The 69,392-nt window shown below is 38.8% G+C and overlaps 4 protein-coding genes and 1 long non-coding RNA gene across 5 annotated transcripts; 3 read left to right on the top strand and 2 right to left on the bottom strand.

Annotated features, from left to right (window-relative positions):
- Positions 1-20,555: 20,555 nt before the first annotated feature.
- On the top strand, positions 20,556-24,752 carry LOC122017065 (filament-like plant protein 7). The gene is made up of 6 exons (XM_042574539.1): positions 20,556-20,735; positions 21,774-21,831; positions 21,969-22,101; positions 22,184-23,993; positions 24,074-24,134; positions 24,204-24,752. Exons 2-6 carry the CDS (start codon positions 21,778-21,780, stop codon positions 24,603-24,605), a joined length of 2,460 nt encoding a protein of 819 aa, XP_042430473.1. The 5' UTR covers positions 20,556-20,735; positions 21,774-21,777; the 3' UTR covers positions 24,606-24,752.
- A 354-nt stretch (positions 24,753-25,106) lies between these two features.
- Positions 25,107-27,860, bottom strand: LOC122017064 (probable beta-1,4-xylosyltransferase IRX14). Its single transcript, XM_042574538.1, has 3 exons — positions 26,745-27,860; positions 26,111-26,650; positions 25,107-25,429 (listed from the first exon to the last, which is right to left on the bottom strand). The coding sequence occupies exons 1-3, from the start codon at positions 27,539-27,541 to the stop codon at positions 25,312-25,314; spliced, it is 1,455 nt and encodes a 484-aa protein (XP_042430472.1). The 5' UTR covers positions 27,542-27,860; the 3' UTR covers positions 25,107-25,311.
- Positions 27,861-40,277: 12,417 nt separating this feature from the next.
- LOC122014285 lies at positions 40,278-45,061 on the top strand. The gene is made up of 3 exons (XR_006120630.1): positions 40,278-40,355; positions 40,960-41,012; positions 44,998-45,061. It is a non-coding gene; the product is annotated as an uncharacterized LOC122014285 (long non-coding RNA).
- A 142-nt stretch (positions 45,062-45,203) lies between these two features.
- LOC122014216 (skin secretory protein xP2-like) lies at positions 45,204-47,220 on the top strand. Its single transcript, XM_042570390.1, has 5 exons — positions 45,204-45,270; positions 45,367-45,583; positions 45,654-45,780; positions 46,976-46,980; positions 47,090-47,220. Exons 1-5 carry the CDS (start codon positions 45,204-45,206, stop codon positions 47,091-47,093), a joined length of 420 nt encoding a protein of 139 aa, XP_042426324.1. The 3' UTR covers positions 47,094-47,220.
- Positions 47,221-54,844: 7,624 nt separating this feature from the next.
- On the bottom strand, positions 54,845-56,855 carry LOC122014215 (zinc finger MYM-type protein 1-like). The gene is made up of 2 exons (XM_042570389.1): positions 55,959-56,855; positions 54,845-55,867 (listed from the first exon to the last, which is right to left on the bottom strand). The coding sequence occupies exons 1-2, from the start codon at positions 56,853-56,855 to the stop codon at positions 54,845-54,847; spliced, it is 1,920 nt and encodes a 639-aa protein (XP_042426323.1).
- Between the last annotated feature and the right edge of the window lie 12,537 nt (positions 56,856-69,392).

Genomic DNA, 69,392 nt, shown 5'->3' with positions numbered 1-69,392 from the left:
ACGGTCACGACCGTCCGCTCGGGAAGAGGAAAACCGGAACAATACTTCCCGGGGCGAAATCAGCGTTATTGCCGGCGGACCGACCGGAGGAGACTCCAATCGAGCCAGAAAGGCGGGCGTCCGACAGCTGCAGATCCACGCGGTCGGCTGTAGCCAAGAGCGGGCGAGTGGACCGGAAATCACTTTCGGACCCAAGGACTTGGAAGGAGTAGAAGTGCCCCACGACGACGCGCTGCTCATTAAAGCGGTCGTAGCAAATTACACCATTCACCGCATATTTGTTGACACAGGGAGCTCGGTCAACATCATATTCAAGAAGGCGTTCGATCAGCTGCAAATTGATCGAGCCGAGTTGCTGCCGAACGGGTTTACGGGTAACGCAGTTCAGCCGGTCAGACAGATCCGGCTAGCCACCTCGCTGGGAGAGAGGAGGACCAGACAATAAACTTCGTGGTGGTCGACTCTCCATCATCCTACAACGTCATTTTGGGGACGACCGGCGAATTCCGAGCGGTTGTCTCAACCTTCCACCAGAAGATAAAGTTCCCGTGGAGGACAAAGTAGGAGAAGTGAGTGGAGATCAGCTAACTCGGCGGTGCTATATAGAGATGATCCGGCAGAAGCTTGCTCGCAAGGCGCCCGAATCGAGGTAAATGCCATAACGAGAAACCTCCTGCTTTAATTTATGATGAAAAGGAGGAAGTTCAGATCCATCCGACCCAACCGGAGGCCACGACTTTTATCGCCTCGGATCTGGAGGAAGAGCAGAAGGAGAAGCTGATCCAATGCCTCCAGCGAAATCATGATGTCTTTGTCTGGTCGACACATGAGTTGCCCGGAATTTCGCCGAGCCTGACGCAGCATGAGTTGCATGTCCGACCGGACGCTCGGCCAGTGAAGCAGAGAAAAAGGGACTTCAGTGCCGAACAAAATGCCATCATCCGAGCGGAAGTAGAAAAACTTCTGAAGGCCGGCCACATACGCGAGGTGCAGTTCCCGAGCTGGCTGGCCAACGTAGTATTGGTCTCCAAGCCGGGCGGCAAGTGGAGGGTCTGCATCGACTTTCGAGACCTAAACAAAGCATGCCCCAAGGACTTTTATCCTCTGCCCCGGATAGATCAGCTGGTGGACTCTACGGCCGGCTGCGAATTAATTTGCATGCTTGACGCCTACCAAGGATATCATCAAGTGCCGCTCGCCCGGGAGGATCAAGAAAAAGTAAGCTTCGTAACGGCCGACGGCACATATTGCTACAAAGTGATGCCGTTCGGATTGAAGAATGCCGGGGCCACCTATCAACGCTTGATGAACAAGGTGTTCAAGGAGCAAATCGGGCGGAATCTGGAAGTTTATGTGGACGACATTCTTATCAAATCCGTCCGAGCGGCCGATCTTTTCAAGGATATGGAAGAAACCTTCCGAACACTGCGCAAATATGGAGTCAAGCTAAATCCCCAGAAATGCCTGTTCGGAGCTAAAGGAGGGCGTTTCTTGGGGTATATAGTGACCGAGCGGGGAATCGAAGCAAATCCCAGCAAGGTGAAAGCACTACAAGACATGCCGCCCCCAAGAAATACAAGAGAAGTGCAAAGGTTGACCGGTCGGATAATTGCTTTATCCAGATTCATCTCCAGAACCGCCGACCGGAGCCTGCCATTCCTCAAGATCCTGCGCAAGGCTACTAAGTTCCAGTGGGATGAAGAGTGTGACCGAGCATTTGAAGAGTTGAAGACATATCTAAATTCTTTGCCTGTGCTGGCCAAGCCGATCGTGGGTGAGTCACTGTATATGTATCTGTCGTCAACTGAGCATGCTGTAGGCTCAGCACTCGTGAGGGCGAGCGGCGAGGAGCAGCCGGTGTATTTTCTAAGCCACATTTTAAAAGACGCTGAATCTCGTTACACTGGGCTCGAGAAGTTGGCCTTAGCTTTGGTTCTGGCCGCTCGGCGCCTTCGACCATATTTCTTGGCTCACACCATCATTGTCCGAACGAACAGTCCACTCGGAAGGGTGCTGTTGAATCCAGAAGCGTCCGGACGGCTTATCAAGTGGACGACAGAATTAAGTAAATTTGACATCCAATATCAGCCCCGCTCGGCGATTAAAGCCCAATCCTTGGCTGATTTTGTGACCGAAGTGCAAAGACCAGAGCCGGAGGCTATGTGGAGAATATATGTGGATGGATCCTCCACCCGGCTCGGAAGTGGGATCGGAATATTACTACTCTCACCTCAGGAGGAAAAAATGCACTTATCCATCCGGTTAGATTACAAAGCGACTAACAATGAAGCCGAGTACGAGGCCCTTATAGCCGGATTGCAGGCCGCTCGGCATGTGGGGGCCGGTCGGGTGACACTTTATTCGGATTCACTGTTAGCCGCTCAGCAACTCTCCGGCACCTTTGAAATCAACTGTGTTCGGCTTAAGCTCTACGCTGAGGCCTTTGAAAAACTCAAAGCTACTTTCCGAGAGGTGCTTATTCAGAAGATTCCCCGAACGGAGAACCAGGCGGCCGATGAGTTAGCCAAACTCGCGAGTTCAATAACGCCGGTCGCCATTCAGCAACCAATTGAAAAAACGCTGCTGGTGGCGCATGTCGACCGGATGCAAGGCCTCACATTTCCAATAGACTGGAGGACACCTATTATGGAATTTCTCCGTTCGGGCGCCACACCATCCGATGAATATGCAGCCCGGCTCCTCAGAAGAAGAGCCGGTCGATTTACACTCATCGGAGATCAGCTTTACAAGAAAGCTTTCTCGCGTCCTCTGCTGAAATGTGTAAGCTCGGAGGACTCAGCTTACATCCTCCAGGAAGTACATCAAGGATCATGCGGAGGTCATCCGGGAGGACGCTCGTTAGCCAAAAAGATCCTCTTAGCCGGATACTTTTGGCCAACTTTACAAACAGATGCCGCTCGGGTAGTATCTACTTGCCTTTCATGCCAGTATCACAACTTCTCTCACCGACCGCGGAGGAGATGAAGGCATCAACCATCTCATGTCCGTTCGATCAATGGGAATGGATATTGTGGGTCCGTTTCCGATGGCGACCGGGAGGAAATTCTTACTAGTGGCGGTGGATTACTTCTCCAAGTGGGTGGAGGCCGAGCCGCTAGCAAGATTACTGAACAAATGGTTAAAAATTCATCCGGCAACACATCATTTCGCCGACTAGTGTCCGACAACGGGCGGCAATTCACATGGAAGATGTTAGAGGATTGGTGCAAGAGCTACGGCATTGAGCAACATTTCACATCCGTGGCCTATCCTCGGAGCAACGGTCAAGCTGAAGTCGCCAATCGGGACCATTTGGGAGGAGTTGGCCGGATGAAGTGCCGAGCGTCTGTGGGCCATCCGAACGACGCCGAAAGAAGGGACAGGAGTCACACCGTTCCATTTGGTATATGGCGGTGAGGCTGTCATTCCGGTCGAAGTTGGAGTTGAGTCAACCCGGATCCAGAGCTACGATGATGACAACGCCGAACGAAGAAACATGGAGCTGGACTTGGTAGAAGAGGAGAGGGCGAAGGCGTCCGTTCGGCTGATGGCATACCGTCAGCGGATGAAGCAAAACTACAACCGGCGCGTCATTCCCCGATCATTCCAGGTCGGCGATCTTGTTTGGAAGAAGATCAAGCCGGTCGGTGACGTCGGCAAGCTTGAAGCTCCATGGGCAGGTCCTTTCAAAATCATCGAAAAGCTCCGCTCGGGCGCGTATTATCTGGAGGATGAGGACGGTCGGCAGCTAGATAGACCGTGGAGTGCGAACCACCTCCAGCCTTACCGGGCGGGGTGAAAGGTGTATTACTGTAAATCACCATGTGTACATTTTTCGACTGATTACTGAAAGTGCAGAAATGAAAGGTCAAAAGAGCGAAAATAAGGCATTATCATCGAGAAACGAAGGCCCCGTGCCGCTCGGCCGGAGGTATATGGGTCGAGCCAAGCGCTCGAAAATCGGGGGTCCCGAACCGTTCGGACGGAGGTAAATTATCTGAGCCAAAACGCTCGACGAAATAGACCATGAGCCGTTCGGTCGGGAGTACGTTCTCCGCGCTGGGTGACAGGTGCGCTAAATATAAATGTATATACTTTTTCGTCGCCTATATGCTTGCGATGCAGGAAGCAAAAAGATAAAAACACATTGAGCATTCTCCGATGAACGGTTCACCGTTCGGCCGTAAGGTTCATATCCGAACCGGGAGCTCGGACTCGAAGACCCCAGGTCGCTCGGCCGGGCTGCGTACAGAATATAAGCACCGTTCGAACTTGAAGACCCCGAGCTGTTCGGCCGGGCTGCATACTAGGGTGGCAGAAAGAAAAACCAAAACCCTGCGCTGATCAGGGTAATGGCGGGAGGTTATGGCCTGGAACGAAGGCCTGAGCCGTTCGGCCAGGTGTGTAGTCTCACTGGGACGCGCCGACGAGCATCGTCGTTAAAAATCGAGAGCCGCGCCGATCGGCTATAAATATCCGCGCCGACGAGCACCGTCGTTAAAAATCGAGAGACGGGCCGGCGTCTATAAATAATCCGAGCGGAAAGCCGACGAGCACCGTCGTTAAAAATCGAGAGCCGCGCCGATCGGCTATAAATATCCGCGTCGACGAGCACCGTCGTTAAAAATCGAGAGACGGGCCGGCGTCTATAAATAATCCGAGTGGAAAGCCGACGAGTACCGTCGTTAAAAATCGAGAGCCGCGCCGATCGGCTATAAATATCCGCGCCGACGAGCACCGTCGTTAAAAATCGAGAGCCGGGCGTCTATAAATCCGACGAGCACCGTCGTTAAAAATCGAGAGCCGCGCCGACCGGCTATAAATATCCGGACCGACGAGCACCGTCGTTAAAAATCGAGAGACGAGCCGGCGTCTATAAATAATCCGAGCGGAAAGCCGACGAGCACCGTCGTTAAAGATCGAGAGCCGCGCCGACCGGCTATAAATATCCGCGCCGACGAGCACCGTCGTTAAAAATCGAGAGACGGGCCGGCGTCTATAAATAATCCGAGCGGAAAGCCGACGAGCACCGTCGTTAAAAATCGAGAGCCGCGCCGATCGGCTATAAATATCCGCGCCGACGAGCACCGTCGTTAAAAATCGAGAGACGGGCCGGCGTCTATAAATAATCCGAGCGGAAAGCCGACGAGCACCGTCGTTAAAAATCGAGAGACGGGCCGGCGTCTATAAATAATCCGAGCGGAAAGCCAACGAGCACCGTCGTGAAAAATCGAGAGTCGCGCTGATCGGCCATAAATATACCAAGTGGAAGAACGAATATCGGAGTAAGAAACTGCGGAAACTATAAATATTAAAGCATTCAGGCCCGAAGGGGGGTTGGTCCTTCTACACTCGGCGTTTGTTGACTTCACTGGCGAAAATTTTACAAGCATTAATGTTAAGCAAACAGAAGAATATAATGGACAATGAGTAGGAAGACAGGAAAAGGGACATCGTTTCATTAGCAGAAAAATTATGCCGAACGGCACGTACAAAAATTTCACATCCGCCGAGCGGAGGAAGTACAAAAAGTGCTTGAATAAACTACATCACTCCGGATCCTCAAAATTAAAAAAGGTGTCCGGGATGTCGTCGATCATGGCCGCCAATTCGGGAGGTGGAATGCTCAGGTCAGCAGGAAGATGCCCTCCCTTTTTGAAGTACGCCGTGGTGACCTTGACCGCCTCGAGGAAGGTTGAGGAGACGTTGCCACCAAACTTTTCAAACAAATCGCTCTGAGCGGATGTATTCTTGGCGCGCTACAGCTAGGCGACTCGGCTCTCCCTCCTTATATTTTTTGAGCAACGCCCGGGAAGCAGTTAAGGAATCTTGGAGGGCCTTCAAGTTTGCTTCAGCCTTTGTGCGTTCAGCCGAACGGACCTCCCGTTCGGCGTTCAGCTGGGCCTCCAGATCCTTAGATCGCTGATTCAGCGCATGGACATCTACTTTCATTCTGTCCAGGTCAGCGATCGCCTGCCTCTTCCGGCTACCGGCGCGCTTCACATCTTTGTCACGCTTCTTCACCAAGTCCGCTAGCCGAGCTACTTCAGCAGCCAGGTCGGCAGCCTTCTTCTGTTCGGCCTCAAAAGCTTGTTTCTCCCGCTCGGCCGTGGGACCTTCCGACACTTGGAGTTTTTCCAGAAGGCCCTCCAACTCGGCTAGCCGACGGCTAGTGGCAATTTGCTCAGCCCAGCGCTGTAAGGGAAATAATAATGTCAGGGATCAAACAATAGCATGACACGGGAATGAAGACGGGTTTACCTGGGTAGCCTGTTGCATATTGTTATCGCCGAGCTGCTTGGGCGTCATAAGGGCCGCCTGAATCTGGGCGTCCTCGAAGAGTTTGGCGAGCGGACCAGTCAGGGTTATCTCGTGAACGGGGCTCGATGGCCGATCGGCAGACAGTAAATATTCCTCCGATGGGAATCGGAGGGTAGTCTTGATGGTAGGGTGGCCGGACGGCGCTTCTTCAGTCGCGGCCGCCTGATGCGAGGACTCCCCTATGGTGGAAGTTTCGCCCAACCGACGTAAGCGGCGGCGAGGTCGGGAAGGAGAGCCAGAAGACTGTGCGGCAGGCGAAGCCATAGGGGTCCCGATCCGGGATGGCGTGCGGTCGGGCGAAGTTACGCCGATCGTCGCCTGTGGTTCCCCCTCTTGGGCTAGCGGAAGGCGGGGGTCTCTTCGACGTTTCCGCCGGACCTCCAAAGGTGGATCTCCAACAGGGGACGCCGGCGGGAGCCGAGGAAAGCGAGATCGATTATGCCTCAACCGCCGGCGGATGGGCGGCTCTGTTCGTGAGGCGGATGTGCCCCTCCTCTCCCGCACTGCCGGGCGGGATTAAACCCCGCTCGGCGAGCTCCTTTTGGTGGCCGCTTCAATTTCTATGGACTTCAATTTCAAGTGGCGGTAGCCTTGGAGCGCCACATGACATCAGCTACAGTGAAAGAAATTAAAATCAGTTAGACAAAAAGACTAAGAGAGTAAAGAGTCCTTACTCATGCGGAAGGGGAGATTTACGGGAGATAACCCGAAAATATATAGCACCCTTCAGAGCAACTGGTCGATCTTGTATCGCTGGCCGGACAACCAATTCGCCGCATGAAGATAGGTACTTCTTCAAGTCCGGTTGAGGGGGAAGCCCGACCTGCCATTGGGTGCGGAAGGTGGCCGATCGGGAAGTCGGATGAAGAAGAAAACTCCTTCCGGTGTTTGTTGGAGGTCGGCATGTTATCAAAAATTTAAAGCCTATTCTACTTTGGAAGATAAAGGTGCCAGGCTCGGATTGTTTGGGGTAGAAGAAGAAATGGAATATCTTAGGGTCAAGAGGAATATTGTGCAACTTAAAGAGGACGACCATCCCAGCAACCTAAAGGAATTCGGCACAAGCTGGCCGAGCGGGATGCGGAAGTAATTACAAACCTCCAGAATAAATGGATGGGTAGGAAATCTAAGGCCGCCCTGGAATTGGTCTAAAAAGAAACAAATAGAGCCGATCGGCGGGTCATGTGGACGGTCGGTCGGGCCGGCTATAATTATTTCGTGGTCATCAGGAAGCCCGTATGTCCGAACAAGGCGCTGGGCATGCTCCTCATCGAATCGGCTCTCCATGGTCAGGTACCAGGGGCCCGAAATGTTAACAGCGGGTTCGGAGGAACTCGCCATCTCAGAAAAAAATCAAAGGAAGGGAAACGAAAGGAGCGAAATGAGCAGGGAAGACCTATTAAGTGGAGGCAGAGGACTCACTGGGAAGGAAACGGGTGGAAAGAATCACCGATGAGGTGATCGCCGCCTAAAACCAGACACTAGATCGCCGGAGGCCGAAGCAGAAGGCAACGAGCGAGCGGATATGCGGCCAAAAAAGAGACGGAGGCTTTATACGGCCGAGGCCGGTCAGCCACTGCCGTCCGATCCAGGTCACGAGAAACAAGGACGCCATCGGGCCGTCCATTTCAAACGGGGGCGTCCCATCGTAAGTGACGCCGCCGCCACACAAGGGTCGACACGTGGCGCCCTGTCACCGAGTGCAATTAATGCGCCCATACCGCGCATGCTCCGACTTAATGGAGAGGATTTGCATAATTTTCGAGGAGATCTAGACAAGCAAATACCAACATTAAGCGACAAGACAACCAAAATAAAGAGCCGAGCGGCTGAATTTGGCAGAAAGGCCGGACAGCCACAGTGATATTATAAGCTACGGAAAAGCGGCGACCGCCCGCTCGGACACATATAGTCCAGTCAGTCGGACTCACTGCCTCCTTCGACTAGACTTGAAGGGAAGGCAAGTGATCCGGCAGTAAGAATGGGGAACCCACTTCCTGAAGGGGATCAACCTGAGGACCGATGAAAGGCTGTGCGGAGGATGGCCGAACCGAGTGGATGGGTAGGTCCGAACGGAGCTAGAGATAAGCCCATCCATGGGCTCATGTTTCCGACGCCAGGGCAGGAAGACCGAAGGGCCGAGCGGGAGTCCGCTCGGCAGGGGCCAAGGGCCGAGGGGGTTGTCCGTTCGGCCAAATAGGGGCGAGGGTATAAAGGGTGCCGAGCGGCCTATGCGCTCGGCTCAGGATATGAGATATAAGCAGAAGCATGTCTGAGGATTAGGCCGTACACAAGATCGCACGATCTTGCCGTCACCTCAAGGAGAGGCTGATACAGTAACAGTATGGTCTCATGGGCGTCTCCCTGACAGATCCATATTCAGACATGGCCCTTCTGACAGACCCACACCTGGGCATGGTCAAAGGCAGGTGGTTGCTTTGATTGGCACGCCCAGGCTTCTCTGAGAGATCTATATAAGTCTTCCATTTCTCCACTGGAGGTATGAAAAAATCTTCATCTTGAAGCCACCTTTTTGTTATTCCTCGCCTGACTTAAGCGTCGGAGGGCCGTCGCCGGGACACCCCTCCCGGCTCGGTTTTGTTGCAGGTTCACCGGAGCATTCGAGGATCTAGCAGGAAGCGCCACGTGCCCAGCGTCCACTGATAACCGATTCGGACAGGATCAATATATATATATATATATATATATATATATATATATATATATATATAGATATTTCCAAATAAATATTGGTAAAACAGATCTCTCCATAAAATTTGAAATTTTTTTGGAGGTCTGTGAAATTTTTAGTGTATTTCTGAAGTTGGGTCAGAAATACTGTTTGGGGGCTGAAATAATGTATCAGTCGACTGATAATACTATTCATCTAACACAGAATGGTTTTGTGAGATTATTTCAATGCAATCAGTCGACTGAGACCTATGGTAACCGATTTATATAGGTTGAAACTATTTTTCAGTAAAAAAATAACCAAATTGAGAATATACATGCATGTAACCTTATAGAGGATTAATACATGATAATTATAGTCATTAGAGGTTAAAGAGTCTAATAATTGAGATATTGTTAGAATTCTTTTGATCTATGGCAAAGGGGGATAAGTTTAGGTTTAAGTGGGAAACCTAAATACCTTTGCAAGAAATCCTAGCTCAAGAAGGAGTTTAAGTGAAGGGGAGTCATAAGATTATGTTCCATGATTTATGCACGAGTTAATTTGTATATTTATTTACATATGTATTGCTATACTGTTTTCCTAACTTAAACGGATTGTCAAACATCAAAAAGGAAAAAATTATTGGAGCAATTTATGTGACCCTAGATTTTGATATTTAAGCAAAGGTTTAAGTTAGGATTATTATTGTATTTGATATGCGCTTATGAGCATGCAGGATACAGGTACTGTAAGTAGCTCATGTGTTAGGATCGTTCGTACTCGGCTAGAGAGGGGGGGGTGTGAATAGCCGACCCCAAATCGTCGTTTCTTTCTACAAAACGTGTTAGCGCAGCGGAAAATACAAAGAAACGAAAGAGAAGAAAATCAAACCTTAACACAAGGATGTAACGAGGTTCGGAGATTAGGGCTCCTACTCCTCGGCGTGTCCGTAAGGTGGACGAGTCCAGTCAATCCGTCGGTGGATGAGTCCCCGGAGAACCGGCTAATACAATATACTCCTTGTGGGTGGAGAAACCTCGCCACAAACGTTTGCTACAGTAAACAGAGAGTACAAGAACAGTAAGAAAAGCAATACAATATGAATACAATAGCACTCTACCAATTGCTTGCTTTCTTGTCGACTGGAGGTGAAGCAGCAACTTCACAACCCAAATGCAGCAGCCGGTCGACGACTGGAAGCTCACGCGAAGCTTCGGAGGCGAACTCAATCAAAGCTCAGTTGAAGCAGAAGCTTGAAGAAAAGTTCTAGCAGAAAAGAAGTTGAAGATCTCTTTATGCGCAGCGGTCCTCGACCTCTTTATACTGCGAAGAAGTGAAGAAACTAGCGTTGCTACGCAGCGGCTAGACTGACCGATCGGGCTGATCGGTCTGCTTTCGATCGGTCGTGGGGACCGATCGGGCCCTGTGCTGTCGGTGGACCGATCAGAAGACTCCACAGTTGCCACTGCGTGGAATCTGATCGGTCCCGGACCGATCCCACCACTGGTATCAGAACGATCCGGGAGGAGTCCAGCTTCATCTTGATCGGTCCCGGACCGATCGAAGCCCTTACATTTGTTATCGATCGGTCACGGGCCGTCGGATACAACGTATCCTGGATCGGTCTGCGGACCGATCCGACAATTTTGCCCAAACCAAGTCCCAAACCTTCCAAACCAATATCCGGTCAACCTTGACATATTGGTACTTCATCCCTAGCATGGTCACTCCCTTGACTGCTAGAATTCCCAAGTGTCCGGTCAATCCTTTGACCTACTTGGACTTTCCTCAACACGGATGTTCGATCATCCACGATCCATCTGGATTTTCCTGCAGCTTCACTCACGGACTTTCACCGGCTTCACTCACGGGATTTCCACACCGCCTAACATCCCGTTAGGACTTTCTCCTTCGGCTTCACTCACGGACTTTCCAAGCTGGCTTCACTCACGGGACTTTCCACACCGCCTAACATCCAGTTAGGACTTTCCCTTGCCTGGCTTCACTCACGGGACTTTCCAACCGCCTAACATCCAGTTAGGACTTTCCCTCGTGCAAGCTCCTGCTTGGACTTTTCCGTCTGCCAAGCTCCTGCTTGGACTTCTCGATGCCAAGTCTCCATACTTGGACTTTTTGCGTGCCAAGCTCCTGCTTGGACTTTTCCATACCAAGTCTCCATACTTGGACTTTTCAGTGTCAAGTCAACCTTGACCTAGGGTTGCACCAATAATCTCCCAACCATCTATTCTTGTCTCACATCAAGAATAGAACTCTCTCACGAGTGTCAAACATCAACATGCAACTCAACTAGGTCAACCTTGACCTAAGGTTGCACCGACAATCTTCCCAAGTCAAACATCAAAATACAACTCGAGTCAAGTCACCTCGAGTCGGGTCAACCAGGTCAACCTTGACCTAAGGTTGCACCAACAATCTCCCCCTTTTTGATGTTTGACAAAACCCATAATCAAGTTAGGTTAACCCGATAACCTAACTTAGGTTTTCCAACCATCTTCCAATGTCCAATGTTCTTTCCTTGAACATTCTCTGGACATTCTCCCCTTAGGTTAACGTAACCCGATAACCTAACTTGGGTTCTCCAATAATTCTCCCCCTTTTTGACACACATCAAAAAGAATTCCAATGTTCTTCCTCGAACATTCCTTGACATTCTTCCCCTAGCTTAGGTTAACCCGATAACCTAACTTGGGTTCTCCAATTAATTCTCCAATGAACACTCTCCCCTTTTTTGACACACATCAAAAAGAAAAAGGAGGGTATCAAGGTCAAGAGTTTCTTCCTAATGAAAGTCCCATACCTTTCATTGAAACTCTTAATCTCCCCCTTGACACTAAACTCAACAATCAACTTAGTGATAGTCCCATATCACTAATCCTCAAAAGTCTTAAGGAGTAAAAACTCCCCCTAAAAGTCAACTCCCCCTTGACAATTAGGTAAAACTCCCCCTAAAGGTCAACTCCCCCTTGACCATTGCACCAACAATGTCTTTGTGAGTTCCAAACCTTTAGAAATCCACAAAACCCAACTTCTAGCTGAACTTTCAGACAACAGACTGAAATCAGCATTTGACACGCCCTGATCGGTCACCAGACCGATCAGGGATTCCCTGGATCGGTCACAGTGACCGATCCAGCATCCCCTGGACCGATCAGGCAACCTCCTGATCGGTCCACAAGTCTGATATCAGATTTCTGATTTCTTCTCCTGAAATTCAGAAACCTCTAGAAAATCACAGAAAATTTCAAAAATTGTAAAATTTTGAGGATACATTCCTCATACCATACACTATTATGGAAAAATAATTTTCGATGAAAATAACTTCCATTTTCAAATTTTGATACAAAGTTCAAAAACTTTGAAATAGTTCAAAGTTAAGTCAACTTTGTATTACAATGTTCAATGATGAATGCTATCACTAAAATGGCTTCACCAAGGTTTTTCAAATCAATTTCAAAATGATTTTAAACCTTTTAATTTAGGACCATAATCTTAGGACTAAATGTACATGACTTGTACACAAGCTTTCTCTATGATCCTCCATTTCTTGAATTAGGCTCATCTAGGTACAAGAACTATGCACCTTGATCCTAATTCATGATCCTAATATCTCACACACATCTAAAGTGTATCAAACACATCCATGGCAATTTTGATGTGAGATATGGGTTTAGGTATCTTAGACTAAGGTCTCATGCATTTTCTAAACACAAATTTGATCTCAATATCAAAATATGTTTTTCATCCTTAAATCAATTCAATTGATTATTAATGCAAGAGATGATGACATGGCATAAAATGGTATCATAAATGAAAACATGTGCCAATGTCATGATGTCATGGCATAAAGTTTGAAACTTAAATAAACATGACATAACAACTAGCCTAAGCATTATCATGACATTTCAAATGATAATAAAACTAAACATGATGTCATGACATGTGAGGGCAAACAATCATGGCAAGATTTAGCATACATAAGACATACCTAGATTGCCTATCTAAGTATTCTTAGTCTTAGCTAATACTTAAGCTTTAACCCTTGATCGCCCTAAAATGCCAAAATCCTAATTTTGACACTTCTTGAACTCTAAATTCATTCATGCCACCTAAAGATCAAGCTCCCTGCTTGGACTTTTCCGTGCCAAGTCTCCATACTTGGACTTTACTCGTGCCAAGCTCCCTGCTTGGACTTTTCCGTGCCAAGTCTCCATACTTGGACTTTTCCAGTGCCAAGTCTCCATACTTGGACTTTTTGCGTGCCAAGCTCCCTGCTTGGACTTTTCCAGTGCCAAGTCTCCATACTTGGACTTTTCAGGTCAACCAGGTCAACCTTGACCTAGGGTTGCACCAATAATCTCCCAACCATCTATTCTTGTCTCACATCAAGAATAGAACTCTCTCACGAGTGTCAAACATCAACATGCAACTCAACTAGGTCAACCTTGACCTAAGGTTGCACCGACAATCTTCCCAAGTCAAACATCAAAATACAACTCGAGTCAAGTCACCTCGAGTCGGGTCAACCAGGTCAATCTTGACCTAAGGTTGCACCAACATCATGGTGGTTTTAATGTGATCAACCAACTCAAGTTAGGTCCTGTTGTGGTTTGATGCCCTGTGTCTAAGTGTGCAGAAATTTAGGAGCACAGGAAGTCGAGCAAAAGATGTAGCTAGCAAGAAGGACGACACAGGAGAGAGTTGACGGGCTCGGTGCATCTGAGGGACGAGGTGCTGCGGAAGAATACGCTGGCAGACGAGAAGCCATTGCAAAAGGTTGCTTGAGAAGGCTAGAAAATGGGTTCGGGTATGCCCTATTCTGGAAGGCCGAAATTACCTAAGTGAACAGAACCGGAGCGAAAGACCCGGATAGAAAGTCAATCGGAAGTTGACTCTGCTCCGGGTGCCCGGAGCTATTCCGGGTGCCCTGATCACCCGGGGTAGCCATGGCACCCGGGGTGCGAAGCCTGGTCACGGGCTGGTTCAGCTCGATCCGAGTGTCTTGACCAGAAAGTTTATCATTAAGCCACATGTCATGATCCGTTGCGACATAGATAAAATTCTATCCACACCCAGGCTCCCAAAACCCTTCCAGGAGCCCTGAGCAGGACTATAAATACAACTCTGATCTCAGTAGTTGAACAATAACACTTGTAAACAACTTCTTTCTGTTCTACTACTTTTGTAAGTTGTCAACACTATAAAGACACTACTCCACCCAAAGGAGATATGAGTGAACTTCATTTGTTTAGGAATAACAATCCTATAATTGTAAACCTAGTAAATTCTCTTGCCTCTGTTTTAGTTTATGCTTTTACTTTTTGTTATTAAATAAGTGTTTTCTTAATTTAGCTTGAAACGTCGAGAAAGGTTTTAGTTTACTTGTGCAGGGTTATTCACACCTCCTCTCTAGTCGGCCATCGGGGGACCAACTGGTACAATAAGAAAAGTCCAAGTGTGATATTGGCAAAGGAAGAGTCCAAGTTGGATCTTGGTAAAGGTGAAAGTCCAAGTGGAATATTAGCGGCGTAAGTCCAATATGTAGTCTTGGCAACATAAGCCCAAGTGTGACTTGGCAAGGTTGAAGTCTCGGAGCGAGGAACTCTTGGCAAAGGATAAAGTCTCGGAGGTGAGGAGTCTATTGGCAATAGAAGACCCGACAACAAAGGATAAGATCGAAGGAGGCTCTTGAAGATAAGGCATGAAGGATGGGGAAACATCTGAATGACGCAAGGCCAATAGAGGAGGCTAGAATGCAATGTCGAGGTTGTGCGAGCAAGGACGAGTGCATGATTGATTGTAGTCAAGGTAAAATCCTAGGTTTAGGATTTTACTAGTAGACTGGCAACTGGACCAATTGACTGACCCAAGGCATAGAATATTTCTGTGTCTGATGGTTGTGAAAACCAATCAACTGGTGTTGTAGCAGCCAAATTAGTATTGTAGCAGTTACTGTAGCAATCGACGAGTACACTGCGTAGTCGACTGGGAGTAAACAAAATGCCTCTATTCACTCAGCCAATGTGGAGCAGTCGACTGGTAAAGTCACCAGTTGATTGGTATCGAGTCGTTAGGGGGGTAACAGTCAAATTTTCGCAAAGAGCAATCGACTGGTAAGTATACCAGTCAGCTAGTAGTGGAAAAATAATTTGGTGTTTTCTTTTAGAGCTCGGGGTGGCCGGCCATGGTTGACGAAATAGAGGTGATTAACCCCTTTGAGTAGTCTTCCAAGTGCCTTAGCATCCCAAGTGTTCTTGTGAGAGTTGTGATGAGATTTCTCTATCTACAAGGAGCTACGTGAGCTAGCCGAAGGTTTTTCGGGGAGTCATCCACCGGTGAATCGGGACCATCTACCTTACAAACAACCGTGGAGTAGGAGTAAGTGATCTCCGAAGCACAGTACATAAACATGTCATTGGGTTTGTTATTTCTTGTCACTGTAGAGCTTAGGGTTAGCTTTCTATTCTTGTTAGTTTATATTTTGTATTTCTACTGCGTACTAACTAGTATAGAAAGCAAAGTATAGTGATTGGCTATTCACCTCCTCTAGGCAGGCATCAATGTCCCAACACTAGTTATTCGTGACGAACTGAATGAACACTAACACTAAAGGGGAGAGGCAGAGACAAAATAACCATTAATTTGTTTGTTTCAACTTTGCAACAGGAAAATAGTCACACTCATGTATGAGTCAACTAAGTATTAGATACATGTGAATGGAAAAGAGGTGGAGAGAAAAGATATTCAATTATGAATGAGACTTTAGTCCTATATTGAGAGCTTAAAGACATATTAGTTATTTTATATTGTTTCACAAGCATTGTAGTTGTGAACACATACATGAGGAGAGGGTATCTCTCACGTGTGGGTGCGTAGGAGGTGCAAATCTAAGGTTTGAATTGTATTAGAATAAGTTGATTTGTGTGCAAGCATGACCTACGCGTGTCAAATATCGGACCGGTTGGGGTAAAATTTATCCAAGCAAATAAATAGACATTTTGTCACCTTAATATCTTTTCTTGTTGCTTAAATATAACATATGCATTAATCAATGATTAATGAAGAATTTGTAACCTCTAGACGTTTGAGTTAGACCAATTAATGGGCAGTAAATGACTTTAATTCTACCATTAAATACTGCAAGGGTCTAAGGTTCTATATAAGAAGGTTATGACAAAGAACAAAGAGTGACCTAATAGTAAATATTTTTCTCCACCTTGGTTCCCCCAACTCTTTTCTCCACTGTGCATTTTCGCTCGGTGGTTTATCCGTGATAGTAATTGGGTACTTTCTTAATTCACCACGATCAACCAGCTTAGTTGTGTACGTGGTTCTACCATTGTATTCTGGAAAATGGATGCCCATTATAACATCAAAGCGTAGCCGAAGGATGATGAGTATGTTTTAAGGAAACTGCTTGAAAGTATGCTTCGACGTCTTCTTTTCAGCACTCAGGTTCAAGAGTTTGCACTCGGGAGTCGGAAGTCTGCACTTAGAACTTTGTACTTGGGAGTCGGTAGTCTACAACTTTGACTCTGCAGTTGGGAATCTGTACTCAGGAGTTGGGAATTTGCACTCAAGATTCAGACTCAACACTTAGACTCAGAAATCTACACTTGGGAGTCGGGAGTTGGGAGTCTGCAGCTCAGACTCTGCAGTCAGGAGTCTACACTCAGGAGTCTGCACTTTGACATACAAGACAACCCAGTTTTCAGCCAATTCAGTCATCCTAAGCAGCTCTTTCATTCTTGTTTGGCAGCTTGAGATTATCAACTCAAGTTAACTCAACAGATAAATATGATTTAATTTGTAATTTTAATTCAGACCACTTCTCCTATCTCTGATAAGATTATCTAATACTAAGTTCAATGCAATTTAAGCTTTGGATTTGCATCCAAATTTTTTTTGATAAATCTAGTTAACTTCATTGACTAGCTCTGGATGATCGGGATTTACACCCCTACAAGGTGGTTGATCCGGCGGTAAGAATGGGGGACCCACAGATGGGGTCCCGTCCGAGCGGAACCAGAGATTACCCAGCCAAAGGTTTGGGTTTCTGACGCCAAAGCAGGAGAACCGGAGCCGAGTGGCCGAGCGGAGGTGTCCGCTCGGCCGAGGACAGAATGGCCGAGCGGAGCTGTCCGCTCGGCCGGAATCGTGGCGAGGGAACAGTGGTTAGCCGAGCGGCCTATTCGCTCGGCTCGGGATATGGTATGTCAGCAAAGGCATGATGATTAGACTGTACGCAAGATGACATTATTAAAGGCCCCACCATCACGTCACGGAAAGGTTGATACAGTAGCAGTATGGTCTTATGGATGCCCTTCTGACAGGCCCACACCTAGGCATGGTCGAAAGCAGGTGATTGCTTCGATTAGTGTGCCCAGGCTCCTTCGAGAGGTCTATATAAGGCCTCCACTTCTTCGACCGGAGGTACGCAAGTCTACATTTTCTAAGCCACTTTCTTATTCCTTCGCCTAACTTGAGCGTCGGAGGGCCGTCGCCGGGACACCCCCACCGGCTCGGTTTTGTTGCAGGATCGCTGGAGCATCGTGCAGTTAGTCGGAGACCCACATCAGCAGCAGGGGAGCGCCACGTGCCCAGCGTCCGTTGGTTCAGCATTCGGACAGGATCAGTGGCAAAAGGTGAATACGTTCACCTCCAGCGCTCCCGCCAACCCGTCTCAGGGCCAACACGGAAGAGGTAAATCACGGACGCCTATTAGCCTTTGGAATAGTGACTAGCAGATAAGGAAGACATTTACCTCGGCTTTACCGAGATTTGAACCCCAGACCTCATAGTGACAACAAGAATAGGAGACTACATATGCACTAAAAATATCTTAAGTCATCTTACATGGCCTTGTATAGAGTTTGAAAGGTATGGACTAGTAGTTAATGCACTTTCATTCTTTGAATGCAATTCATTAGGTCACTTTTGAGTGCAACATGACCCTTCTCTCGGAGCACATTTTCTTCTATCGAGTACTTACCATTAAAGTTAACGGTCTACCCTACATCGGCCCTTGCTCGATCCACAAAGATCATAGATGGGGTCCATTAATCTACATGAAGATTTATTATAAGTAGTATGACATGATTATGTTACGAAAGAAACGACATCTCATTCATCATATTTTAGGGTCAATTATGAGGTAAAGAGTAATATGGAAGAATCAATCATGGTTCGAACAAATTCCGCCATGTATGTTTCAATAAAAGTTGTCTTGGGTATTATTTTTTCACAAATAACTACCTATAAATTTAATATGATATTTTTCACAAAATCAAGAAAAAGAGATGTTTGCTTTGGCAAATTTCTAAACATCAAGGGCTCCTGTGACTAATTGCTCATTTGTTTCCATCCCTCAGCCAATCGGAATACACCGACTTTGTATTGGCCATATCTGCGGGTCCCATTTTCTAACTCGAATGGTCCGGCAGATGGGTCCGCAAAATCTTAATTAACTGATAAAAGATTTTTAATTTATTCAATTCGATGATGTCGATTATAAAGTCTAATTCAATAGGTGGGAGTTAATGGTAAGCTCGAATCCTTTAGACTGTTTTTTACGGTTCAAGAAATGGTTCTTTGATGTGAATTAATAGAGATGAATGATCCCTATCTATTTTATGAATGAGGACCATTCATTTTATCAATCTATGTTAAAAGACCATCGTCTGAACCGTAAAAAGTGATCCAAGAGGATCTGCCCTCGTTAACGATTGTATTAATTATAAATCGAGTATAAATTTTAAGAAAATATTCAAAAATAGAAATATAAATTTATAGTCTATCATAAATGAGCCTTATCCTTTATATATCTATCTTTTAAAACTTTTTAAAGATTTTTTTCTTATATATATCATTTTTCAATTTTAAAATAACAATTGAAGGTTATATAGAAGGGATTCAATAAATGATTTTTTTAAAAAAAATAAATTTGATTAATTTGAAGAATTAATTGATTTTATATAGATTTAATTATTTATTCAATTTTAATGGTAAATTTGGATGATTTGGTTTGTTTATAAGTTTTATTAACTCGATTCTAATTGAATGCTCGGCGTTCCATGTCCGTATATAAAGATTTTTTAAATCTAATTAAATAATAAAATAATTTAGTATGAATATCTAGGTAATTAGATATAATAGAATACTATTCATATTTGGATTATTTTTTGTTTTTTCAATTTTCAGTTATGGCAATTAAATTTTAATTTTAAAATTTAAGAATTAGATTATAATATCAAATATAAAATATTTTTTTTAAAAAAATAAATAAATACTCGTGGATGTAGTAGCTCAGCGAGATGGTTGTCACGTGCTGTGGTCGGGGCCCAGCGAATGAAAAGCCATTCCTCACGCTCCGGCGTTTTTTCCGCGACAAGCAATCCCTTTCCTGCCGTGTCACGTGCTCTCTCTTTTCCCCGGCCGAAACAAACGGTCCAATACTAAGTTGGCACTTGGCGGGTCCCACGAACTCAATGCAATGAAAACCGTTGCGACTCTGTTCGCTGCCATCTGAGACAGCAGATCCTACGTCGAACGTTGGCTCCAGCCGTAAACCAAATAAAATAAAATATACAATAAATAAAAGGGAAAAAAGCACCGAAACCCAAAAGGTTTCTGCATCAACGGGCAGAAGCAGCTTTCACAACAAATTCATGCAGCTTTGGGTCACCACCCACTCCCATCGAACAGACAAAACTATACTTTCTTTGTTTTTTTTTCCTAAAAAATTAAGATGGCATTAATATAAGATTAAAGATAAGGAATATAGTCCAATTATAATCTAATAACAAATTATATATATAAAAAAAAAGAACGCTTCAAATTAGCATAGTCACTTAATACTATTATATCAAAATATCTTTTATTAATTTTGTCCAAACTATTTAAACTTTATCAAATTACTTTACAATAGTTGTACTAACTATTTATTAGCTTGTATCCATTATAACAACTATAATTAACTTGTACATATTATAATTGTAAATATTAATCTAGTTGTTACAATAAATATTATTGGACAAGTGATAATTTAAAGGTAAAATATTTAATAGGACATTTTTTTTTTTTGTATGGAATATGTTTGATGAGGGACTTTACCTAATATAGTTGTCCATAGATGGAGTGACTATGCTACATTTCGTATATAAAATCGATCATATAATTTATTACAGGAACATCATTTGTGGGTAGAACTATAAATGAGCCTAGTTGAGTTGAGCTTCAGGATATTCAAATTTATTTGATAAGATAATTAAGCCAAGCTGAATCAAGTCTAAAATAAATTAAACCTTTGAAATGATTATTTAAATTTGGCTTGATTTAATTTTTATAAGTTTGAACTTATTTGAAGTTTGATTTGAACTTAGTTTCAATAGATATTATCTTGATTCAAACTTAGTTTAAACTTGATATATTATAGAATTTTCAATTCAAACTCGTTTAATTGTTTGAATTTTTTATTTATTCAATCCAATTTACATAATTTCGGAGCTCTTTTAATTTTTGCCCTATAATATACCTTCCCTTCTTTCTCCCCATCCTCCCTGTGCCTGTGCCTGTGCCTGTGCAATCAGTTGTGCCACTGTTACTGGATGCCGGCCATCTTTTGCTCTCTTCTCTCATGCTGAAAAAAATGGAGCTCCTGACCTGAACTGAACTCAGCAGACTCATCACCAACCTCTTCCTCTTTCCTCTCTTTCAACACAAAGTATATGTTTTCACCAGCTCTTTCTGTCTTGCTCGTCTTATTTTTGATTCTTTTCCCTTTTTCCCATCTTCTTCTTGATAGTGTTTGCTTAGGTTGTTTCTTGTACTGATAACGTTGACATGCTTGGATTTTGGGAAGCTTATTTGGTTCTTCCCAGTAATGTGGAGTCATAAATTGATCTCCTTCATGTTTAGAGGTTACTTTAGACTGTTTCTTCTAGAAAAGGTGTCTTCTATGGGTTTGTGAAGCATGGATGGTTTTTCAGAGCAACGAGGAACCCTAAGTTTAGGTTGCTTCTAATGCTGAAAAGGTGACCAGCATGGATTTTGGGAAGCATGATTGGTTTTTCGGAGAGCAATGAGGAGCCCTAAATTAGTCCTCTACCTGTTTCGAGCTTAGTTTAAGCTGTTTCTTGTAGTGTAAATGTGCCATGGATGGATTTGGAGAACCATGTCTGTTCTCCTCAGAGCAATGAGGAACCCTAAAATAAGCTTCCTACCTTTTTGCAGCTTAGTTTGTGCAGGTCTTGATAGTTCCAAGAAGAGTGTTTTTTTCCCCTTAATTTAATCCCTCACTGCTACAAGTTTTCATGTGTGCTAATGGTTGCATGATCCAAGCTTGCTTTGAGTAATTTGTAAATGTAATCTCTAGTAGGAACTAATCTTCATAATGTTATTAGAGGTAAAAGTCGAATGCATACTGCTAAGTATCACAGCAAAGTGAAAAGAAATCCTTGCTAAGTTGACTATAATTCATCATTTGTAGGACAATTCACCATGAGAAGAAAACCCTAGAGATGGGAATACTTGAGTTTACACCTCCAACCTTTGTTCTTGAATGTTGAGTCAAGATATAGGAGACTTAACTTTCATTGATGGCTAGAGTGTACTTTAGGTCTTCAATTCATCATCATGTTCAAACTATTTACGATCGAGTACATGAATCTTATGCCTTCATTGAGTTCTATGCAAGGCTATGCTATCAAACAATCATCGACTCTTCACTTACCAGTGCTATATGCTTTTATGAACTTGTTAGGATCATGGATAACAAGGCATGGCTTTGGAAGAAAAAGTCTTCTTTAAAGAACATTGAGGTAATCACCAATAGTTGTATAAGTGTCTATATACCCTTATTTGTTCCCCGTGATATCATACTTTAATCGGTTATTGATCGAACAAGAGGAGGCACATTGCTACTGGTCTTGTGATGGTTTACAATGTTTTTGTTCAGAAAGAGAGGGTTTTAGATTTAGAGAGATCCCTTGAAGAGTTAAAGAAGAAACTATCATCAGTTTGTATTGAGTCCAATTCTAAAGATGATCTTTTGGCAAAGCAAGCAAAAGTATCCGACGAGGCAATTGCAGGTTTGGCATTTACACTAACATCACATAAATATGTATTATTTGTTTTTATATTTTTACAAATGTACCTTTGTCGATTTTTCAGGATGGCAAAAAGCTGAAGCTGAAGCCCTTTCTTTAAAGCAACAACTGGATGATGCTTTACTTCAGAAGAGAACTGGCGAACAAAGAGTAAAAGAGTGCTTGCAATTGCTACAAGTTGCTAAAGAAGATCAACAGTTCATTGTCAACAATGCCGCCTTGAAGATATCGAGAGAACAGGAGAAGATTCGATCGTTAGAGCAGAGGTTAGTCGATACAAATCAGAAGCTCACTGAGTCAGTTGTCCAAAATGGTAACATGAAAAGAATTATAGAGGCCAAAGAACATATGCTCGAAGAATTAAGTGAGTCTAAATCGAATCAAGAGGCAAAACTTGATTCATCTGACAAGTTCATTGCGTCTCTAAGATACGAGCTGTGCATGCTTCAAAAAGAGATTGAGATTCGTAACGAAGAGAGGGAATACAATCATCGATCGGCAACTGCTGCTCATAGGCAACACCTTGAGAACATTAAGAAGATTGCTAAGCTAGAAACAGAGTGCCAAAGATTGCGTATCATGGTCAGGAAGAGACTTCCGGGGCCAACAGCTTTAGCTAAAATGCGAATCGAGGTTGAAGCTTTAGAAACAAGAAAGAAAAGGTCAAGTTCCATGAATGAAGATTTCCATATGAAGGATATGATTTTAGACGACTGCTATGATTTATCTAGCAAGGGTGTTGTTTCTCTTGTTGATCAACTGCGCACCACCCAAGATGAAAACAAGATTCTCAAAGAATCACTGACCAAGAAAAACAATGAGCTTCAGGGATCACAAATCATGTTTGCACAAACTGCATCAAAGCTGTCACAGGTCGAGAAACAATTCGAAGAATTATCCAAAAGAGAAGCTTGCTCGGAGCTAGCAAGTGGAAGCAGCCCTGTTCCATATGATCTTCCACTTTCATCAATTTCAGAGCATGATGCCGGTGATGATACTGTCAGCTGCAACGAATCATGGGCGTCGGCTTTAATTTCTGAACTAGAACACTTCAAAAGTGGAAAGGCAACCACTTCAGAGTATAGTTTGATGGATGGCTCTATCGAAATGGAGAAACCTGCAACAGTTTCTGGAGATAATAATTCATGTGTGACGACTAGAAGCTCTCGTGCAGGACTTGATTTATCAGAAGCAACAGGTAGGGAAATTGTTCCCATCAGGGAATTGACAAGCAAGAGTCGAATCAGGTGGTCACAATTTGAGAACCAACCCTGTTGGCTTCATGATATTCTGAGGGTCATCCTAGAAAAGCATCATATCTCGCAAAAAAGTTTCAGTGCCATTCTCAAAGATGTTAGAGTTGCTCTCTGTGAACTCAATTATACTAGTGAGGGAACTTATTTCGATAGCAAAAGTAGTACCCAACTATCTCCTTCAGACTTTGAAGAATCAGTTCGTAAACTTATTGAATTGGTTGAGGGAATCAGAAATGGTCTAGATGTGCCATCTGGAGATGGAGAAGCTGATTCGGTAGAGCAAAATTCTCCGGCCAACGTATATTTGGAGGAGATGCTGAAAACATCGAATGCTAAGAATGAAAGATTGATGGTTCAACTTCAGGAGTTGGAAGCTAATGTCTCAGATTTACAGCTACAACTAGCAGCTGCAAAAGAGTCCAATGGGCATATTGAAGATGAGATCATAAACCAAAAACTGATCAGTGAAGACCTTGGAACACAGCTTTCGGTTGTGAAGGCCGAACTGAAGGAGGCACACGGAAAGTTCTTGTCCCTTGAAGTTGAACTCGAAGAGAAAAATAATTGCTGCGAGGAATTAGAGGCAACATGTCTTGACCTGCAGCTTCAGATTGAAAGGTGAGTACTATTTTCCATTTTCGAGCTTTATTCTGAACAAAATCTTGTAATGAAAATGCCTTCTGAAATGTTCATTCCAGTGCTTTGCCAAAGGAAACTCCGAAGCTTGTCTTGCAGCAAGAGGAAAAGCGAATCGAGGCTGTGAGTATACTATCATGCATTCTGCTATCAAATTGCTTTCTTGCTACATAATGTTCTATGATCGTGCAGGATTGCGATATAGCTGCAGCTTCGGCAAAGCTTGCTGCTTGTCAGGAAACAATCATAAACTTGGGAAAGCAGTTGAAAGTATTGGCATCACCACGAGATGCACCTTTATTTGACAAGGTCATATCCAGTCCTGCCACTGTGAAATCGAAACGCCGGCTTCAGTTAATTGATCATATGAGAGCAGCAGAGGATCAGACAGAACCCGAATCTCCAAACACGAAGGAGATCATATGCACTGAAGTGCCAAAGGCAGCCACAGCTTATGGTTCAACAAGAAGTATGATGAATTTGTCACCAGAGAAGTCAGAAAAAGGAGTGCTTACGGTTGCGCCGAAGAAACAAAAAGGAAGGGGTGGGTTTCTGAGAAAGCTTCTACTGCAACGACGAAAGAGCAAGGTGTAACGACAGCCTTGTCATTCCGTTCGAGTTTTCTTTTTTTGGTTGCAAGTGAAGCTCTTGTAGATGTCAATAAGAGCTAACATTTCGATGTAAAATTGATGACTAAATTGTGGAATGTTTGATGGGGTGTAATCTTCCATTTGAAGGCTAGAGAATGTCGAGTTGAATGAGAGTGTGATCCAAGATTTCCATTTGGACAAGATTGGAGAAGATAAACACAAAGCTCTATGGTGTTCTTGGTTAGTTATGGATCAATAGTTATGGCTAGGCATTCAAAATAGATCAGCCTCTTTCCATCCACTATGCTTGATCAACAAAATTCATTGGATCCGCTAATGCAACCAGAATGAGGGAATTGATTCAAAAAACAGAGGTGTAGTCACTAGTTTTGAATAGATATGAATGTTTTTTTTAATCTTTTCTTTCATATTTTGCCCTTAAGCATTCTTATCTCGCATTCTTGTCAGTTGGTTTAGCACGATTGAAGTTCAAAATGAAGTGTAGTTTGTTAAAAATTTTGTGCAGTAAATGAAATATTCCATAGAATCCTTAGTTGACACACCACAATTCTTGTCTCCAAGGCAAAAAAAAAGAAAGCAAATTATAACATTCAAACTCTAAAATGAAGTAATGTCATGAACTTCTCCAACCCTAATGTGCTTTGTATGGATATAAACTTCATGGACTATATGAAGTCAGGATATGTGAGCTACTGATGATCCCGCGAGCCATGTCGATTCCACGACGGCATGTTGTTCCTTGAATCTTGGTTTCTTGGTGCATCAATCCACTTAGTCTGCTTTTCCTGAACTGGCTTTAGTCTCCATCTGAATGCAAAAGATGCAAGGCCTAAGCTTCCGAAAACCCGATCGAAGATCCGACTCGGAACTCAAACACTAAAGCCTTTTTATTTGACAATCAAGAATGATGAGTAAACATCTTCAACAGTTTCTGAAACCTTCAGTTTTGATACCACAGACAAGCACTGAAAATGCATGATCATGAAACCAACAGCCACCATGGTTTTGCTTGTTGCTTTGTCATAGTCAGAAGTAATGGAATCCAAGTGCAAGGAGAGTAGGAAAAGAAAGTTATGATGGTGTCTGAAGAAAACATGACCACATTGGGTATGAAAGAGACATCAAAATTGCCGCAAGTCCAGGGACGGATCCAAAAATTAAAGATGGACTAAACTTTGGATGTAAACGGGATGATGATCTATAGTAGACTAAGTAAAAAATTTATGTACAATTGAACTTATGCTCGACTGAGATTGAGACCACGACGGTCATTATATGGATCCGTCAATCTCAATTGAGTAATTATTGTAACATTAGTTAAAACTACTATAATTTAAACAAAAGTGGTCCAATTTAATCAATTATATTTAAAATAAATTATATTTTAAAATTAAATTTTGCATTTAGGTTGAGTAATATCAATGCCACAAACTTTATTAAATGTTGGTGGAATTGAGAATGAAAAAGAAAGGGGTTTGTGGGCTTTACCCAGTTGGGAAGTTGCTGTCATGGCGGGCCTCGGCGCGGAGCCACCAGAGCAGCACCTTCTTGCCGCAATTGCCGAGCGGCTCGACGAAGGAGGCGTCGTCGAGAAGGGCCAGCGGGCTGTCGACGTCTTCACCGTCCTTGCCCACTTCGTCCAGATCCCGCACCCAAGCGGGTTTCCCGCCGGACACGTCCTGCCATAGCAGCCTCGAGTTCAGGACGAACCCGGCCCACTCCATCTTCGCCGGGGAGACGGTCTTTCCGGCGCCGATGAAGGCGGCGCCGGTGTTGGGAAGGGGGTTGTAGGTGTGCCATCCGACCAAGTGGCCGGAGGAGTTGCAAGCCGGGCCTTGGATTGGAACAGGGGAGGCGTTGTTATTGTAGGCCTCGTCGGCCGGCGATTGGCCGGTGTGGATGAGGATTCCCATGGAGACGGCGCCCATCCACTTCACCTTCTGTGCCTCGTCGAAAAGCTCCGGGCTGTGCACGTTACTGTCGTCGGCGAACACCACGATCCCGTCCATTCTCCGGTCACGCACCACTCTGTTCCGTGAAAAATTCGAACAAAGATCCAATTTTTACTTACAATTACGAACCGAGATTTGATTTTGATCGGTAGAAGAAGGAAACGTCGAACCTGAGGGCGAGCAGGCGCATGCGGGACTCGGCGAGGCGCCGGAAGCGCGAGTCTTCCGGCATGGGATCCGGAAAGGGGATGCGGAGGAAGGGGAGGCCGGAGCGGGCGAGGAACTCGGCGGTGTCGTTGGAGGGGCGGGCGGCGGCGGGGGCAGCAGCCTCGACGACGACCCAGGTGAGGGGGAAGGGGACGAGGAGGAGGGAGTGGAGGAGGCCGGTGAGGTGGAGCATTTGGCAGGTGCGGACGTAGGTGGGCGTGACGACGATGATCGGCCGCCGGGTACTGCCGGCTTCGCCGCCTCCGTACTGCGCGCGCTGCTCCCGCTGCACGCGCTCGATGATCCAGTGCGCCCGCATCGTCTCCTCCGAGTCCGGATGCGCCCACTGCCGGACGCGGATCCCGTGGCGCCCCACCCCCACACGGCTCCTAGTCGCGTGCGTCGGCGGCGGCGGCGGTGGCGGGGGAGAAGCGAGCGAGAGGGCAACCATCTCGGTGGTTGTGGTGGTGGTCGTCGTGGTGGTGGTGGTTGTCGTCATGGCGGTGGCCGAGACGGAGTTGAAAACAGAAGCGGTAGTGGTGGTGGTGGTGGAGGAAGGCGAGTATAAGAGTAGGAAGAAGGCGAGACGAGAGACTCGGAAGCCGAGGACGAGGCTGATGACGCAGCAGACGCCGTGGAGCAGGATCCAGAAGACAGGGGAGGGGGAGCGAAGGACGCTTTCGGGCGGGGAAGCTACCCCGCCGGAATATTCCTGATGCCGGCGTCGGTTGGCCTGGTTATGGAGCAAAGATAACTTCATATCTCCTCCTCCTTCCTTCCTTCCTTCTTGACTCTGCTTCTCGATTGTCTAATCGAAGAAGAAGAAGCTGATGAAGGAGCTGAACAGTGAGGTGAACAATGATGATTGGTGAGAACGGAGATGAGGAAGAAGAGGAGGTTGGTGGTGGAGGTGGAGTAGTGTGGAAGGATGGCGGGGGAGGAAGGAAGGAGGGATGCTTTGGCTGCAAGGGAAGGGAGGTAATTGAGATGTGATGGCAGTGGAGAAGAAGGAGAAGGGAATTTGGATGGTGAAAGAACAGGAAAAGGATGGAAGGAAGGTTCTTTATGGGTAGAAGGAGACAGGGAGGGAGGAGGTGTGGGGAAGAAGTTGCATTTACTTGAGTGGATGGTCAATAATATCAATGAATAATTGTGTAATTTTGTCAATAAAATTAATATGGCTATTCATTTTCTATCCACTTTGTTAAGAAAATTAATTTCCAACACTATATGCATGTGTAAAATAAGGGGAAAAAACAGAAAAATATATATATATATATATACTCCGGTGGGCCTTTTAAGTACTATTTAGGAGGAGGTGAGAAAAGAAGAAGAGAGTGTGTTATGGAAGTGAGTTAGGGAGAAGAAAGATAAAAAAAATAAGTTTTAATTTTCTTTATTCATAAAATGAAAGAATTTTTTATGCTCTGATTTGGGGTGTAAGGAACGGTAGGAAAAATTAAAAAAAATTATATTCCAATTTTATATTTGTTTTATTATATTAATTCTAAAAATTATTATTTTAGATATTCTTTGCGTCGCGACGAAAAACACTCACATCGCTCGACTCGCACTGTCCGACGCTCGCACTTCGTCGACGTCAACATCGATGTCAATGCAGACTTTAACGTTGACACCGACTTCAACGCCGACTTTAACAAATGAGCTATAAATGTTTGAATGCGTAAGTCTTAACTAATAAATATATACAAGATGCACTAAGTTCTTGAACGCGTAAGTCTTTAACAAAAGTGAATGTAATTTTATAACTTTCAAGAATTGAACCATATCTTTCTGAAGATAAGTCTTATCCAACTACCAATGCAACTCGTGGGACGTATGTATTCTCATTCATAAGTTGCATGTGAAATACTCAAAATTTTAATAACCAAGAGACAGGACTGCAAGTCGCACTACTAGAAAACTAGGCTTTTGAGATAAAAATTTTAAGACAGTGACAAAACTCGTCTCAAATGTCAAGTAATTAAGACAGTAATAATAGATGTCTCAAAATTTTACATGGAGACATTAATTTTAAGACAATATTTAAGATTTTGTCTCAAATTCAACTAAATAAGACACCTAATAAAGATGGTTAAAAAAATAATTATATAAGACATTCAAATAAGACGGTAAAAAAGTATTTGTCTCCAATTATCTTGAATATGATTCGTCGGAACGATTACGATAATCATTACAGACTCTACCATTCTAGTTCCGATATCTTTTCACGGAACGGTCACGACACGGATCGAATATATATATATATATATATATATAATAACATAGAAAAATACATCTATAAATTTAACTTAATAAATTTTTTTAATTTATAATTTATGTTTAGATTATTGATAATTTAAAATTTATAAAAAAAATATATTAAATATTTAATAATATACTATCTTTTGATGGGCCTACGATATATATTAAAATAAATAATAAGTTTATTATATATCTAGTTAATATAATTAAAGGTGTTAAATTTTTTATTTTAACATTAAATTTACATTTGTTATTATCTGGGTTTAAAGGGGTTAGTTTAATAAGTTTATTATCTACGTTACCTTAATATAATTAAAGGTTTTAAGTTTTTTATTTTAACATTAATTTTATATTTGTTATTATCTAGATTTAGATGGGTTAAGTTAATACGTTACCTTAATATAATTAAAGGTTTTAAGTTTTTTATTTTAACATTAATTTTATATTTGTTATTATCTGGATTTAGATGGGTTAGGTTTATTTACTTTTTCTTTCATGCGACAAAACAGAAGACGGCGAGCGAAGAGGGTGACAAGGGCGACGGAGGCAATGACGATCTCGACGGCAAATCTCAGGTACTTCTTTAGTTTTTCTCTTCTCTCCGTACATCCTATTGAGATTTCCTCTCTTACTGCATCCGTCGGCGTCGCGCGGTTGCTGCTGCTCGTGCGACCAACTCGCAACCCTGCTCCTGCCCTGCCGCTATGTCGCACGATGCTTTGGCCGCGGCTCCTGCTGTGCACATGGCCATGGGAGCTGCTTTTCCAAGATCACAGCACGGCCATTGCCGCGGCCAAAGCATCACACGATATGAGTTGGCAGTAGACTCATGGGCGGAGCTTAGCCAAGCCCAGTGTGGGCAACTGGCCACACAGGTCCCATAAAAAATAACAACCTAGCAAGATACTGACCTTTATTAACAGTGCATCCCACATAGAATAGGAGATATGGAATAGAAGAATGAGTTGGAGACTGATCTTGCGGTTGTAGTATTTTGCTAGCTATTATTTTTATGATGAAGACAAGCTTTGAAATAAAAAATCTTTGTAATAACTTTCTTTTGCCCAACTGCTATTATTTTTATTTAATCAAGTCATTCAAATTATTTCAATACAAATTACAATTTTATTTTTTTTTCAAACTGTTGCTAATTTGAGATAGATTGTTTGATGTCAATTTAGTTAACTGGTCTGATAATAAGTCATAACATCGGATGTTTTCTTGTATGTGCTTTTTTAATCTGTTTCGATCCTCTTTTCTACTTGTAACTATTTTACAATTGTATCTATTTAGCTTTTATATAAGTTGTATTAGAAAAATGTAGGAAAGTTGGCACAATTTATAAGCGTTGATATCGTGAAGTGTTGATTAGAAGAAATACTATGAAGCTATTAGCTATACTTCATGTTTTCAAGTCGTCGACAAGAAGAACTACAATGTGCATTTTTTTTAACACACTTCTCATGATTTCTAGAATTTACAAGAAGTATATTCATCTTTAACTATTCTGCAAATGAATTTTTGTTTACAAGAAAAATAAAAAGCTAAATTGATATTATTATTTGTTGATTTTATTTGATTTGGTTCAGCCACTGTTTGAGCAGACAAGAACAGTCTGTTTTTCTTTTGGATGCTTGCATATGTAGCAACAGAAACGGCAAAAATGACAACATAGACTACATATGCGATCTTACATATTGAAGCCAACTTCAGCTAGTGATTGCATAAGCTTTATGTGGTGTAGTTGCCTATCGTAAACACTTAGGCTCTTTTCAAAATCATGAAGAAAAGTTTGAACTATCTATCAACAAATTATATTGATTTTAAAAAAATACTCTTGGCTAAATAATTATTCTTCAGATCAAAATATTAACACAGAAGATAGAAGAGAACTACATCTAACTAAAATTTACGCTAGAGAAATACAAAAGGTAAATAGAATCTCAAAAGAGCATTACTAATAATTGATATTATTATTATGTCTTATTATCCACTTGAATTTTTATTTGTTGCACTCATTTTTGTCTCTTGCACTCTAGATTTAAAATTGTGAACACAAGTCAAACCTTTCCTAACTCTGATTCCTGGATCTGTCTCTGAGTAAATCAATTTACATGGTATATCTCTTATTGCTTTTGATTTGATTTATTAGTTTGACTGGATGTGAGGGAGAGAAAAGAAATTTAGTTCCCCATCCTATTGCAATTAAGATGTTCGATAAAAGGTCAATATGATTAATTTTGAGAACTCGACAATTTTAAGATTACTACTAACTATATACCAAACAAAGCAAGCATACTTTTAAGAGATAATGAGAACCATTAAGTGAATCTACCTGATACGGACCCCAAATGTTAGCATGCAATAGTTGAAGGTAAATAGTAGTTTTAGTATTTCTCTTAGGATTGGAAAGCTTGTGTTGTTTTACTATAGGAAAAACTTCACAGACACAAGAAGTTGGAAAAGAAATAGATCTAGTGATGATTTTTTGCATTGCAATTGAAGGTGGGTGGTCAATCCTTTGATGTCATGATGCACTTTTAATTTTTTACAATTTCATTTGTAGGCATTGAATACTGACAGTTCTGAAGTTAGAGCTTTATCACATTGGAGAGAACTTCTAGAAAAGGTACTGTTCTTTTATTAGTTAAATTTAATTGTACTTGTAAGTGCTATTTGTGTAGTAAATATTTAGTTGTGATCTAAGAAGTAACTTTTATTCGGTTATATAATGATTCAATTGTCATAAATGTATAAATTTGACAAATTTTTTTGATTCAATTGTCATCTTGGCTTCACATACCACACTTGGGATGTTTGCCCAAATGACTGTATGATATTTCGTGGTGAAGATAGTAAACTGGTACATTGGTAGTTGTTTTCATAAGAATTTTTTTTAGTTTTATTAACAATTTTGGTGATGTAGTAGTGTATATATTTTTAAGCTGTAGATAAATTTATTTTACAGGTGCAACAACTTGAAAGGCACAAAGATATTGACAAACACATAAACCATCATTTCTTATTACGAGATGAAGAGGTTTGTTTAACTTGGGGTTGTTTATGTTGTATATATATATAGTTGCAAGAAAGAGGATTATGTGTTAGATGATGAGATTTCTTATTGAAATGTTCTGTTTATTGATTTTTTTTAACAGTATATATTATAAATCATCTTTACCTCTAATAAGAGTTTTTTTTTTTATGTTCAGGATTCTGGTGAAGAAGGATTATAGGAGTTATCTCTAGATCACGAGGAGTTGTTCTTTAGACTTTCTTTTATGTAACTTTCATGGGAATACTTTTTTTTTTGGATGAATGTTGGATGAATGTTGGATGTACTGATTCTAGAATTTTATATTGTGGATATCATTTTTAATTTATAAAAAGAGAATTTTTCCTTTTGTTTTGAAATGACAATTTATTAGATTTAATCTAGATTAATTAATTTGTATAATAAATGTTCTTTAAAGATTATTAATTTTTATCATAATTGTTGCATTTAATAAGTTAAAATATTAGGGACAGTAATTTACTGTCTTCACTTCTATTTGAGACAACACATTACCATCTCAATTTAGTATCTTTAGTTTTTTTCACAGGATAAGACACAACATTTGAGACAAAACAATAACTGTCTTAAATACTTTTGAGACAATTAAATAATTGTCTCATCACCGTCTTAAATAGCATTTGAGACAGTACAACTGTCTCAATATTTTTTTGAGACACTTGTATTAGGGACCACTACATTACTGTCTCATCACCGTCTCAAAAATATTTTGAGACAGTAAATTTATAATTTAAGACATATTTTGTTGTGTCTCAAAAGCCTAGTTTTCTAGTAGTGTCGAGATGTACGTCCCGAACCAAGAGAAGCATGAAGGGGACTTGCACGTGCCAGCTGAGCCGATAACGAAAGCAGAGGTCAAGCAAGTTCAACGTGCTGTACAAGCATTGACATCTCGTATCTTGGAAGGGCAGGCTATGGAATCACAGTCGATGTCATGCCAAATGATCAACTTCATACAAGTCGACCCTAAAATGGGGCAATCAGCTGCGGAAGAGTGGAATATCATGATGTAACATATTCCTAGTCAAATATCATACTAGAATGCATATTGTTAGGTGGGGAAACACACCATTCTGGTTGGAATTGGTGTGCCATTTAATGCCACCTACATTTTGGATGAATTCCCAAGTTGGAGGACAGCTAGAGGGAGTGTGCATGAAGACTTGCATTCATTATCTTCTCTTTCCATGTCTTGGAAACTGTCATTTTCAGTTCTATATAATGTCTTGAGTAGATATCAAAGGGGGCAACCAACATTATATCTTGAGAGAATTTTTCTCCTTGCTGTTCTTCAGCAACTCTGCAAGGATTACGGGTGAGCACTTGTAATTCTCAACACTCTTATAATATTGGTTCTTGGTTCCGTTATAACCATTGGGTCGATATTCTCCATTTTCTCATAATATTGGTTCTTGATTCTCTATAATCAACGGGTCAATATTTCATCCCTTTGAAACCTCCTTTGGATGATCCCGGAACTGAGTTCCAAATCTTATTGTTGCTGGATCTCGCGGCATTGTTTGTCGAGGTTCGCATCAGGAAAGGTCATGCGAGGATGCCCGTCGCTTGCGCTCGCGAACGGCCATGAGCGCGAGTGACTATTTAGGGATGCCAACTACTCACGCTCTCAAGCGGTTGTTTGGGGACGTCGACCGCTCATGCTCACAAGCGGTTGTGAGGGGGGATGCCGTCACTCGTGCTCACGAGCGACCATGAAAGGGGATGTCGTCGCTCACTCTTGCGAGTGGTTGTGAGGGGATGATCGCCGCTTGCGCTCATGAGCGGCCGTGCAAGGATGCCCTATGCTCTCAAGCGATCGTGTTGGGCTAGTCGCACAGGGCTGTTACGTTAGTGGCTCATGAGGCTGAGAATGCATGTGGAACACAAGAGATGAGACGGGAAGAGAAGAAACACCTTCTATCCTATTTTAAGTGGACAAAAATTTGTTAATAAATCAATTGGCATATTGATTCGCAAATCTATCTGACTATTCTTCCATAACAAGTAAACAAGTGAAAGTATAAATAATTCATCATTCCATACTAAATAAACAATGAAAATTTTTCCCTATGAACAACTTTATTCCTCAATTTTTGAACGGTCATAAATTATGCATTAATAGGGGAGATAGTTAGGTAGCATGTGCACCGATACGCTTCTTAATTAAAATTGTCTTACTCATTACCATTAACCCATTATAACAAAGAGAGTTAGGTTTATCATTATCGTTAATCCATTTATAACAAAGAGAGTTAGGTTATGGATTAGTGACGTTTTAATGTTCCATCTAACAACAATAATCATAATTCTAATATAGAAATATGAATTATATAAAAGTCCTTGTTGATCGACTAGCATTACCATCCTTTAATTTTATGCCTTTATTCCCGGGCAAATGCAAAAGAAAATACAAATACATGAGCACATCCGTGTATTATAATTAATTCACATACGTGTTTTTTTTTAAAAATAAAAGTAGCGTTTCATTTTAATTTTTTATATATAAAAAAAATTCTTCCCCTTAACATAATACTATAATTAAGCAACAAACTATGTTATATTAACTATGAAATCGTAGTTGCTATAATTGAATACTAAAACTGTGTTGCAGTAATTATGATTTTATATCTATTATAATTGAGATGGATAAATTTAATATATTATAATTATCAATTAATTGATGAATCACTTAAAATATATAAATTTCTTTGTAATATTTTCCTTCTTCTAGAGTGTTACATAAACTTTTATGCAGAAAATATATTTCAAATATAAAATTTATTTTTAAATTATCTCATTAAATTAGAGAAGAATATATCCTAATTATTCAATTACTCACTAATCATTTAGAACACGTAATATACACACAATAAAGGTTCATCCATTAATTTATTTTAAGATTTATAGATTTAAATTTTAGTATTTTTTAGCAAATAATTTATCCATCAAATTGATTCATCTTATGCATAAATTCATAGCTGTTATAATTTTATATTATTTATACATTTGATTATAATTTTATAACTGTTATATTATAACGGTAATTAGCGGAAATAAAATATAAAATTGTACGGATCAGCTGCATGCATTTGTCAAATGAATATTTGTGCCCTTCGCGGGTGTCACGTGATGTCTCAACAGTACGCATACAACATGTACCCATCGCGGACCCACTTCAACAACAGTCGTAGACTCGGTGCTGTGGAACACCGTAGTTCAGTAGTCATTAAAGTCGTATTTTTTTTAAAAAAAAAAATCAATTTATTAGATATTTTCAGTCCAGATCGTCTGTTCCTAATTTTCTCTGTCCCCATATCCCTATCGATCAAACGAACCAGATTATATTTCAAGACATCATGACATCTTTAAAATGTGTATAGTATTCTTGTGATATGCAGGACATCTTTTAAATATAATCTGATCCGTCCGATCAACAAAAGGACACAGAGACAGAGAAATTTGGAGACAGAGGATCCGAACTCAGATACTTTATCTTATTTTTATATTTTAAAATATCTACAATGGCTATTAATTAAATAAGAATTTAAAATTAATTAATTATTACGTGGAAGGTGACGACGGTGCCGGCGAAGTTTCCGGGGACTAGCTTCAATCGATAGTCGAAGCGGCCAATGATAAAATCATGCTGAAAGCGGAAGCTGGAACCGGAGGTGCGGTCAAAGGAGCACTGGAGGAGGTCGAGACCGTCGAGGGCTTTGTTTAGGACGTCTCAAAGTATTATTGTACAAATATATGAGTTTGAATAACAAATATTTAAATTATGGTTCAAGTAAATTTGAATCAAGATTTATTTTTATAGATAATTTTAATTTTTTATTAATAAAATTAAATTTCATCAATAATTTTTAATTTTATATTTAATTAATTTTTTATTGGTTAAAGTTAAATTTGATTGTTTTAAAATTTTTACTCCTTAAATTTAGATGGGATTCATAATTTATTTATTTTTGATTTAGTTGTTAATTTATTTGTATTTTTTATTGTAATTTATGAGGATTTTTTATTTTTATAATAAAAATTTAATTTACTAATAAAAATTAAGTTTGATAAATAAATTAAAAATATTTATCAGTTATACTTATTAGTAATTGATAATTTTTTATATCATTTTCATTATGCTATGGTTCCTCCATGAGTTATTACACTACAAAAAACAGTCTATTAGGGACGACGGTTTGCAACGAATTTAAAATTTGTTCCAAACTTTCCAACAAAATTTGCAACAAAATAATATATTGTTCCGAATTAGCAACAAATTTACCGACAAAATAAATTCGTTGCAAATTAGCAACAAAAGATAATTTGTCGCTAATTTTGTTGCAAGTTAACAACAAAAAATAAAATTTGTTGCAAATTTTCCAACGAATATTTAGTTCGTTGCAAATTTTGCAACGAATATTTTGTTCGTTGCAAATTTTTGCAACGAATATTTTATTCGTTGCAAATTTTTGCAACGAATAGTATATCCGTCGCAAATATAGCAACGAAACTATTATTTGTTGGAAATTCCCGACAAATATATAATTCATCACAAGTTTATAGCAAAAATTTGAGGGTAGAGTTTCCAACGAATCTTAAATTCGTTGGAAATGTTTCCAACAAAAAGGCAGATTCGTTGGAAATGTTTCCAACAAATCTGCTAATTCATTGGAGATTTCCAACAAATTTAGGATTCGTTGGAAACATTTCCAACGAATCTGCCAATTCGTTGGAAATTTCCAACGAATCGTCCAACGAATCACAGATTCGTTGGAAAGTATGCTATGATTTAAAAATCCGTTTGACCGACCTAGAAACCTCGGAATCGGATGAAACAAGTTCCTATATGCTCCTCTTGGTCTCCTGATTCTATAGATGACCTCAAATATTTTTTTTGAATTAAGATAAATTTTTTACATCAAGGTCAATTGGATGAATTTGAATTTGATCATAAATGTGTTAGTGTTTTAAATCAAAATGGAGTTTAGTTGAACTTGGTGGATTTAAAAAATGATTTTCGAGTGCTCAGAACGAGGAGAAATCAGTTTGTTGGGGAGCGTAAGGTTCTCGTGTTTATATCCATGAATTAAAAATAATTACGGAGCTAATTTATTTTGATTTGTGAATTTTTAAACTTAAATTTATTTTTTCAAATACATTGGGAGTTGAAAAAATAAAATAAAAAATATATAAAGTAAAAAAAATATTTGAGGGCACATATGAAGTCAGGATAAATAGAGGAGCACACAGGAACCGGTTTCATCCAATTCGGAGGTCTCTAGGTCGGTCAACCATGATTTTAAGAATAGGAAGGGTTTCTAACGAATCTTAAATTCGTTGGAGATTTCCAACAAAATGGCAGATTCGTTGGAAACATTTCCAACGAATCTGCCAATTCGTTGGAAATTTCCAACGAATCCCAGATTCGTTGGAAAGTAAGCTATGATTTAAAAACCCATTTGACCGACCTAGAGACCTCGGAATCGGATGAAACAAGTTCCTATGTGCTCCTCTTGGTCTCCTGATTCTATAGATGACCTCAAATATTTTTTTTGAATTAAGATAAATTTTTTACATCAAGGTCAATTGGATGAATTCGAATTTGATCATGAATGTGTTAGTGTTTTAAATCAAAATGGAGTTTAGTTGAACTTGGTGGATTTAAAAAATGATGTTCGAGTGCTCAGAACGAGAGGAAATCAGTTTGTTGGGGAGCGTAAGTTCTCGTGATTATATCCATGAATTAAAAATAATTACGGAGCTAATTTATTTTGATTTGTGAATTTTTAAACTTAAATTTAATTTTTCAAACACATTGGGGGTTGAAAAAATAAAAGAAAAAATATATAAAGTAAAAAAAATATTTGAGGGCACATATGAAGTCAGGATAAATAGAGGAGCACAAAAGAACCGGTTTCATCCAATTCGGAGGTCTCTAGGTTGGTCAACCGTGATTTTAAGAATAGGAAGGGTTTCCAACGAATCTGAAATTCGTTGGAGATTTCCAACAAAATGGCAGATTCGTTGGAAACATTTCCAACGAATCTGCCAATTCGTTGGAAATCTCCAACGAATCACAGATTCGTTGGAAAGTATGCTATGATTTAAAAACTCATTTGACCGACCTAGAGACCTCGGAATCGGATGAAACAAGTTCCTATGTGCTCCTCTTGGTCTCCTGATTCTATAGATGACCTCAAATATTTTTTTTGAATTAAGATAAATTTTTTACATCAACGTCAATTGGATGAATTCGAATTTGATCATGAATGTGTTAGTGTTTTAAATCAAAATGGAGTTTAGTTGAACTTGGTGGATTTAAAAAATAATGTTCGAGTGCTCAGAACGAGAGGAAATCAGTTTGTTAGGGAGCATAAGGTTCTCGTGATTATATCCAAGAATTAAAAATAATTACGGAGCTAATTTATTTTGATTTGTGAATTTTTAAACTTAAATTTAATTTTTCAAACACATTGGGGGTTGAAAAAATAAAAGAAAAAATATATAAAGTAAAAAAAATATTTGAGGGCACATATGAAGTCAGGATAAATAGAGGAGCACACAGGAACCGGTTTCATCCAATTCGGAGGTCTCTAGGTCGGTCAACCGTGATTTTAAGAATAGGAAGGGTTTCCAACGAATCTGAAATTCGTTGGAGGTTTCCAACAAAATGGCAGATTCGTTGGAAACATTTTCAACGAATCTGCCAATTCGTTGGAAAGTATGCTATGATTTAAAAACCCATTTGACCGACCTAGAGACCTCGGAATCGGATGAAACAAGTTCCTATGTGCTCCTCTTGGTCTCCTGATTCTATAGATGACCTCAAATATTTTTTTTGAATTAAGATAAATTTTTTACATCAAGGTCAATTGGATGAATTCGAATTTGATCATGAATGTGTTAGTGTTTTAAATCAAAATGGAGTTTAGTTGAACTTGGTGGATTTAATAAATGATGTTCGAGTGCTCAGAACGAGAGGAAATCAGTTTGTTGGGGAGCGTAAGGTTCTCGTGATTATATCCATGAATTAAAAATAATTACGGAGCTAATTTATTTTGATTTGTGAATTTTTAAACTTAAATTTAATTTTTCCAACACATTGGGGGTTGAAAAAATAAAAGAAAAAATATATAAAGTAAAAAAAATATTTGAGGGCACATATGAAGTCAGGATAAATAGAGGAGCACACAGGAACCGGTTTCATCCAATTCGGAGGTCTCTAGGTCGGTCAACCGTGATTTTAAGAATAGGAAGGGTTTCCAACGAATCTGAAATTCGTTGGAGATTTCCAACAAAATGGCAGATTCGTTGGAAACGTTTCCAACGAATCTGCCAATTCGTTGGAAATTTCCAACGAATCGCAGATTCGTTGGAAAGTATGCTATGATTTAAAAACCCATTTGACCGACCTAGAGACCTCGGAATCGGATGAAACAAGTTCCTATGTGCTCCTCTTGGTCTCCTGATTCTATAGGTGACCTCAAATATTTTTTTTGAATTAAGATAAATTTTTTACATCAAGGTCAATTGGATGAATTCGAATTTGATCATGAATGTGTTAGTGTTTTAAATCAAAATGGAGTTTAGTTGAACTTGGTGGATTTAAAAAATGATGTTCGAGTGCTCAGAACGAGAGGAAATCAGTTTGTTGGGGAGCGTAAGGTTCTCATGATTATATTCATGAATTAAAAATAATTACGGAGCTAATTTATTTTGATTTGTGAATTTTTAAACTTAAATTTAATTTTTCTAACACATTGGGGGTTGAAAAAATAAAAGAAAAAATATATAAAGTAAAAAAATATTTGAGGGCACATATGAAGTTAGGATAAATAGAGGAGCACACAGGAACCGGTTTCATCCAATTCGGAGGTCTCTAAGTCGGTCAACCATGATTTTAAGAATAGGAAGGGTTTCCAACGAATCTGAAATTCGTTGGAGATTTCCAACAAAATGGCAGATTCGTTGGAAACGAATCTGCCAATTCGTTGGAAATCTCCAACGAATTGTGGATTCGTTGGAAACATATCCAACGAATCTGCCAATTCGTTGGAAATCTCCAACGAATTGTGGATTCGTTGCGAATATCCAACAAATAATATTTTTGATGGAAATTTGTTGGAAGATCCCTAATTACATATCCTTACCCGGCCCGATTTCTTCTCCTCACATCTTCTCTTGACCTAATTTTCCTTACGGCGGCTGCGGCAATTTTTTCACCTTCTCTGGACTGGTAAGCCACTCTCGTTCTAGCCCTTCTTTTTTTCCCGTTCTCCCGGCGCCTCCTTTTTTCCCGATCTCACGGGTGCGTCCCCCGGCATGACCGGGACCGCCCTGCTCCTGCGCCTCTCCGCCATCGGCGCGGCCCTGGCCGGGACCGCCGGCACCTTCGCGTATGCCGGCGGCTGGCTCTCGCCCGGCCAGCTCACGCCGGCCCGGCGCTGCCTGCCCGCTCTCGCAGCTTCCTGGTTGCTCTCAACGGCGCTGAGGTTGGCCACTAGCAGCATCCCTGTCCACTGTCGGCATAGGATGGCTGATGGTGGCCTCACTTAGCTGTTGTTTGGCGTTGGTGATCCCGCTGGCGGCGTAGGCTGGCCACTGGCGACTGATGCTGTCCGCCAGCTGCTGATAGCATTGGGTGACCTCTGTTTGTAAACCGACAGATCATTGTTTGATGTCAACTAGTTGTTCTCAATCTTGATTGGTCGTGTGCTATCTGTGCATTACAGTGGCACAGCTGTCCGGGGGTCAATGCCTTGCCGTTGGGGCCAAGAATATATTTGATAATTTCTAGACTTTTTTATTTTATTGTAAATTTAATATTATTGTTTTTGCAGGTTTGGATTTGACGTGGCTGGGAGAGACTTTCGGTTTTATTTACCTTTGTTAGGTATATTTTTTTACACCTGATATTTTAATAATGATTGCATGCTTTTATTTTCCTATATTATATTTTATTTGTAGTTGTATGTGAGCTAAGTAATATTGACCATTAGTATTTGTGTTCTAGGAATTTTTATTACTATATTTTATTTGAAACAGGCAACATGCAGAATGAAAGAAGTTGGATGTATAATAAAAATTTACCTGACCGTGGGGGTTTAACTGATGAGTTTATTACTGGGTTGAGACAGTTTTTAAATTTTGCATCTAGTAATGTTGAGTTTATGGATGGTAATAAGATACGATGTCCATGCAGAAAGTGTCATAATGGAAAATTTTTACCATCTAATAAAGTTTCAGAGCATCTTTGTAGATTTGGTTTTACTCCGAATTACTATAATTGGGCATGTCATGGTGAACCATTCATATCTGATGAGGATTGTTATGGACACAACATACAAGTCTCTAGGGATCAAAGTTATTATAATCAATTAAATCCATATCAAAGAATGATATTTGATGCAGCGGCTCCGATTTTAATTCCTGAACCACATGGTGCCAGTTCTAGCTGCCCTCCAACAGTTGAGCAAATGTTTACAACATATGCATCACCATTAGAAGAGGTACAAGTGCCAGGTGTTGATGAAATTGTGAATAATGAAACATATCTTAAATTTCAGGAAGTGTTAAGTGCTGCAGATGAACCTTTATGGACTGGTTGTGACAAGCATACTAAATTATCATTCACTGCAAGACTGTTGAATATCAAGGCAGAGTCTAATTTGTCGGAAGATAATTTCAATAAGGTAGTTCAAGCTATTGAAGAGGCATTGCCCCAAGATAATATACTGCCTAATGATTTTTACAGTATGAAAAAACTTACGAAAGAATTAGGTCTTCCGGTGGAAAGAATTGACGTTTGCAGAGACGGTTGTATGCTATATTGGGGAGATGATGCAGATGCAAATGTTTGTAGATTCTATAATCAAGATAGGTACAAGATCTCTAGAAGGAGTCAACAACGACGTAAATCATACAGTCAGTTATTTTATTTGCCATTAACTCCTAGGTTACAAAGACTTTATGCATCAAAGACCACTGCTCAACACATGACTTGACATGCAAATCATCGAACAGAGGAGGGATTAATGTGTCATCCATCAGATGCAGAGGCATGGAAAAATTTTGATAGAACATATCCTGAATTTGCGAAGGAGACTCGAAACATTCGGTTAGGTCTTTGTGCTGATGGTTTTGCTCCATTTAGTAAATCAGGAAGACAGTATTCTTGTTGGCCAGTTATATTAACTCCATATAATCTTCCACCTGGGATGTGCATGAAAACACCGTATATGTTTTTAACATTAGTTGTGCCTGGCCCACAAAATCCAAAGAAGTTAATAGATCTTTATATGCAACCACTGATTGCAGAGCTAAAACAACTATGGGATGAAGGGTTTCCTACATATGACGTCCATACTAATCAGATGTTTGTTATGAAGGCTGCTCTTCTTTGGACCATTAATGACTTTCCAGCTTATGGAATGTTATCTGGTTGGAGTACTGCGGGAATCTTAGGTTGCCCAATATGTATGGAGAGATCAAAGTCGATCAGATTGAAATATGGAAGAAAGCCGAGTTATTTTGATTGTCATAGGTAATTTTTACCATTAAATCATAATTTCAGAAGGAATAAAGATGAGTTCACTAGGAATAGAATTGAAAGAACACCTCCGCCATTAAGATTGACAGGTCAAGATATTTGGTATAGAGTGTGTCACTTTCCATCTGTTATTGAAGAACCACATGGTACAACATATGAATATGGAAGCACTCATAAATGGACTAAGCGGAGTATATTTTGGGATTTACCTTATTGGTATAGTAATTTAATTCATCATAATCTGGATGTAATGCATATTGAGAAAATACAGTGATGGATATTACGGAAAAACAAAAGATAATTTGAATGCAAGAAAAGATATGCGACTAATTTGTAAACGACTCACTCTTGATGTGGATGAAAGTAGTAGGGGATCAAAGCCAAAGGCAATTTATACATTGAATAAAGAACAAAGACGTGTTGTTTTTGAATGGTTGAAATCATTGAGATTTCTTGATGGGTATGTCTCTAATCTTGGGAGATGTGTCGATATGAAGGAATTCAAATTGATTGGTTTGAAAAGTCACGATTGTCATATATTTATGGAAAGACTTATTCCAATTGCTTTTAAGGAACTCTTACCAAATTTTGTATGGGGTACAATTACGGAGTTAAGCATTTTCCTTCATCATATTTGCTCAACAATTTTGAGATATTCACAGATGGAGAAGTTAGAGAGAGACATTCCAATTATTTTGTGTAATTTAGAAAGAATCTTTCCACCTTCATTTTTTTGATTCAATGGAACATCTTTTGGTTCACTTGCCATACGAGACCAAAGTTGGAGGACCAATTCATTTTCGATGAATGTATCCATTTGAAAGGTATATTTTGTTTTATCTTATATACTTCGTTATTAATGCGTTGTAAATTTATAACTTTTTTATATATATTATTCTAATACAAATTGTTATATTTCAATCAGATTTTTATATCATTTGAAGAAAAAAGTAAAAAATAAGGCACATGTTGAAGCCTCTATTGTTAATGCATACATTGTGGAGGAAGTAACAACTTTTGCATCGTATTATTTTGAGCCTCACATTCAGACCAAAAGACGAAGACCTGGAAGAAATGATGAAGGTCCTATTGATCCCAATACGAACATATTCTCAATTTTTAATTATCTTGGTCGACCGAGTGGACAATGTAAGCAAAGATATTTAACTGATCAAGAATGGCGAGCAGCCCAGACATATGTTTTACTTAATTGTCCAGAAGTATCACCATATTTCGAGTTAGTATATCTTTCCTATTTTTTTATCGTAACTTTTTGTTATTATAATTCAATTTTTTATGATAGGATTTTTCAAAACTTGTATTCTGATATGCCAACACTAGAGTTTGATCGTTTCTGCGATCAAGAATTTGCACCTTGGTTCAAATCATATGTAAGTAATTTTTACCTTGTATTCTAATTTACCGTATTGGTATAGTATATTTTAACTGAATAACATATTCATTTGAGTTTAGGTTTATGATAATCAAGCTCATCTCGAACATCAAATGTTATTTCATCTATCTTGGGGTCCAAAAGCAATGGTACGCACTTGGCCAGCATATTTTATAAATGGATATAATTTTCATACTCAAGAATATGGAAAAGGGAAGACTACAATGAATAGTGGGGTATGTGTTCGGTCATCCAATGATAGAGGTGTAAGCACTGATTTTTATGGTCTACTGGATGAAATTATAGAGATAGAATACCTTGGTCCAGAAATGTGAGTTATCTTATTTATGTGTCGCTGGTTTGATCCTATCAGAGGGATGAAGGTGCATCCATGTTATAATTTGGTTGAAATAAATCATAAAAGATTATATAAGAGATATGAACCTTTTGTTTTGGCACAACAAGCGATTCAAGTGTTTTATGCTTCATACCCTAGCTTGAAACGACATAAAATGGATTGGTGGGTTGTTTGTAAAACTAAAGCACAGAAAAAAATAGAGGAACATTGGGAAGACATTGCATATCAACAAGAGGAGGTTGTAAATACATTTCAGACCGAGGAATATATTATTCCAACATTACGAGATCCCAGCGGAGTAGTGATAAATGTGGATGCCAGTGAATTTCATGAGGTTGATGATAATGATGAAGATGATGATGATGAGGAGGAGGAGGAGGAGGAGGAGGAAGAGGACGAGGACGAGGACGAGGACGAGGAGGACGACGACAACTTTGATTTTTAACATGTACGATAAGTTTTTTTATATTTAATTTTAATTTGTAAATTTATAAAATTCATAGTTTAATTAATTGTCTACATAATATCTCATTGTTAAATTTATATATGTTATATTTGTGCTGTTTTTTGTTCTATAGGTCATTAGAGGTGAGACATTATCACTGCAGATTCTCGCTCTCTGACTTTTATATTATGGATATTATAAGTTTTTCATATTTCTTCAGCAAGCATTAAGTTTTTTATTTCTTTTATTCTAATTTTGATTTTTGGTTGACAGTTTCGACGGGCACGCCATAGACGACACCATTCAAGCATTGGCCAGATTGATTCACCATCTGATAGGATGGTACCTACGCCCTCCCCTCAGGCAGGACCTTCTCGTGGGCAGTCGCCAGCAGAACCTTCTCATGGCCAGTCGCCGGCAGGACCCTCACGTGGACCGTCCCCGGCAGGACCTTCACGTGGCCAGTCACCGGCATGACCTTCATGTGGCCAGTCACCGGCAGGACCTTCACATGGCCAGTCACCGGCAGGATCTTCATGTGGCCAGTCACCGGCAGGACCTTCACATGGCCAGTCACCGGCAGGACCTTCATGTGGCCAGTCACCGGCAGGACCTTCACATGGCCATTCACCTTCCCCACTTGAGTCGCCGATACCTGCCAGACACTCAACCGTTGATATTGCCGACGCTCGACTGCATATAGTCCCTCTTGGAGACTCGTAAGTATTAAAATTATTATATTTTAACTATCTTAATTATTTAACGTTGTTTATTGTAATTTTATGATAGATTTGAAAATTCAGTAACTGTTGTTCGTGAGATTAATCAAATTGTGAATAACTTTTGGAAAGGAGACTCAATGTCATACTCAAGCACTCCAGCACCCACAAAAGAACTCTGGTGGTGCGAGTTTAAGGTATAGTTAATTTATTTTATATATAAAACAATTACGTTCATGTATAATCTATTGTTTTTTTCATTTCAACGATTATTTAGTTGGGACCCTTATTTTGAGATGGAAGTTAAAAGAATTTTCAAAAAGAAATGTGGTGATCACATTCGGCATGTATTAAACCATGCCAAAAGTACTGGAAAAAAGCCTCCCTTTATCACGACGGACAATTGGGTTAGGATCTGCAATTTTTGGCAAACTGATGAGTGCAAAGAAAGGAGTTTGCGGAATAAAATAAATCAAGCTTATAATTCTGGAGACTCACGTGCAATATATGCAGGAGGATCTATAAATATCGAGGAGCATTCACGTAGATTGGTAAATTTTCAACTCTACAATTAGATTTTTAATATATTTGTTGTTATTATATTATTTCTAACCGTATTATTTTTAGTCTAGGGATTTGGGAAAAGAGCCCGATTTTATAGACACTTTCGTCCGCACTTTTAAAAAAAAAGACAAGACTTGGAGTGGAGATAGAGCTAGAATAATTAAGGTTTGATTTAATCTTTAATCATAATTTTAACTTAGATTTTATTACTTATCTATTTGCTCTAATTAAGGTTTTAATTTTTCATAGGAGAGATATGATGAGCTATCATTATCTCAAAGAAGTTCAGGTGATGGTGATAATATTGAGGGATCTGAGCCGTCTGTTACTAATAATTTAGATTTATGGTTAGAGGCCAGTGGGGGAGTCAAAGGGGGAAGGATAATAGGTATGGGTTCTATGAGTAGAATTCATAATGTTCCTCGAAGATCTTTATCTTCTTCTACCCGACCCGCAGTAACGGCACAGATTCATAGCTTAACTGAAGAGGTTGACAATTTGAAAGACATAATATCTCAAAGGGATCAGCAAATTTTAGAAATTCAAAAACAAAATTCACAAAGAGATCTAGATATGGTTGAAATGCGTAAACAACAAGCCTTTCTTTTACAACAATTTCAACAATTTAGATCGGGTTCAAGCTATATTCCTCCTGGTATTGGTGATGATGCTAATGACGATGATGATGTCGATGATGATGCCGCCGATGATGTTGATGATGATGCATGAGTGTTTGTAATTAGAATTTTTGACTTCTTTTATTTTATCGCTTTTATAAATTCTTAATTTTTGTATTTTGATTAGTATTCTTATTTTTGTTTCAAACAGGGTTGGTAGGTGAAGATGATGGTGGTATTGATGTAAAAATATGTAAGTCTTTACCTATTTACTTTTGTGTTGGTTTATAAGATTTTCTTTTTCTTTGTTTATCTTTTGATGTAGGTAGAAGAAGGATTTGGACTGAGAAGGATCTCCATAAGATTATCTTCAACTCTATCTTTTTCATGTTCTTGTATGATATTGGAATTTGGATACTATGACATGTTTGTTATAACTTTATTGTAGTGTTTGGTTTAGGGTGTTAGTTGTAGTTGTATATTGTTGTAGTTTGTATTGTTGGATGATGATGTGTTGTATTGTTAGTTTTATGCTCTTAGTTTAGGTTGTATATGGAACAACATGTTTTAATGGTGCATGTGTTTGGGTTTATATTATTGATGTTTGAATTTATTTTGTTGTACACTACTATGTTTGTTGATTTATGATTTATATTTGTGTTATTGTGTTTAGTGGTGAATATGTTGAATCTGTTAATGTGTTTATAGTGCTGGATATGTTGAATCTGTTTAGTGTGTTATATATGTTGAATCTGTTTGAAAAAAATTGTAATAGGAAAAAATATTGAAATTATATAGGGCTGGATATTTTTTTTTATTTTTGGGACAAATTTTGCAACGAATTTAGATTCGTTGGAAATATCGTATTTTATCAGAATATTGCAACGAAAAATATAAATTCGTTGGAAATTTCCAACGAATCCATATTTTCGTTGGAAGTTTCCAACGAATTATAAATTCGTTGGAAGTTTCCAACGAATTCTAAATTCGTTGGAAACTTCCAACGACTATGATTTTTGTTGTAAATTTTCAACGAAAATATGGATTCGTTGGAAGTTTCCAACGAATTTAGAATTCGTTGGAAACTTCCAACGACAATATGGATTCGTTGGAAATTTCCAACGAATTTATATTTTGTTGGTGATTTCCAACGAATATGAATTTCGTTGGAAATTTCCAACGAAAATATGGATTCGTTGGAAATTTCCAACGAATATAAATTTCGTTGGATATTTCCAACGAAAATATGGATTCGTTGGAAACTTCCAACGAAAATATGGATTCGTTGGAAATTTCCAACGAAATTGTATTATCGTTGGCAATTGCCAACGAATGTACATTTTCGTTGGTAATATTAGATTTTGAAACTTTTCCAACAAATAATTATTCGTCGCAAATCTGTTTGCAACGAATACATTTTTTAGTTGCTAATTTGCAACAAATTTAGGGTTCGTTGGAGATTTTTTCTGCTGACATTTCCAACGAATATTTATTTTCGTTGCAGTTTTCCAACGAATTTTGCAACGAATTTTAATTTTGTCGCAAAGTTTCTAACGAATTTTGCAACGAATATGATTTTCATTGCAAAATTTCCAACGAAATCTTAATTTTTCGTCGCAAAGTTTTGGGACGGCAGATTTCCAACGAATTTTTTTTGTTGCATTTTTCGTCCCAAATCCAATTTCCAACGAATTTTTTTCTAAAATTTGTTGCAAATTTTGTCCCTAAGTGACAGTTTTTTCGTAGTGTTATGCGCGCTCTCTCTCTTTTTTTAATTCATCATCAACGTTTACCGGCTAAATTTTTTGGCTAAATAAATTTAATTGATAATATATAAAGACAATTCGATGAATAAAACTCCCGTAAATGTAGAATTCTGGCAAATGATCTATCCTAAGCATTGGCTATATCTAATACTCAAACATGTTATCTCTAACTTATACAATAACAATTTTATTGTTGTGTTCCGTTAAAATTAAAATTGATAGATAAAAATTGTTAAGATAACAATTAAAATGTATATTAATAGTATTATTATAATTTATTATTCACGGTCAAATTAGTTAGTATTTTTAATATTTTATTGATGAAATTTAATTTTATTTATTTAATTAAATATTTATTTTTTAATAAATGATACAGAATATTTAACATAAAAGTTTTTTTTTTAATTTTACTAATAAAGAAGTGAGCTTACGCGACCTAGTTGATAACTGCTTCTATTGTGAAAATAATTTTTTACAATGTATAAATTATCCTTTTAAATTTTACTAATAAAATTAAATATCCCTAATAATATTTTATAAAAATTATTATTTATTTTTTTAAAAAAAAATCTACTTAGGGTCTCAAGAATAGTTGAGGCGGCTCTGCCTTCGACGCGACCATTGCCCTAGGTTATCCTAGTGTCCGAGAGGAAGTTTTCTCCCGCACTAATGACGTCGATGGGAGTAATGATGAGGGAGGAGGAGTAGGGTTTTGCCTTGCATTTACTTGGAAGGAGAGTTTTGTGTCGTGTGTGTATACTAGAGAATGGAAGGCAAGAATATATATATACTTTATCCTCTACATCTCATACACATCTATTTTTTTTCGATTTATTTATTTTACTTAATAGTATAACTCAACCGTTAAACCTTAAAAAATAAAATCTTATTGGCACATCCCGGAACTTAAAAAAAATTAATAAACAATTAATCAATAGCCTTAGATCGGAACTCACATGGATGTGCAGGTTAAAAAAGCAAAAAAATAATAAAAAACTAAACTAAAGCTCGAGGTGCCTGGAACAATTCCAAGCACCTTGAGCAAATGTAGCGCACCGACATGGATGAATCGTCGCACAAGAGATCAGTCCGCTATAGGTATAAGTTATATTGCGGATGAGTCTATCTGCACTTAGCTTGATTTTTTTTTTTTTTTGTTTTATTTTTCTTTTAAGCTTTTAGTTATGTCAATAGGATTTAAGGGTTAGAAATTAATATTAAGTAAAAAAATAACTAAAAAAATATTTGAGTTTACACGGTAGGATTCTTAGGGTAATAAAATTATATATATATATATATAAATATAAAGTACCAGGAGTTGAGTAATATGCATTTTATATTTTTCAACCTCACAATTAGTGTATTTTAGATCTTATGCTTTTATGATTAAATCTGGATTAATGATGTTTAATTTGTAATAAGTTTTATCGCTTTCCTAATATTTAGTTGGGTTTTCTCCTATGACCTCAATCTTTTCGAGTCTAGAGATTAGAGCATCCAAAGAGTCTTGCTTATTAAGTTATTTAAGTATGACGGTTTGAAACAACCTTGGTAATAGGTTTCTTAAAACTTGTCTATGTCTTCATTAGGGCTGAAATCACCAAGTATGCCTAGTTTGCCGATAAGGAAATATTAATAGTAGGTTTCTTAGAGCAGGGTTTGAGTTGAGGATAGAGACAGGTGGAAGAAGTAGGGTTATAGGTGTTAGGATGTATACTAAAAGTCTAGCTTTTTGTATGAACATTTATTTTGAAATGAGAATCACATTGGTCAAATGTCTACATTTAGTAAAATGCAGTTATCCATTTAATTTATGTTGTAGATAACATGATGTGTGGTGTCACACAGAAAATCATGTTATCAGTTCCTTATAAATTATAAATAGTAGCTCACAACCAAGATGCATTTGGACAAACCATTGGAATGGTTGTAGTGTAATTTGGTACTAGTTTATCTTGGCTATAAAATTATACTAGTACACTATGTGTGTATTGAGCAGGACCATTTGAGGTTGTTCCTTTTATACTGACTGCATAAAAGAACATAACCTTTATTATTATGGATGTGTGTACTCTTAATCCCGATATAATAACAAGCACATATATTTAGTATTTATTTCTTTAATTTATCAATAGGTGAGATTTATTCGTTAAATCAATAGGCCCGATAAGTTGAGAAATAATATTATTTATATGGCGTGTTGTTGATTATAGAAGGAAACTGTGTCCTAGTTATCTAGGTTGATGATGTCCCCTAGGGTAGCTCATAAGGATTGTCATGTAAACCTTGCAGGTGGACTTAGTCCGACATGACAATGAAGTTGAGTGGTACTATTCTTGAAGCTAGATATTAATTAAGTGAGTTGTCAGCAACTCATTTAATTAATGGGCATTCGATATCTTAAACACAGGGAGACTAATGCACTCATGATAAGAAGTAGCCCATAATGTAATATGGGATTAGTGCGGTAGTTCAATAATGACTCTTTAGTGGTATGAGTTATTATTGATGAACTTGAGTTAGGTATTCGGGTCGAACACAGGAAGCTCAAGTCCATCAGGAGGCCAAAACCAATTCCTCCTCTAGGTCCCTGTTGTAGCCTCTTAATTAAAAGTTTTTTTATCCACCCGAAGCCCAACTTCTTACCCAAGCTAGGGGTCGACCACATCCTTGCTTGGTGCCCAAGTAAGGGGTCGACCAAGCCCATCTTGGTGTCCAAGATGTGGTCGACCAAGCCTTGCTTGGTGCCCAAGCAAGGGGCCGACCATAAGCATGATAGAAAAAGAGATTTTATTTAAAATTAAATTTTGGAAAAATCTTTCCTTTTTTGAAACCATCCACATGATTTTAAAAGAGAGTTTTAAAATTTTAAAATCTTTCCTTTTATAGCAATCTACAAAGGATTAAAAAGAGAGATTTTAATTTTATTAAAATCTTTCTTTATTTGTAGTGTTTAAAAGAGATATTTTAATTTTGATAAAACTTTCCTTTTTTATAACCATGTTTAAAAAGAAATTTTTTAATTTTAATCTTTCCTTTTTTGTAGGCATCTACAATGTTTAAAAGAGAGAGATTAATTTTAAAACTTTCCTTTTGTAACCATCACAATAGGAAATTTAAAAGAGAGAGATTTTAATTGTTATTAAAATTTCCTTCTTTGTCAAGACCAAGAATTATAAAAGAGAGGTAGATGGTGCCTTATGGGGTAACACACAACCTAAGTCTTCTCTTTTATTCCTTGGTGGTCAGTCCTTCTTCTCCCTTTCTCCTTTAAGGCCGACGACACTTCTTTTCACCCTTGGTGGGCGGTTGTTTGGTGGAGAAGAAGAAGGAGGAGGAGGAGGCCTCTTCACCTTGTTTTCTTCCTTAGGGTCGGCGACACATCAAGAGGCATCTTCTTGTGGCTGGTTGCTTGGAGAGGAAAAGAAGAGTAGGAAGTTTCTTATTTTGGTTTCCCTTGGTGGCCAAATTTCTTGGAGGAGAATAAGTTGTTTGGGTGAATTTCATCTTGGTAGATCGTCGCCCACACAACGTCCAAGAGAAGGAGAGGAATACAACAGAAGATCAAGATATCTTTAGTTACAAAGAAAGATATAGCTAATTAATTATTTCCGCTTCAAATTAATTAGTTTGTGTTCTTTGTATGAATCTTGAAATACCAACACAAGAGGCTAGCGATTTCGTTTTTGTGTTTTGGTTTAGTGTTTTGATCTTGTGCTTCTAGTGAAGTCTCTGTAGTTAAACCTAGGGTTACTGTAAGAAGTTTAAATATCCAATTTCTTTGAAAGACTTTGTCTAGGAAGTGGTGGATGATCCCATACCTAAGAAGGTCGAGTGCCTTGCCATGTTTAACCTGGAAGTCAATCCTTGAAATAAATGTTTAATCAACTTCTGTAACATGGGATGAACTTGGATTAATAATGTTAAGTATCGTTTGCAATCCAAGTTTTAACTACTGAAGAACACATGAGTTGAACTTGAAGTAAAAATATTAAGTTTCGTTTCCAATTTAAGTTTATCTCATGAGGAACACATAGGTTGTTAGGAAAGTTCTGTGCTTGTACAAATTTTTGTACAAGGGAAGCAGAACGGAATTCCGAGTAACATCCAACAATAGGATTTAGTAGGAGGTGTGTCACCACCCTTCCCAGCGCTGACCTTAGAAGGGTAGGCGGACAAGATAAGAAATAATAGGGGTAGACAGGAAAACCATGTAATCCTTGGTAAGTAAAAGAGCACAGTCAGGGAAAATAAGGAAATTAAGATCAAGAATAAGAGAAATCGATTCATGAGGCATAGGTCGAATCAAAAGTTGTGCTAAAGTAAGGAGAGAGCTAAAAATGAAACAATTCGTATAAAAATGGATATGGACATTTTTTATAAATTTATGGCAATTAAGTTGTTGGCCGTCAAATTCGATACTTAAGAGCAGAGTATTGGTTGTCTTAATTAAAGTAGAAGGCAGAAAAAATGTGAGTAAACTTTCGTCAATGGTAGATGTAGTGGCTCCGTGTTGTGCCCAAAGGATGCCCACATATATATATTATCCACTTTCGTCAATGGTGAATTATATTAAAATAAAGGTTATTTATTTACAAGAGTCAATAAAGCCCTAGCCAACAGTTGGCTTTGTAGGGCACCTACTCTAACAGAAGGTGTTGGTTAGTCCTAGGAAAAACGTACCGGTTCCATCGTACAAAAATTTTTATACAAGTGTCGAACATTTCCTTAAATAACCTATTGTGTTCTTTAGAAGTTAAATTAGGAATCGCAGACGGAACTTAACATCATTGATTCCAAATTTAACCTATCTGTTCTTAATGGTTTAGATTTGAATCGCAAGCAGAACTTAACACTATTGATTCAAATCCACCTATGTTATTAATTCCATTAAATATTAATTTCCAAAATTGGCTTCCAGGACTGCATGGCGAGACACATGGCCTTCTTGGATATGGGAGCAACCACCACCGCCTAGACAAAACCTTTTAAGGAAAGCTAATATTTAATTTCCTTAAATAACTCTAGGTTAACAAAAAAAACAATCGAATAACAAATTCGAAAAAGAAGAAAACACAAACTCGAAAAACTAATTCGAAAAACTAGATCTAATGCCTCTTGTGTTTGGAATTCTTACAAAGAAAAATAACTAGCATGATGCGGAAAACAATTGCTAATTATACATTCTCTTTGTAAACTAATGACCTCGAGATCTTCTGCCGTATTCCTCGCCTCGCCTTGGACGTCGTGTGGGCGACGAACCTCCAAGATGATCACCACCCAAAAGCTTCCTTCCTCTTCCTCTAAAAATCGGCCACCACCACCACCAAGGAGAAGAGAGCAAAAGGGAAAAGAGAGGGGAGAGGGAGGGCCGACCACTTGAGGTTCTCCAAGCAAGAGAATAAGAATTGTGTCTCATGAAGCCTCCTCACCCCTTCTTTTATAATCAGGGGCGGATCCAGAATTTTAAGTTTGAGGGGGCCGCACATTATAAGAAAAAAAATGCGATAGCGATTAAAATTATCGATCACAAATTTTGAGATCGCCAAGGCATTTTAGTGACGAAATTAAATTTTCATTGCTAAATTTAACGACAGATATTAATTTTCAGTCGCTAAATTTAGCGACGAAAATATTCAATAGTTTGTTAAACCTTGATAATAAAATCCTAAACATCCAACAATAACCTCAAGAAGAAAACTCTATGAGTAAACAATATCAAAATGAAAATAATAAAATCAAATTTCATTTCATCATGGCAACAACAAATATGATGTAATCGAAAGCATCATAGTAAACATAATCAACCCAATTTATTTCAATTAGCATAGGAGATAATTCAAAGTAATCAGGAACTTCCTTTGATAACAAACTATATGTGCAGTGTTGTAAATAAACCATGATTCAAAAACATGAAGTAAATGTATATTTAATTAAGTATCAATTACAATTCGCTAACTAAAAGGAATTCGACGTTCTTTTAAAATTTTGAAATCTTCAATGATAGCTTCTATGCTCACACTTTTAGCTATTTCTCTCTCAATATATACCATTAATGCATCTGAGAGAAAAGCATCCTCCATTTTGCTTCGAAGCCTTGTTTTCACAATATTCATCGCAGAAAATGATCGTTCTGAAGTAGCCGTAGAAACCGGAAGAGTAAGCACAAGTACGATCACTCTAAAAATGAGGTTGTATGTAACAGACTTGTTAGTCTTTACCAACCATTGACATAATTCTGAAATGGTTGAAAGATTTTTGTAGTCAGACCCTTTGACTACGTTATACTCGTAATGCTTCAATTGCATCTCCAATTATTCTTTTTCATCTCTGGTAAAATCCTGAGCATAAAACTTTTCAACTAATTTACATATATCCACAACTCTGAAAGACTCCGCTGCATTTTGAGGATTTAGGGCATTACTAAGAGTGAGCAATTCCATAGCATCATCACTAAAGCGACCATTAATTTCTTGCAACTGTGAATCTATCGAAGCATAAAAGAGGTCTATTCGATAATGATGCTCAATGGTGAAATTGTCTTGATGAGCACGTCCTCGACCTCGTTTATTAATATATGGAGCATTGAAATCAGGAATGTCAATATTTCGAAGTTCACAAAAGGATTTCACTTTTACAAGCAAATCATCCCACTTGTTATCCCTCATCTGTTGAAGTAAATTCTTAGTAGATAATACAAGCTCCATTGCATTTATAATATCCTGAGACTTACTTTGTAAAGTCTGACAAAGAATATCTGTGATCCCCATAATCTCTTTCATAAGATGCAAGATGAATACAAAATCAAAGGAAGTCATTTCATCATAAACAGTTGTTGCATCTGCTCGTTGAGAAGGAAGCCCATCATCCATAATCTTGAGCAATACCGTACACGATGCACTAAACATCTTAATTAGGCCTTTCAATGATCTCAAATGAGAACTCCAGCGTGTATCAACAGCTCGTTGTAAAGTACCTATATGATTAAGTCCACGCCCTGTCTCGAGTTCATTAATAGCAATCAAATATGCAATGTCATCTGCATGAGCATTCTTCAATTCATCATTACGCTTACATGAAGAACCAACAATATTAACTATAAAAGTTAATCTATCAAAAAATTGATGAATAGGTGTCACATTTTTTGCTGCTGCAACCAAAGCCAATTGTAACCGATGAGCAAAGCAATGAACATAATAAGCACTTTTACAATCTTTTATAATCAAAGCTTGCAATCCATTAAACTCGCCCCTCATATTACTAGCACCATCATACCCTTGACCTCTAATATTTTGAACATCCAAATTGTAGTGAGCCAAAGCAGAATATATAGCATCCTTTAAAGTTAAAGCCGCAGTATCAGATACATGAACAAGGCCAAAAAAAACGTTCTTGAATGAATCCATTACTATCCACAAACCTCAATACTATAGACATTTGCTCTCTTTTTGACTCATCTCGGGCTTCATCAACAATTATGCAATACTTGGCAACTCCAATTTCTTCACGAATTGTATTTTTCACTCTCACCGAAAACACATGAAGTATTTGTTTCTGAATATCGTGACTTGTATATTTGGCATTTTTTGGAGCTTTCGCAATTGCCTTTGAAAGTTCATCATTGTACATGGTCAGCACATCCAAAAATTCAAGAAAATTGCCACGATTAGATGAACTAGATTTCTCATCATGACCTCTAAACGGAATTCCTTGAAGTGCAAGTAATAACACCACGTGTATGTGAGCCTTCAATCGAAGACGATTAGTTGCAACTTGTTCATCATTAAAATTATCAAATCTCCTTGATATATGTTGTGTTTGGTTCATCAAATCCTCACATGCCTTTTCAGCATTACGATGGGGTGAAGATACATTATCCTTTCCCATATGGCCTAGGAAAGCACAAGCTTTTCCATTTCGAACTTTCTTCCACTTATCAAATCCATCAACAGTAAATGTAGTTTGATTTAAGCATCCTGAAGGCTTGTTGAAGATAAAACATGGAAAGCAATATGCTTTATCTTTAGTGGGTGAATACTCCAACCAAGGAAATTGTTCATACCAAGTTGACTGAAATCTTCGAGGGTGCTTAATAATTTTATTTAATGGATATTCTTGAAGAATAGGTTGATATGCTTTCAGATTCAAATAAACTCGACGAATCTCGTCTCGTTGATTAGGATGATATTCCCAAATTTGTCGATGCAATCCTGGATCACGCTCTAAAGAATCAAGATCAACCTCTTCAGTTTCTGTATTTTTGAATCTTTTAGGAGGAATTTCAGATGGAAGATCATCATTATTTGATATTGTCGATAGAGTCATCGGAGTAGCCGGATCCAATTCATTTGCTCTCTTCCTTTGAAAAAATTTATCAATCGTAACAATATTTCTCATTTGAAGTATATGAAACCTTTAACAATGAAAAACTCGAATTATTTCAAATAAGTGAATAATAATTAATAACAACAATATTAAACCAAACATTAAGTCAATGATAAAAAGTAAATAATAATAACAACATAAACAAACAAAAATATCAAAAAATTTATCATTCATTATCATTAACCATTAAATAAGCAATTCCAACTTCAACTATTTAGGCACTTTAATTTCTAAAATAACAAGATTTAATTAAAATGTCTAAATTAATCATTAGGAGAAAGCAAACAAAATCAAGGAATCAAGTAAAAAGTAGAAAAACAAACAAAATCAAGAAGTCCAACGAAATTGTGAACTTTATATCGTTCTATTCTTGAAAATGAAGATAAAAATGATAAAATAAAGGTATAAATTTGTGTTAAGCTAGTAAGCTTCATAAATCATAATCATAGTGTGATAGATCCTACCTTCCCTTTAAAATGCAGTGGCATATACAGCGGCGGATTAAAACAATAATAAGATTATTACACCAACAGGCAAGGTAGGATCTAATAAATTATTAGATAATAAGATTATTAGGTTGCATTTTAAAACAGTAATAAAATTATTAGGATCAACAGACAATAGCCAACAGCCTTAAACAAAAAAAAGAGGTAAAGTTCTACAATCTACATATTACAGATAAAATTTAGAAGGATGATCGATCGAGGAACTAGAAAGGGAAGGTAGGATAAAGAAATGAATATGGAAACACCAACCAAAATAAAGATTTTTTCCCCTTCTCAGTTCTAAGAGTTTCAAAACCCTAAGGAGTAAGAACTAAGGAGAAGAGGAATTGCACCTTTCTCTCGAATCGGGATCGAGAACGTTCTCGTCGTAGTTTCGCAAAGATCTGAGACCTCTACACCGGAGTTCGCCTACTGCAGAGCGAGGAGTCGCTGCTGCCGTGCCGCTGCCGCCTGCGCCGCCGACTGATTTGAAATGTCGAACTCCCAAATCAAAATACCTATTTGCATGCCTTTCTCATTAATTAGTTTATAAATAATAATAATATATTAGTATATTCTTTAAAAATTTTACACGTGGACTGGGGGGGCCGTGGCCCCCCGCAGTCCATATGTAAATCCGCCTCTGTTTATAATACTTGCCCAAGGCAAATAAGGGAAGAATTTTACAAAAATTAAAATCTTCCTCTAGCTTTTCTTTTTCCCTTTTAATTTTCCTTTTCTTTCCTCTTGATTGAATCAATCACCAAAAATAAATTTGATGATTTTATAATCTTAAACATGGTCGACCACCTTGCTTGGGCACCAAGCAAGGGTGGCCGGCCCCCATAAGAGGAAAAGGAATTTTATTTTTTTTTTTATAAAATTTTACAAGAAGAAAAACTCTTATAAAATTTTACAAGCTCTCTTTCCTAAAATAGGAGTTAAAAAAGGAAAGTTCTAAAAATTAAAACCATGTTTTAAAATTTAAAACTTCTCTTATAAAATTTCCTTTTTAAACATGATGATAGAAAATTTAAATTTTAAAACTTATCTTCCTTTTTTTTCTTGAACCATGAGGATGGTTAAAAAAGGAAAGTTTTAAAACTTTTAAAACTCTCTATTAAAACATGTGGCCTAATTCAAATAAAAAAAGTTTTAAAAATTAAAATATCTCTTTTAAAACTTATAGTTTTCTACAAAGAGAAGATTTTAAAAATTCAAAACAACTCTCCTTATTTGAATTATTGTGGTCGGCCCCTTCTAGCTTGATCACCAAGCAATATGGCCGACCCCTTGGAAGAGGATGTGGCCGGCCCTTGCTTGGTCACCAAGCATTGGACCGGCCCCTTCTTGGACACCAAGAAGAGCCTTACATTTAGATGGACTTGAGGTTATAATGAGGCTACGACATGGACCTAGAGGAGAAATTTGTTTTGGCCTTCCGATGAGCTTGAGTATCCCGTGTTCGCCCCGAACACACAACTCAAGTTCATCGATAATAACTCATTCCACTAGAGAGTTATTATCGCACTACCTCACCAATCCCAAATTACATTATGGGCTCCTTCTTATCATGAGTGTGTTAGTCTCCCTATGTTTAAGATAACAAATGTCCACTAATTAAGTAAGTTACTGACAACTCACTTAATTAATATCTAGCTCCAAGAGTAGTACCACTCAACTTCATTGTCATGTTGGACTAAGTCCACCTGCATGGTTTAACATGACAATCCTTATGAGCTTCTCTTGGGGGCATTTTCAACCTAGATAACTAGGACACAGATTCCTTCTATAATCAACAACACACACTATAAGTAATATCATTTCCCAACTTATCGGGCATATTGATTTATCGAGCTAAACATCACCCTTTGATAAGTCAGAGAAATAAATATTAAATATATGTGCTTATTATTATATTAGGATTAAGAGTACACACTTTCATAATAACTAAGATTTAGTTCTTTTATTAAGTCAGTACAAAAAGAACTTACCTAAATGATTCTACTCAATACACTTAGAGTGTACCAGTGTAATTTATTAATCAAGATAAACTAATACTTAATTACACTACGACTATTCCAATGGTTTGTTCCTTTCCATCTTAGTCGTGAGCAACTCTTTATAATTTATAAAAAACTATCAACATGATCTTCTGTGTGTGACACCACACACCATGTTGTCTACTATATAAATTAATTGAACAATTACATTTAACAAATAAATGTAGATATTGACCAATGTGATTCTTTTATTTCAAAAATAAATGTTTACAAAAGCTAGGCTTTTAGTATACACTCCAACAGAAGGTTAGTTTTATTTTTTGCAGGGCTATTCACCCCCTCTAGTCAGCCGTCAAAGGGACCTACAATTGGTATCAGAGCAAGGTCGCCTCAGAAGGACTAATGACTGACTAAAGCAAACAAGAAATGGTCGAAGCTAACATCTACCCACCAACGTTCGAGGGGGAGTTCGTGTTTTGGAAGCGACGAATGAAAGTATTTCTTAAAATAGATTTTAATATTTTATTAATAATGAAATATGGTTTTGAGGCACTGAAGAACATGAATGGAGAAAAAATAGAAAAACACCTCTGGACCAAAAAGTAGCGGGACAATTTTATGTTAAATGGTAAGGATGAATTTCATCTTTTAAGTGTACTACTGGTTGAAGATTTTGACAAAATCAGTGACTACCAAAGTACAAAAGAACTTTGGGAAAAGTTCTTGAATCTCCATGATCAAAAGAAGCTGAATCCAACTCCTCGATGGACACCAAGTTATCATCAGAAGAATTTGAAATTGAGGAAATCACCGGAACAACTCTAATAGCCGAGTACCTACCAGACGACGAAGCAAGCACATCCTCAATGAGCATCGATGAAGAGAGAGCATCGTTAGAGGAAAGCATCACTACAGGGAGAGTATCAAAAATCGACAAGGTAAGTCAGGTATGGTCCCTACCTCCTAATCAATTATTTAAAATTATAAAAAAGTTGTCAAAGAGTTCCTACAAATTAGAGATAGAGAATAAAAAACTATTAAAAGAAAATGAAGAATTAAAATTGACCTTAACAACATCTCGTCGATTAGAAGATTTTGGCAAGATAAAAATAGAAATGAAATTTTAAAGGAACAAATACAAATTTCTGCATGTTTAAATTTTGTTGTTTTGAACTTTAGAAATTATAATAGACAAAATTGAAAATTTAAATATCACAAGGGAAAAATTAAAAAATTATTAAAAAAATATATTCTTAAAAAATTTCTAATTAATCCAGTTGGAAGGAAGGTTCTAAAATAATATTTAAATTGTTTGTTTTTAAAATTAGAGCTTTAAGAGAGAAAATTGAGTATTTACTTTTTTTTTAAGAAGCTTTGTCTAAAGAAGTGGTTATTGTTCCAATATCTAAGAAGGTCTAGTGTCTTGCTACAGCATGAAAGTCAATTATTAAAATGAGTATTTAATTGACCAACTTCTAAGCACTTAATTATAATTAATTAATGCTTTAAATGTTTGGCAAAAATTCAATTTAGAAATTAATAACTTCATCACTTAAAAGAATTTAAAGTTTTTTTTTCATAGAGTTAATTTTGAAAATTATTGTTTTGGGAAAATTTTCTATCTCGAAATTTTCTTAAACACTTAGAAAATTTTATAGTAAGTCAAATTTTTTACTTTCATACTTTTTGATATTTTTCAAAAAAACTTTAAATATTTTTTTTCAAACGGATTTTTTTTCTCTTAGACTTTACATGCATTACCCCATTTTTTATGATCAAAAGAGAGAGTAGTGAAAATTAAGTCTAGGGGGAGGGTAGTATGAAATTTTTTTAATCTGTCTACTTACAAATTTTATACTTGCAAAATTTTTTCTTGCAAAAAAAATTATATCTATTATTTGTTTATGATTTACCCTAACTTAACTTGAGTTTGATCACATCAAAAAAGGGAAAAATGTTAGTACCCTGTGGCAGTTTTGATGTGATCAACCAAGTCAGGTTAGGTCCTGTTGGAGTTTAACCATGTATCTAAGTGTGCAGGAGCTTAGGAGCACAGGAAGTCGAGCGAAAGACACATTTAGTGAAAAGGACGACACGGGAGAGAGTCGATAGGCTCAGTGCGTTCGAGGAACTAGGTGCTGCGGAAGAGTACGTGGGAGGACGAGAAGGAGGTGTGCGGTGTTTCTGAGGGAAGAGAAGTCAAAGCGGAAGATTACTCAGGAAGACGAGCAAAAGACGCAGCTAGCGAGAAGGATGGCACGGGAGAGAGCCGACGGGCTCGGTGCGTCCGAGGGATGAGGCACTGAGGAAGAGTATGATGGCAGACGAGAAGGAAGCACGCGACTATTCTGAGGGACGAGAAGCCAGGAGCGGAAGGTTGCTCGAGAAGGCTGGAAGTTGGGTTCGTGTGAGCTCCATTTTGGATGGTCGAGATCACTCAAGCGAGCGGAGCCGGAGCGGAAGACCAGGACCGAAAGTCAATAGGATGTTAAATTTCTTGGTCCGAACGCTTGGACCCAGTCTGGGCGCTCGGACTCACCGGACTCAGAGCGCCCGGACTCGTTGGACTCCGAGCACCCGGACTCGTCGGACTTATCGGACTCCGAGCGTTCGGAACCCTTTCAGGTGCCCAGACTAGGATTTTTATCCGGAACATGTCCAGCGTGATCCGTTGCGACAAGGATGAACTTTTCCCCCCCCCCCCCCCCCCCCCCCAAGGCACCATGAACCCTCCTTGGGCGTTGATGACTGCTCAGCTGCCGCCGTTCAGCTGCTCCTACGAGCTCGACAGGCGTCTCCTTCTTCCTCGTCGCATGGGTTTCTTTCACGTTGATGTATTCGTTGGCCTTCTTTTGTAGGTGGCCAAAGTCACTTGGCGGCTTCCGAATGAGCAACTATAAGAACTCTCCTTCGGTGAGCCATTGGGTGAAGGCGTTCACCAACACGTCCGAGGAGACCACCAGGATGTCCATCGTCACCTGATTGAAGCGCTGGATGTATGCCCTCAATGCTACTCAGCCCTTGCTTGAGGAAGAACAAGTTCACACTCGTCTTATGGTAGCGGCGGCTACTGCGAAGTTATGAAGGAATGCTACCCGGAAGTCCTTGAATCTAGCTGTGAATTGACCCCTCTGACAATCTTTTGAACTAGTGTTGTGCCGATCCAGAGAGAGTGGTGAGGAAGAACCGACATTTAACACCATCAGTATACTGATGAAGTGTGGTCGCATTGTCGAATTTGGCCAAGTGGTCATCCGAGTCGGTGGTTCCATTGTACTCTCTGATTGCCAGCGGAGTGTAATGTTTTGGCAGAGGGTCGTTCAGAATCCCCTCCGAAAATTTTCGATTGACCAACTCGGGCGAATCATCCTCTCTGGGTGTCTTCCCTTTCCTTGTGTCCCGAATGGCGCATCGTTTGAGGAAGACCCCCGGTTCTTGTCCGCTCGACCCCTCTGTTGGGGTCTTGAACAACATTTGATGGAAGGGGATAGGCGCATTGGGAATGCCTCCATATGTGCCGACTGTTAGAGTGTATACTAAAAGCCTAGCTTTTTGTAAACATTTATTTTGAAATAAAGAATCACATTGGTCAAATATCTACATTTATATGCTAAGTGTAGTTGTTCAATTAATTTATATTATAGATAATATGGTGTGTGGTGTCTCACACACACACACACACACACAGAAGATCATGTTATCAGTTCCTTATAAATTATAAACAGTATCTCACGACTAAGATGGATAGGAACAAACCATTGGAATAGTCGTAGTGTAATTTGGTATTAGTTTATCTTGACTATAAAATTACACTAGTACACTCTGAGTGTATTGAGCATGACCATTTAAGGTAAGTTCTTTTTATACTGACTGCATAAAAGAACAAGATCTTTGTTATTATGAAAGTGTGTGCTCTTAATCATGATATAATAACAATCACATATACTCAATATTCATTTCTTTAATTTATCAAAGGGTGTGATTTAGTTCGATAAATCAATAGGCCCGATAAGTTGGGAAATGATATTATTTATATGGTGTGTTGTTGATTATAGAATGAAACTATGTCATAGTAATCTAGGTTGATAATGTCCCCAAGAGGAGCTCATAAGGATTGTTATGTAAACCCTGCAGGTGGACTTAGTCTGACATGAAAATAAAGTTGAGTGGTACTACTCTTGGAGCTAGATATTAATTAAATGAGTTGTCAGTAACTCATTTAATTAGTGGACATTCGATATCTTAAACACAGGGAGATTAACACACTCATGATAAGAAGGAGCCCATATAGTAATATGTGATTGGTGCGGTAGTTCAATAATAACTCTTTAGTGGTATGAGTTATTATTGATGAACTATAGTTGGGTGTTTGGGGCGAACACGGGAAGCTCAAGTTCATCGGGAGACCAAACCAATTCCTCCTCTCGGTCCCTGTCGTAGCCTCTTATTTATAAAGTCTTATACCCACCTATACCCAACTTCTTACCCACCTTAAGGTGACCGACCAAGCCTAGCTTGGAGCCCAAGCTAGGGCCTGCCAAACCAAGGCATGATGGGTCAAGTTGTGGTCGACCCTAGCTTGAACCCAAGCTTAGGTGCCCGACCAAAATAAAAAAAAGGGAAGTTTAAATTTAAATCTTTCCTAATGTGGAAGACATGATTTTAAAAGAGTGTTTTAAAATTAAATCTTTTCTTTTATAACTTTCTACAAAGGATTAAAGAAAATGTTTGATATCTTTCCTTATTTGTAGTTTAAAGGAAGATTCTAATTTTTGATAAAAAATTTATTTTTGTAATCATCCACATGTTTTAAAAGAGAGATTTTAATTTATAAAACTTTTTTTTATAACCAACCATGAAGGGAATTTTAAAAGAGAAATTTTTATTTTAAAAATTTCCGGAAACAAATTAGGAAGTTTTAATTTTGTGTTTAAAATTTTCCTTATTTGAAGGAGATGGTGGTGGCCGACCATTAAGGGTTTATAAGGAAATTTTTAATTAAATTTTCCTTCTTAAACATTGGCAAGGAATATAAGGAAGTTTTATTTATAAAACTTTCCTTATTTGCCAAGACCAAGGAATATAAAAGAGATGGTAGATGTGCTTCACCTTACAACATATCTTCTATTATTCCTCTCTTCTCTTTCTTGGTGGTGGCCGACCCTTATCCCTTCTCCTTCTCCTATTCTTCTTCCTTGTGTGGCCGGCGGCATCTTCATCTCAAGGAGCTTGGTTGGTGGCTGAATATTGTTAGAGGAAGAAGGAGAGATAGGAGGCTTTGTTTCTTAGCATTCCTTGAGCTTGGTTGGTGGCCGAAAGTTCTTCATCTCTTGAAGATTGTTGGTGGACGAAACTTGCTTGGAGAAGAAGGAAGCTTGGGTGGATTCTCATCTCGGTAGATCGTCGCCCACACGACGTCCGAGATAAGAAGAGGAATACAACAAATGATCGTGAGGTCTATAAGTTACAAAAGGTATAACTAGTTATTAGTTTCTGTATCATAACTGGTTCATCCTTTTGTTTAGATCTTGAAATACCAAACACAAGAGGCTAGTGATTCTAAGTTTTCGGATTTATGATTTGATTTGTGTTTCTTTTGTTTTTCGATCTTGTTATTTGATTGTTCTTATTGGTTAAACGTAGGGTTACTATAAGAAGATTAAATATTGAATTTCGTTGAAAGGCTTTGTCTAGGAAGTGGTGGATGATCCCATATCCAAGAAGGCCTAGTGCCTCGTCATGTTTAACCTGGAAGCCGATCTCTGAAATAAATATTTAATCAAATTTATAACATAGGTGGATTTGGATTAAGAATGTTAAGCATCGTTTGCGATCCAAGTCTAAACCTCTAAGAACAAATAAATTGAATTTGGAATCTATAATGTTAAGTTCTGTTTGCGATTTCTAATTTAATTTTTAAAGAACATAATAAGTTGTTAGGAAAGGTTCAAGACTTGTACAAAATTTTTGTACAGGAGAACCGGTACGATATTCCGAGTAGCAACCAACACTGACCGACTTCTTGCTATTACCTAGAGCGGATACCCGATCCGCTAGGTCAACCTGTTCGGTTGGTTGACCAACGGCTGATGCTGCTGGCTCCTGCGCTTGGCGTTCGACCATTGCACCTGTTGGCACTCAGCCAGCGCCTGTTGTTGCTGTTGCTCCACTATCTTCGCTACTCGGGCTTCTATAAGAATGTCAAGCTCCTCTTGCATGAGCATCATCGCCGTAAATCGTCCAGCGTCTTCCATCTTCCTATTCGAATGCAGGTCGCGTTCCCACAAACGATGCCAAAATGATCTTGTCCGAAAGCGTTAAGCTGGAAAATTGGGAGGTGGCAGCTTCGCTGACCAGACGTGGACTTCGCTCCGCTCTGTAAAACAAACTGCGTTAGTGTCGAGTCAGGGAAAGGGTCCTTGGCGTTGGCTCTCCAACGCTCAAGTTAATCATCGGAATGTGGAGAAAAGTAGAGCAACAGTAGCAATAGTAGAACTTAAGAATAATGCGTACCTCCGTCAGTGATGGACCCCCTTTATATAGAGTCCTGGGGGACAATGTGCACGCTTCTCGAGGCATATGCATGCTCTCCCATATAACCCATGAAAGAGCTTTGTTAGGAAAGTACCCCTGACACCATACCTTAACAGGGCATGCATATCTCTGACGTAACAGTAGAAGCTTCGGTCGTATGATCTGCTTGTTGCTCATGCCTCGTGTCGGCAACACTATCTCCCAAAAGGATATCGAGAGATACTACAGTGGTCCTGTTGTTGGGCCGAGAGGGGTAGTCGCTTGACTAAGACTCTGCTTCGTCCGCGGCCAGGTCACATTCCTTGGCCGAGCAGGGTAGCTGCTTGGCCGAGACCCCTCCGCTCTATCGATTTTGGTGGCTCCGTTATGCGATGGTTTTGTAGCACCTGCCTTCCCCGTGTTCGGACAGGTTACTCGGTCTCCCTGGATGTCCTACTGCTCCATGTAGAGCGTCGGCTATCTTGCGCATCATCCCGAGCCGAATAGGGGTCGGCTTGGAACCATCTCTTGTCGGTCAGGGCCTAACCGCCCGACCACCCATTTCCATTGTTCTCCGTTCGACCCTTTGACACACGGGCGTTGGACACCTTGACTTTGACTTCCATCCCAGCAGTTGACCCCGTGCTAGGTAGGCCTCCCTCCATCGCCGCATCTTCCTTAAAGCTCGGTGTCTTTGAAAGTGTTCCCTTGCTCCGGAGGTAGACGGATCGGCGAAGATGAAAGATCTCGGGTTCCCCTAAGGGGGAGAACTCTTCCCCAAGGAATGAGGGCAAACCCCAAACCAAAGGTTAGTGAAAATGGGGAGAAACCCCCCTTATATAGAGTTGGGCATAGGGTTGACACAACCCATGCCATGACCGTGTAAAACCACACGCCATAATCTGGTCCGGTGGCACGACCGTGTGAATTCACATGGCCACAGTTTGATCCGATGGCATGGCCATGTGCAACCATATGACCACAATCTTCTCCGACTCTGGAAAATCCACACGGCCGTGTGGATCCACACTACCGAGGTCTACTATGCCTTTGGAATGTGGCACGACCACACCTTGCTTTACTTCGGGAAGGCCACATGGTCGTGTGTTTTCACACGACCTGAGCTTGATTTCTTCCAGAGTTGCTCCCGTGTGCGTTTTTACTCAATTTTTGCTCCAAATAGCATCCTGTCAAAAGGAAAACACACAAAGAATAGATCTTCGAACAAAAAGAGTGGAAATATGATATTATAATGAAATATGGTGCAATAAACATGGATTGTATTAATGAAATATAAGTAGATGTGCGTCAAAACATGCATAAAAGTGTATATAATCTATGCACATCAATTGACAGACTGGAAGCTTCAAATGTGCAACTTACAAAATATTCTCTATCTTCCGTAGCACAAGATGTCAAAAATGAATATGAGACCGTTGAGTCGTGGGGCCCACCATATACTCATTCGGCAGACCAACTGAGTCCTTAACATAGTCTGATCGACAATTACTTACAAGAGCCATCTGGTCGACTTTGGTGAATGTAATCGGCGACTCAGCCTTCACTCGGGTGGACCAAGCGTCCAGCATGTTCGATCAGGCCATATGTCCGGTCGACTGAAGCACTTGATCGAGTTCATTGATACTTAGTTTCAAACTTCATTAATGTTTAGGAGTTCGAGCGGATCAAGTGCCCAGTATGTCTGATCAACCATATGTCTGATCGGCTAGGATATTCGGTCGAGCTAGTTAATATTTGTTTTTGAATTTCCTCAATGTTCAAGAGTTCGAGTCTTGCGGCCTAACCGGTCAGAGGATCCTCGATCCAATCAAACAGGCTATCAATCTAAATGAGGATATATCTTTACTTAAAATATTGTCCGCTTCTTGATTTTAACGGTCGACTTTGACTCTTGGGAGTCGACCACAACTATCATATCACATGTATTTCATCTGGATTTATTGTAATTATAAGTATATCAGTATGCATTTATGGACTTCTTCCTATAAATATCTCATTATGCTCTTTATATACTCTATCTATACACCTTTCTACTTAATCAATCTTTTATCCTGTAAAAGGTTTTCTGTTGAATTTTCAAAAGCAAATTGCTTTTCCCCCTCCCCTGACACGCGCACCCCCCTTCCCCTCTCTCTCTCTCCCTGCCAAAAGACCATTCTACCCTCTATTTTTTTTGTTTTTTTTATTTTTTTTTATTTTTTTTAATTCATACTTATATATTTTTAATTTTTAATTATTTTTTTAAAAAAAATTTTATTCATACATATATATTTTTAAATTTTTATTTAGTTTAATTTTATTTAGTTTTATTTTTAAAATTAATTTTATTTTTAATTTTTTTCATTCATACTTATATATTTTAAAAATTTTATTTAGTTTATATATTTTAAAATTTTTATTTAGTTTAAATTTTTAATCAATTTTATTTATTATTTTTCATTAATACTTATATATATTTTTAATTTTATTTAATTTTATTTAGTTTTATTTTTTAATTAATTTTGTTTATTATTTTTTCATTAATACTTATATTTTTTTAATTTTATTTAATTTTTATTTTTAATTAATTTTATTTATTATTTTTTAATTTTTTAATATTTATTTAGTTTTATTTCTTTAATCAATTTTGTTTATTATTTGTTATCAAATTTTTAAATTTTTTTTATTTTATATAATTTTTAAATTACTTCCTTCCTTTAAATTACATTCCTAATTTGACACTTAAATTACCCGCATCCAACTATTAACACATGTCATAATGTTCTCTCCCTTTAAATGGGTCACTCGTTACAGGACACGCGCTCATTTGTGGTACGAAGTAATAGGTGCACCACCACTAAATGCATCGGGAGCAGAATTTGGAGGCAATATTGATTAAGATTTCTATTTTTATATGTTTTTATGTTTTTTTTTGTATTATTACATATACTCTTCATTTGAAAAAAATATGTTTCTTCGTAAGTTATGAACGTGTTCATTATTAATTGGTAGTATTTTTTTTTTAGTTTTAAATATAAACTAAAAATAAATAAAAAATTATAACACATGTAAAAAAATTATTGAAAAAAAATAAAATTGATAAAAAAAATGATTAAAAAAATTAATAAAAAAATAAAATTTAAAAAATCAATTGAAAAAAATATAAGTATTATGAAAAAAATAATAAATTAAATTAATTAAAAAATAAAAACTAAATAAAATTTATATAAAATTAAAAAATAAAGTATTGTTAAAAATAATAAATTAAATTAATTAAAAAATAAAATTAAATAAAATTTAAAATATAATTGTATGAGAGTTATTTTTAAATAAAATTAATTAAAAAATTAAAATTAAATGAGAATTAAATGAAATAAAAAAAATATAAAAAAAATAAAGAGGAGGCTACATGCGTCTTTTGGCAGGGAGAGAGAGAGAGAGGGAGAGAGAGAGGAGATGGAGGGGGTGTGCGCGTA

The sequence above is a fragment of the Zingiber officinale genome, chromosome 8B, assembly GCF_018446385.1.
Source record: "Zingiber officinale cultivar Zhangliang chromosome 8B, Zo_v1.1, whole genome shotgun sequence".
NCBI lineage: Eukaryota > Viridiplantae > Streptophyta > Magnoliopsida > Zingiberales > Zingiberaceae > Zingiber > Zingiber officinale.
Note: the sequence above shows the minus strand (reverse complement) of the source record. Positions and strands in the feature narration are given on the sequence as shown.

What these genes read in the sequence shown, in the direction of transcription:
- LOC122017064 (XM_042574538.1), bottom strand. Translation starts at nt 27,541, where the DNA reads ATGAAGTTATCTTTGCTCCATAACCAGGCCAACCGACGCCGGCATCAG. An exon ending in ATGCGCCTGCTCGCCCTCAG is followed by an intron (nt 26,651 to 26,744) that starts GTTCGACGTTTC and finishes TTCACGGAACAG; the next exon opens with AGTGGTGCGTGACCGGAGAA. An exon ending in GACAGCAACTTCCCAACTGG is followed by an intron (nt 25,430 to 26,110) that starts GTAAAGCCCACA and finishes TTTTGCATTCAG; the next exon opens with ATGGAGACTAAAGCCAGTTC.
- LOC122017065 (XM_042574539.1), top strand. Translation starts at nt 21,778, where the DNA reads ATGGATAACAAGGCATGGCTTTGGAAGAAAAAGTCTTCTTTAAAGAAC. An exon ending in CTTCTTTAAAGAACATTGAG is followed by an intron (nt 21,832 to 21,968) that starts GTAATCACCAAT and finishes GTTTTTGTTCAG; the next exon opens with AAAGAGAGGGTTTTAGATTT. An exon ending in AGGAAAAGCGAATCGAGGCT is followed by an intron (nt 24,135 to 24,203) that starts GTGAGTATACTA and finishes ATGATCGTGCAG; the next exon opens with GATTGCGATATAGCTGCAGC.
- LOC122014215 (XM_042570389.1), bottom strand. Translation starts at nt 56,855, where the DNA reads ATGACTCTATCGACAATATCAAATAATGATGATCTTCCATCTGAAATT. An exon ending in AAAGAGAGCAAATGTCTATA is followed by an intron (nt 55,868 to 55,958) that starts GTATTGAGGTTT and finishes TTAACTTTAAAG; the next exon opens with GATGCTATATATTCTGCTTT.
- LOC122014216 (XM_042570390.1), top strand. Translation starts at nt 45,204, where the DNA reads ATGGTACCTACGCCCTCCCCTCAGGCAGGACCTTCTCGTGGGCAGTCG. An exon ending in GCCAGCAGAACCTTCTCATG is followed by an intron (nt 45,271 to 45,366) that starts GCCAGTCGCCGG and finishes AGTCACCGGCAG; the next exon opens with GACCTTCACATGGCCAGTCA. An exon ending in ATAGTCCCTCTTGGAGACTC is followed by an intron (nt 45,584 to 45,653) that starts GTAAGTATTAAA and finishes ATTTTATGATAG; the next exon opens with ATTTGAAAATTCAGTAACTG.